Source organism: Maylandia zebra, linkage group LG4 (genome assembly GCF_041146795.1).
Source record: "Maylandia zebra isolate NMK-2024a linkage group LG4, Mzebra_GT3a, whole genome shotgun sequence".
Taxonomy (NCBI): Eukaryota; Metazoa; Chordata; class Actinopteri; order Cichliformes; family Cichlidae; genus Maylandia; species Maylandia zebra.
Genome location: NC_135170.1, coordinates 23624220 through 23696308, shown reverse-complemented (window position 1 = coordinate 23696308; position 72089 = coordinate 23624220). Strand labels below are relative to the sequence as shown.

Genomic DNA, 72089 nt, shown 5'->3' with positions numbered 1-72089 from the left:
AAGCATTTATGCCACTGATGATCTAACACACCCAATGAAAGATAGCATCAGCCACTCACTGAAATTAAGTAATTCCCATAATATCTCCTACTAATGGCCAAAAATGACTCCTATCAACTTCAATCACAGAGCTAAGCTTGGCTCTGATTATGAGCCAGATATTTCAGTGTCTTTTTGGAATAAAATGCTGTGTTGTTAAAAAAAAAAAAAAAAAAAGTAAAACTGATAGGGCTAATATGACATTAATAGCTATGGCTCACTGCAGTGCTGGGGGTTATGGTTGCATAAATGATCAGAGTTACTGTGCTCTCTGTCACTAAATGCGTATGGCCTTTTGGGTGTGTGCCTTCATCTTTCACCTCCATGAAAAATAAGGCGCCAGAGTTAAGTTTACCTCTCTTTGTCAGGCTTTGGGTTCCTGTCAAACAGACAAACCCTAATCACCTCCTCTTGGCAGTTGACCCAGTTAGGCTGGCTTTGCAACATGGAAGCCTTGGGCATATCCAGCACATCCATTATGAATTAATCCCAACTCATTACATCCCCGGGGTCATAGGATTACTTAAAAAAATCAAAGGAAACAAGGAGCAGATTATTTATGGGGAGACCAGGGAATGTGTTTGTCAGAGATGACCTCTTGCAGCTCTTGTGACGCACTCAAGAGCAAGAGTGAAGTAAGCGCTTGGCAAAATGAGCTAGTCTAGCTGGTGTGGGTACCTGAGATGAAGGTTCCTGGCTCTCTGAGTTTTAGCTGTTTGTGCTCCTTTCCATGTTTCCATACTTCCCATTTTCCATTCACACACAACGGTGTCTTGCCAGTGGGGTCACCGTTTCACACGACAGCTTCACACTGCTGTATTTTCTGTAACATGCCAATTTTGGTAGTAAAAAGAAATGATTTTAGACAAAATTGACAGGTTTGTGATGTTGCTGTAGCAACAATTAGCCATTATTTGACAGTCCTACTATCAGGCTGTCCAACTGGCTTGTGTGGCACCCTTTAGCCTTATAGCATCATAAGTAGTGTACAAAAAAAACAAAAAAAACATCCTACACTTCTGTTTGCTTTCTCAGTGCTCGATACTTACCATGAATTTGGATCCCTACAACACTAACTTACACAAGTTTCACTAGTACTTCTTGTTTGTGACTGTGCGCATGTGCGCCTGCTCACAGTTGTTATGTACAAATGCACAGGATCATATTTGCTTTATTTGCATGTGAGATTCCTCGCAAAAGCTGCAATGCAAGAAGTGATTCTGGAATTTCCGAAACAACATTTGACCTTTGATGTTTGATTAAGTCTTGTTGTACTTTACAGGAAAGCTTTTGCTGATGCCTTTCAGTTCTGTTCTTGTCAAAATCCTGACATTTTTCATGCAGACACACAAACATTAACTTTAAATTGAGGCAAGTGGAAATTTTTAACCCTTGGTGTGGTCTGGAATTCATTCAGCCACAGTGGCATGTAGGAAATGGGAACAAGGGAGTAAACATGCTGAGGCACAAACTGTGAATCCCCATTTTTAGGAGGAGCTGGGAATGTGTGAAATATGTATAACCCATGACAAAAGGGGATGCACTTCTGAAGACCACAGGGCACTCCCAACCAGCTCCAGAGAAAAGAGAAGCACAAGCCACAGAGGTTATATTAGATTACTACTTAGAAAGAAATTGTCATGCATGTTACGTCACTGTGCAGTGGAAATGAAAAATGAAAAGTGCATTTAGGCACAGTGAGAGACTCAAACTTCCCCTCTTGAGCAGGGTGAAAAATAAAAAGTGCTTGAATCATATCAGTAATTTCAGACAGGCATGAGAAAGTAAAGAGAAGTGAAAGAGCATAATGTCTGTGTTCAGCCCACAGTGATGATGTCAAAGCGTCTCATGAAGATCAAAAATCTGATCACTCTGACATTGTCTCCACCATGTGAAACATGACTTGGGGGAAAAACAACAACTTCTGAGCTTAAATATGATTCAGCCAAATTAAATTATTACCATCTGACTTTGATTTAAAAGAGACGCTATTAGTTTCAAAGAGGAAGTTAAATGATGAACATGACTTTTAAATGACAGTCTGCAGTAAAACCAAGTTCTTTAAGTGTTTTATGTGTATTTGTTAATATCTAACTCACAGAGTTATCAGGTGTTTCATTCTCTTTTTTAAATGCATATTTTGGTAACTTTAAGAAGAATATGGGTACAGCTCTGCTAATTTAATATTTATAAGATAATTCATATATAGCTTTTAGAGGAAGTGAAATATTCTTTCCTCAGCTATACTCTTGGATGCTGTTTGTTTGTCTGTTTGTCTGAGTTTGTCTTGGCTACTAAGTAAATCTTGTACATGCTGTTGTCCTTGATTTATCTTGTACGTTCAGGTACCGCTGCTCAAAACAACAAATTGCCAATGGAACAATTGAAGTAGTTGCAGCCATAATATTGTACAATGATTTTTTTGGGTCTTTTTTAGCACTTTTTCCTGAGTGCAGTGGAACTAAAGTCTCATACTGGGTATCAGTTTCCACTTTCCAGCTCCCTATAACTGAACAAATTGCTTTGAATCAGATTCACTGGCATGGTCTGTTCTTTGTTATATTGGTTCAGTGTGATTACAGGATCAAGACTAGGCTTTGCATCAAATGATGACAGACTACATGGATTCTCCTAGTAATGTGTTCTCCTGTAGCCAGCCATATGTTGCTAAATTCTTGGCTTGTTGCTTGTTGAAGAGCTCCGCTGACTTTGGATCATAAAGGAAAGATTAGAAAGCTTGTATGATTGAATAAAAAGCATAATAATCAAAAGCATTATCCCATTCAGGTACTGGCTGCACTTGAATTGAGTGCAAAATGTTTTTCATTATAAAATCATTCGGAAAGTGTTTTTCAGCCAAGTTGTTAAGTTATTAATATGCCACTTGCTGCTAGTTACTAACCAAGCCACTATAAATCCCAAAGTAGATTATTTGACAAATGCATGTTACCCTTCATCTGAACCCAGACGCACACCCTTTATAGATACCTTAAAACATATGCAAGTGGTGATACATGCAATTGCACAGAAAGACACAAATGTACAGATAACTTCACTGGATGATTACATTTTATTTATTGCAAACTTATAATTACCAACGTTGTCAGCTATGGCAAATTTGCTCTTCATGGCAGAAGAAGAAAAGGTTCAACTTCACATATGAAAGGTACTTTCAAATACTCCATTATTTTCCAAGAAGTCATCACAGCAGTAGATCTGCCCTGCAGGTTTGATTTGGCACAGATATTGCACCGGATGCTCTTCCTGATGTAACCCTCCCAATTATCCTGGCTTGGGACAGGAACCAAGAGTACACTGACTTTGACCTCCTGAGGCTGTATTTTCGTCTCCTCCGGGAATCACACTGTAAGCCAGTTTCACATGAAAGGCAAATGTGTTATTCACTAACCATGGAAAAGCCATACTTTACAATACCTTACTTTATTATTATTATTATTATATTTATATTTATATACATTAACATAATCGAAGCATAGACACAAAGAAAAAACAATAACTGGGAGGATATTGAGATGTAAGAGCTGCTGACGTCTAAATAGCAGTGCCTGAGGAAGCCGGCACCAAAAATAAAAGCAAAGTTGGGGCAATGCAGTTCTACAAATCCTGCAAATAATCTTCATCAATCCATTAAAGAAAAAGCTATGAAAAGTTTTCTTTTCCCATAAGAAAATCACTTCACACCATGTACTCCATACACAATAATACTATACAATCCTACAAGTGCCTGATGTTTCTATTTGACAGACATTCCCATGGTATCAGCTGTCCTAGGTGCTTGCCAGGATGTTGCTGTCCCACACAGCTATTTCCTCTCAGGGCCAGGTGATTGACAAAGACACAACAGACCACAGAGCCAAAACGACCCAGTGCTTTACTGCCAAGCACTCTGGGTTACAGGACTATTCCCATACTGAACAAAAGCATTGAGCAACTGAGCACAGAGAGCCATATCAATTTCAGCTTTAATGAGCACCTTCTGTAGTCAAGCCTAATAAGCAGCGTCACCAGCTATCATCTCTGTGTATACTTACAGGAACATGAAAAAACACATTTTATGATTGCGGCTGTTACTCTAAGACTAACGCACAGTCAGCCAGTGGGAGATTTATGTTGCGATAATGATAATATAGTTTATATGGAAGTGAGTAAAACATGTTTTTCAGCTATCGTACTCATCTCATCACAGCACAAAACGCGATTGTGAAGCGGCATCCGTCGGAAATGAAGGAAAAAGTGCAGATGTGACAGAACACCTATCTCTGGGTTTGGGGGCTGCCTTAAGTTGTAAACAGCTGCATGTCATCCAGCTTAGAGCAATGAGACGTGACCAAGTCTCCCTCCCTGCTGCACATCTCCCAGGACCTCTTCAAGGTGAGATACCATCAGAGTGATAACATCACATGCGGGCCCCAAACATCCCTTCGTGAACAATATCACTGATTTTCTTTTTTTTTCTTTTTTATCTCTCTCAGTTCTCCTGAGTTCCACTGAACGTACGTAAGCTTTTTTTTTTTGTCAAGCGGAGACACTGAGACAAATTTTCTGTCAAAGCTCTTTTCCTTCAGGGCCCTTTCGTGAACAGTTTGATGTCTGCATCAACTGGCTGACGATTCTCATCTGTGAGGTGCCTGTGAGTGCACAGTAAACATAAGCCCGTGCATTTCCACAGTAGTTGTTGAGCTCATCAAATTTCACAGGACAGGCTTTCTTTGACAGGTGTCCTTAATGTTTGAGTATCCGTGCGCGGGAACGCTTACGCACTCACAGTTGCCTATTATTAAAGAAAACAGTCTGCCGTCACCATAGCGATGGCAGCGCTCTGAGATGGCTGCTGGGAGCGCTGAGAGCCCCTTGTCAGAGCAGAGTTTCCACTCGGCCATTTAGGATCACACCATCTCTTCACCTCTACTCCACATTCTGTTAAACAACTGAATCTTTCTGTAAAATTACTTTTTTCTCCCTTTCCTTCCACTCATTTTCATTTTCCTCTTTCCATATAGCTTCTTATTGGCAGTAACTCTATTCGCCAACACGCTTACACTCTCTGAGACACACCTCTATTAGTTTTTAGCTTAACAGACAGACAGCACAAGAAGGAAGGACATTGGCTGTCCAAGTTTTCCCACCTTGGACAACCATAATATCCTCTTAAGGCCTCATTATCTGGCATTACTCAGGGGTTTTTTGCACCTCAAACACAGTTTTCATCCTCAGTGAACTACAAATGTGTTTTTAGATTATACAATTTATTCAGATAAAATAAAGCATGTTCCTAGCTGGCAAGTACAACCCACAATAAACACTGTCGCTCACTTTAACGTCAAGGCAAATGATTCTGTCTAAAAATACGTGAGTGTGAGTATAGCATAAAGCAACAAGTACCCGTTCATGTGTTTCACCCACCAAGCACAGTTGACTGGGCACAAGCTGTCAGCTTATGTGTTCTGCATGACTCAGATTTTCTGATTAGTGGCCTGTTTGCATAGATACTGAGCAACAAGAAACAAATGTGGCTGAAGAAAAAAGTATTCAATAAAGGAAAAGATTTGTGCAACTGAAGGTTCACTTTACCTTTGGCTTTTGACTCTTAAACTGACCTGGTTTAATTGGTTGTGTGTGAAAAATTCTGCAGATGTTCACAATCAAGCATCCATTAGCCTAAGATCTTACATATTCTACATTTTGCATCCTTGCTAAAGTGAGGTCACTTCCTGAATGTTGTGTATGCTCATCTTTGAATGCATAGCAACAAATGTGTCAGTCCTTTCCAACTCTTTCCAACAGGATGTCAGACAAAAAAGACAGTGATCTGTGTATCCGAATTCTTCACAATTACATGCTCTAATTTTCACTCTCATATGAAATGAAATATGCTGCAGAGAGCAGCAGCAGCAGCAGAGAGAGGTGGAGAATAGTAAGCTGAGGTGGACAACACACAGCAAAAAGGCTGGATTTTATATGGCTATGATAGGCTGTAACTATCAGATCATGGGTAAGTAATAAGATATTTTGTGGTATGCATGTTTAATATGTTCTTTTAATGTTTATGCATTGTTTTCTTAATAGTGCACGATATATATGCTAAACTTCACAAGAGATAAATTATTTCTCTATACCTGATTGTTCATGTCTTACAAGACATTGGATAAAGTTCATACATCAATTATGAAGCAGGTTACAACCTGGACAGAGCACCGTGTTGTTACTGACACAAAGAAACAGGCAACAACTCACATGCATATACACACCAACTTCAAGATTTAAGTTGCTGGTCCAACCTGGAGAATATTCAAGCCAATGAGGAAGAAACATCTAAACACCTTCTATCTATACAGCACTGCTGCATTAAAATTGTTTACAATTTATTAAAATGCTTTAAAAATATTTTTTCAGACATACCCCATCTCGTCCATGTAGCCTGTTTAGCTTTGCTTTGTTTCTTTTTTAATGTGTTCTGGCAATCCAGCATATTTCCAGGTCACGGTCCTGCAAGCGAGCCTCTGAGAGACTGGTCATAGTGCAGCTACATGACTTAAGAATAATTTTCCACTAATGTGTAATCATCACCAGTGTGCTTTTATGAGCCGGATAATACTGTAAAACTTTGGCACCCCTAGCCAAGTTCTTTCATCTCGTTCTCTTCACCCTTAATTTTGCTCTTAATTTTTAAGGCAGCGGGATAATAAAATAGCTAGTAAGAACTGGAATGGCTGCAATCTGATGACAGAACTTCGGAAGAAGCTTTTTATGTGATGCACAATAAAATAATCACATTTCAAAGAATGAGGGAGCGCTATAAAACCTGCTGGATCCAATCTGTTAACACAAACAGCTGTCAATATATGCTGAGTACAGAAGAGTACACATCGCGCTGTACACATACATGAGCGTTGGGAGAGCATGACGATGAAGACAATACACAAACACACTTTATTCCTGTTAATCAATTTTGCACAGTCATGCGGTTCTAAAAAATGTATGCCAATTTGTGCAAGTGTGCAAACTTATACACACCCAGCACAAAGCCACTGGATATAGAGCTACTGACACTTCCTCTGGGTTGATACTCTTGAACTACAATGACAGGCAAAACAAGTCTTAGCAGAGTATATTCATGCACTATTTAATAACCCTTGGCCTAAGGCCTTCAGCATACTAGGCAGGCAGTGAAGGGTGTGGCTAACGTACTTATTAGTCTTGGACCAGACCTGGCAAGACAACAAAATATTCACACTTCTGGTGAGCAAACAGTAGTCCTTCAATTCAACAAAACTTTCCACTGATAATAAAAGCAGTATTTTTGAGCATTTTATTTGAGGATCTCTTTTTGATTAAATGAGATAAAAGTTTGTTTTGCTTGAAATGCCTGAATGTCAAGTCTTCTTAAAACCTTTGTGAAATTCAAGACAAAATATAATTGCTTAGTTTCCTGGGAAAACTTTGTATAACTGCTGCAAACTGCTGACTATTCCCATACATGACATCCCATAATTTGAGTTCCGTCTCATTCTCTAGCGGTTGTGTATCACAGAGACAACATCAACAGTAAGCCTGTCCTCCAAGTGAACTGAGCTCTGTGCCCTGACGAAGCGAAGGGGAACAACAGCCCTTATGGCTATGGGACAGGTAAATTGCACGGGGAGACAAGGAGCTGTTTGTGTGAGACAGTAACATGACACTTTCTAATGCAGGAAGTGATTTTTTTTCTCCCACTGTAAAATAAAGAATTAGACCCTGAAAGGAGGGAGCGTTATAGAAACAATACTGGCACCTTTGTGTCTGTTAAGGTGTTAGAACAAGGTGATGTATGACTGACAAGCAATATGTTCCCAAGCCATGCGTGTCTCATCGTGTATAAAAGTTCACCGCAGTTTGAGCAGCAGTGGCGATATTACCATTCAACATGGTATGGTACAAGAAAATTGCCCTTGGAGCTTGCCCAGGCAGTAACTGAGCTGTGGAAGTGTAACAGACTTCTGTGTACAAGTCGCTGCAAAGGAGACCTGGAAGGAAATTTAAAGTTCTCCTCTTTCCTGTTTATAATTGCTTGTTGCATCGGATAACACTGTCAAACTAAAGCTACAGATCTGAATCCAGCATGCATTGTAATTTGCATTCAGGTATACAATTGTACCTGGTTGCGACTCATCAGCTTCCCTCCTTTCCTTCCCTGGAAGAAATCTCTTTTTGATCACTGAAAATAAACACCAGCACCGTCCCAATGATTAAATCTCCGTCTTAATGTCTGAGCTTTATGTCCAGTTTAGCAAGGCAGTCATGTAGAGAGATGAGGGATATGGTGCTTTCTTAGAGGTTTGGCTCGAGACTTGATAGGCCTCTGTGGCATGTAACTGTACCCAAACATAAAAAGCTCCTCTGCCTTACCATATAGCCACCTTGGCAGTGCTGGTGTTATGCTAACATATCACGTCATAGCACCATCCTGTAATGCCAAGAAGCAGACACACTAATGATTTCTGCTGTGTGAAGATGGATGTGATCTTGATGAGTAACATGACCATGATACGGATAACATATGTTCTGTTGCTTCTTCCCCAGATCAGGAGGTTGAAGGATGATGAAGTGTTAAGATGCCAGATCCCTGAAAGAAAGCCGGGTGATAGTAGAGAGAAAGAAGCGGGAGCAGAGGGAGAAGAAAAAGGAATGGGAGGTATGGGATTTAAAACAGTTCTCATGCAACATGCCAAGTATTAGGCTGGGGCACGCAGTCTATGACCTCACAGCGAGGTAGAGCCTCTCAACAGTCTCACTGCATCAGCCCCTCCGCTTTTGTGGTTTTGTTTGGGACGGATCAAGAAAGCCCAAATTGAGCACAGAACATGGAGGTGGGATGGCAGCCCGAAAATTTACTGAAGTCGGCCAAGCGCTTGTGGTCGTCTAGTCAGGTCAGCACTGGTCAAGGCAGAACATTGCCCCATCCATCCAGTAAAGCAGGCTTACCCTTGTTTTCTGGCATGACTGCGTCACAAAGAGAAGCCCCTGTTTCTGACCCAGAGCCTTTGTCTTTGAAACCTTTTTGGACAAAGCTGCCATGCTGCAGTAGTGGTGCAGACCCTGGACCTGGAACAAGAATCACAGCCAACAGCTTTTGAGGTGGAACCACTGCTCAAGCCCCGCACTAATGTGAAAAGTAAGGCTGGATGTGAGAGCAAGTAGAAGGACCATTTTGGGATTAAGGAACTGTACTCTTAGTGGATAAAGTGAGGCAACCTCACATCATGCTGAGGCAAAAATGGGAAAATGATTACAAAAAAAAAAAAAAACCGCTACGTAAGTTGAATATACAGTTTATTTTAACCTAAATCTCATTCCACTGACAGAGAGACTGGAAGGGGTTTTTCTCACAATTGCTGTCTCATTTTTTGATTCACAACTGGGAAATACATGACTGTCAGTTACTGTTTGTGTTCTCATCAAATATTGTGTATCTTCTCTTGTATTATTTGTAGGGCAGGTCCACACACAAACAATGTTCAGCGGGCCTGTGTGACGCAACTGCAAAGTGCACTCTGAACATGATGCTTGGTAAGTGAGACATTAGACTGTGCATGTGTGAATTGAGAACATTTGGTGTCAATCCTGTTATGCTTACATCAGAAATCTCCTTCTGTCTTTGTAGATTTTGCTCCTCTCCCACAGAGCTGAAATTTATCCAGCAGCAATGTCAGCTAGCCAGGATGCTAAACAGTCCCAGGTGCTGTCAGAGCTAAGCTAACACAATAGGCCCACCTAAACTGTAAGGCCTTTGGTTTTACCTCAAGCTGCAGGCACCTCTCACTTAAGCATCCAAACTATAACATGAAAGTAATGGGCTAAGTAACTGAGCTAACCTTTGTGCACTCATACCCTGTCATGCATAACATCTATATTTCAACTACTATGAATCTCAGTTACATTTCTATGTTTTATGGGCAGGGACTGTTTTGTTTCGTTAAGTCCTCTGTAAGCTTGTTCAATGGAGGTGCTCAGTGCTTGCTGCCAATCACTTGGGCAGGTTTAATATAACTAAAGGATGCCAAACCCAAAACCACTCTAGATAAATTTGTTGGCTTTTGTAAATCCTGCTCCTGTTTAACCAGTAAGGTTAAGGCATTTTGTTGAACTTCCTACATTACACACAATACTTCCTGTTTCTGTTTTAGAAATATATGTGTCTGCGTGATAAAAGAAGCAGAACAAACTTGACTTTTTGTTTGAGTTTCTGCTCTGAATTTGATACACACTTTTAATCTTCAGCAACTGAGCGCGGTGCAAAACCAGAGCTGTGCAGCTGCTACTTTGATGCTTGTAATCCTCCTGTTTGTCAGGTGTGGGTAGCATTGGAGTCAGTATGGTATCTGCACTGCTTAAATGGCTATTTGCCAGCAGTATGTGAGGGCAGTGTGATTGCAGACATAAGCAGGTGAAGGGAGGGGTGCAGTGACTACGTGCTTGCAGAGTGGTTTTACAGAGGCCAGGTTAAGGGGACAGAGGAAGAGAAAAAGCAGAGGATAGATCATGATAAACTACGCTCTGCCACCATGCTCTGACTATAGATATGTCATTCACATTATGCATAAATGCATACCAAGAATGAGGTAAACAATATAGTATAGTTCGCACCATCAGAGCCCTTCTTATATTCCGAAAGTCATAGAAACTCGCCACCTCTGCACCTACAACCTTTTAACCACTCTTATCTTTTCTTCCTTTTCCTTTTTTTCTTTTAGTTCTAGGAGACCAGCGGTTCTAGATAGCAGCCAAAATCCCTCGATGACATCATTGTTTCCACTGCTACCACATTACCCTAAAAATCTTTTCAACAGTGTTGTTATCTCCTCTGGCACCAGGCCAATCATTTGTTGATGGTGCTCTTTGTCACTCCATCCCCTAGTAGGAAACATAAGCATCCCTATACAGTGTATACACACACACACACACACACACACACACACACACACACACACACACACACAAGCATACTCGCTGCCACCTCTGCCATGGAGAATGAGCCAATGTCTGCAGTAAGCAGACTTTGTGAAAACATGTCAGCACATATCCACTTTCTCGGAGGCCATTTTAGCTCGTTTAACTTGTCTAAAACGGAACACAAACAGTGCAAAGCTGCTCTGAACCTGTCTTCCAGTGCAGCTGAAATCTTTTTCATATCGTTTTACATCAGCAGCACCACACAAAGAAATGGGCTGGGAATAGTGCACATCTCTCTGACTTAAGCTTTAACACAGAAAGCATGTCACCATGCCAAGTGGATCCCACCCCACAGCTGCAACACTGCAGCTTTTGGCCTGCATTGGAAGCATAGACACAAATCACTAATGTAAACCCTCAAAGACAGCCAAAGAAATAAACCCAAGCAACAGCAAAAAAAAAAAAAAGAAGAAGAAGAAGAAGAGAGGGAGAAAAAAACGAATCATTGCAAGAGATACAACCCTATTCCAACATAATGAGATCATTTACTTCATCCTTTCTCTTCTAAACAGAGCTCTATCACTTCCTCTTACATGTCTGATAAAACCAGTGTTTTCTTTTTCTTTTCTTTTTTTATCTCTCCAAACGTTTGTTGCAGCATTGCCGGGTCAGCCACAGGCCAACTGATGTCATCCGATTGTGAGCTCTGATTTGTTGTAGTGTCTCTATCAATAGTCATCTTTATTCAGCTACTGTTTGTTTTTCAACCCACACAGAAGCTAGACACTTGTCAGCGCTCACACATGACATAATGAGCGAGAGGTGGCTCATTAGTGTGTCAGTTACTCGGAGGATACGACCATCTCGTGTCAGACAGAGAAGCACAGAGACAGAATGAAAGAAATGGGGAGAAATGCAGAGCACACAGTAGGCAACGAGTTATGAGGAAATGAAACATAAGCTGCCTTTAAAACAGTGCCATGTGGAGAGAAGCCCTACAGAGAGTAAGGTAGAGGCCTTTAGTTCCCTCTGTCATCTCTTTCACAAAAAACGATCCTATCCTTAACCCTTAACAAACAGAAGGACCAATCTAATTGTTCAAACTGTGTTAAAAGGCTGCGGCACTATCGTTTAATGCAAAACTAACATTAAAGAAGTGTTTGTAGATGCAGGTAGATAGATTTGGAAATCATCACTGATGCACAGGGTAGGTAGGAAGGGTGATATGTTACAGATAAACCAATAAAGTGGTGCAAATAAATAAATTAGCTAATTAATTGAATGAATTAATGCTGCTGGATCGACAATTAAAACGAGACAAGAAATATAGGTGCTCAGACTTTGTCTTCACATGTCAGTCTTACATTATGTCTCTTTCCAGATGCTATCTGAGTTGATTAGTGAGTGATGAGTGAGTGAGTGTGTGGATGAGTAACTAAAATGGCATTAAGACAGAACACGAAAAACAAGTATTGTTTCCTGTCTGTCACTGGGAGCCATACATAATAAAGAACAATAAAGCTCAAGTGTTCAGCCTGCAATGACAAGACATTTGTTATGAATTCATTTGTGAATTTGTTATTAATTAATCTATTTCACAGATCATTTGTTCGGTGATTAGTTTAGTCTTTATTGTCTCCCTCAGGAGAAATATGGCTTGGACAAATGTGACTATGAGAGTGAGAGAAAGAGGAACACGGCTCTAAATTCACTGCTGCTGAAGTGTACTCAACATGTTGAGTACTGACAACGAAACTACGGTGCATGTGTGCGTGTGGGTGACCTGCCTGGAGTCAAGTTAGAAGGGCTGGAAGAAAGGAGGTGAGTTATGGGTAGTGTGGTGTTGCATTGCAAGCAGGCAGTGGGTGGTAGAGGTGGAAGTGCAGTGGAGATAATCCCCGGCTTTTGCCCTAAGTCCTGTGCATGCTGGGCAGATCAGTGGCGAGGGAGGGAGGAGTAGTGCTACCCTGTGATAGTCACCCAGCCTCAAGCCTTCCACCTGACCAGCCTGGAAGCCCTGCGTCCCGCAGGCCTGGAAATTGAGCCTTCAGCTCTAATCAGGAGCTGCTGAACAGTTCCTGCTAAGTCTAGCCGAACAGACTTTGAGCTTGTAGTTGGTGCGGCTATGTCCTAAACTGCCCCGTCCACTGATGATGCTATGATCTTTTGCTCACATGCAAGGGGACCATTTAGTCTTCAACCTATTATTCATTATATCTCACTATTTGCAAATCAGTGTGTATAAAAGCCATTGCTGCTACTGAGTGAAAATGGAGTGTACTAAGGAGCACAGAGCGGGTCAGTGGGTTAATGTGTTCAGTATGGCTATGGGTTTGACCCTGGGGAGAGATGAAGCTGATAGGTTAACCCAGGGGCCGAAAGGTCAGCTAACCCCATAGCACTCTTCGAGGCTGAGCCCCTATTCAGCTGGAAATCCTGAAGAGAGACCCCTTCAACCCACACATCACCCTGCATGCAGTTGCGAGCGCCAGCTGTTTAGAAGAGAATGGAAGGAGGGAGAAAAGAAGAGGAAGTTCAGCTGACAGGATGTGCTCCAGTCCCAAGACGCTCGATCACTCCCATCCATCCCACACTATTTGTTATCAATCATACCAAGAATTTTCTTATGTTCATTTCAAGCTATTCCCCCTCATAAAAGCTGAGTTGTAATATTTTTTTAGTATCACAGCTATAAATAATGCATTTAATTGGGATACCAGTTTCTGAAAAGGTTCTGGTGTTAAAAACAAATACATACAATGCATTCCTCCCAGTGGCAATAAACTCTGTCTCTTCCTCAGCCCATCATAACCTCTTGGTAACCTCAACACCATCACCACTGTCATTATGGCCATCACACTAATCACGCTTGGCCCCAGCTGTAAAGCCACAGTATAACTCCCATGTCCGTTGCTAAATAACTCCAACATGCCCCGGTTGTAAACACTTAAACACTTAGCACACTGCTATACTGGAGGGATTTTTCAGATTGCTAAGCTGACTTTTTTTCCCCCTACACCATAAGGTCATTGTTACTTCCCTCTGTTTACTGATTAAGTTCATCTCTTGCTTTCCCTCTTTCTGGGGAGTTCCCAGGTGCTTTAAAGGCATAGTGTGAAGTGTGAGTAGACTGTATCAAAACAGGAAAAGAAAGAGTTTGACATCACTATGGGGAATTTAATGCTGTGATTCTTATTCTATGTCAAGCAAAAGCTCAGCACCAGGATCAGACTGAATTTGCATTTGGTTTCTTGGATGTTAAAAGAAAGATCAGATGGGAGCGTAAAAAAGGTTGAATCACTGGTTAGCGTGCTTCTTTCTCACAGCAAAAAAGCAAATAATGAAAGGTGTTCAGTCAGAGTAGTACATTCTAGACGTTAGTTGCATTACATTGTATGCCATGAGAAATTGGGCCTAGTCCAAACAGGTGCCAAATAACAATAACCTGCAGAGATGACAGTGTCATTCAAGCTGCTTCTGGTGGAGATGGGACTGTTTTCTAAAAGCCATTCTCAGGAGGATTCAACATGGGTACTCCCATGAGTACAATGAAGCTTCACAAAAAGGGCTGAATCATTCAATGCCGGAAATTAGATTACAAGCACATGACAGAATCACATAAACAAATAAGCTCATGCACAAATACAACCTGTTACATTCTCTCCAACTGAGAAATAAACAAAATTAACAGTGAGTGTAGGTAGTTTTATGGCGCAAATCTTGCAACCGTCATTTTACACTGGGAGGCAAATCCACCTCCCCTACAGAAACACATTCCGAAAGAGAGGGCATACGGAGCCAATTGCTGGGAAAATTACCCAACCAACCTAAAAGCCTGCTCACTGTCAGACACTGATGTACGTTCCTGGAAACCTCAGGAAAAAAAGTGTCTCAGCATCGGAACATATCACACAAAACATCAATATTAAGAGGATCTCGCTTTTTTAGAGAAAAAAAAAGGGTTTTAGTATTTAACTTTCCCCAATCAGATTGTTTTAAGTGTTGTGTGACTACTACTCCTGCTGCATTTCACCCAGAACTAACTGACTGGAAGAGGGCCAGTGCGACGCGTTTCTCCATCCAAATAAATTTCCCTTAAATGTGTGAAATCATGCTTGATTCTGCACACAGGGGAAGTAAACTGTGGGAGTGGCTCAGCTAAGTAAACGCATTTTGTAAAGTGAATTGCTCAGTCATGGACAGACATTTTACAGATGTTTAGAAAATGTAGATTCATGATTTGATAGGTTGTGTAACTCAATGTTTTTTTAATTGGGGAGGGAGGGGGCAGGCATTATTACGCTATTATCCGTCATATTATTTAACCAGAAAAAAACATCTTGTCCAAGGTGCAGAATGAAATGCAGTGACACTGCATTAAAAGTGAAAAATAAATACAAATTTTCTATTGTTTGGAATTCAGAGTTTTCAGAGACGTGGGAAGCTTTTTGAATTTCTAATAAGAAAAGGGACGTTTTCTCTGATAAGATCACATAACATCAACTTTCTGGGCTACATTTCAAGCAGGATGAATATCAAGAGAAAGCTGCCTTTGAAATACAATCACAAGGGAAGAAAAGCCCTGAGTCTGCAGTATTTTTACATCCTCTGTTTCAAGATAAAAGCGCATCTAAGTTCGTGTCAGATTCCTATGATTTCTGCACATGCAGAGTGCATCATGGCTTTAACCTTATTTACCCACAGTTACCAGAATGTTAAGCCTTAATGGGGACATAGGAGTGTTGCAATATTTATTTTAGCATATCTCTTGCTTTTCAGCACATTGTAAGAGCAGAGGAGCCACTAAGCGTTCCACATTGAATGCAGGACAGGACTGGCACAAGTTCATGGTTTGATTTTCCCAAGCTGTGATTTTTTTTTCCTTGCAAAGTGCAAACATTGGCTATATGATGGCGACCTTGGTGTACATGCATGTGAAACGGTGTGTAGCAGCTGAATCAGAGTTGTGTGTTGGTACTGAGGGCCTCACTCATGTGTGTAGACTGTGTAAACAAGGGCCGGGTAGCTTCAGACCTGATGGCTATCAACCAGTCTAGATATAGGAGTGACAGGTCTTATCTGGCAACGCGATTGGCTGTGTACGGTACGTCTGTGTGTGTGCAACAACTCACGGTGTGTTTTAGGATTTTTCTATGCAGATCTGTCAAAGAGCAAGCTTAAGAAATAAATAAGAAAGCAAACTGCACACGCTGGCACCGCCACCATCTTTGTGCTATCATTGTGACAGATCACTACTTGAATTCTCGCTGCTCCGCGCCGCTCTGTTAGCTTTACACGTCAGGAAATGAAATTCAAGTGCTGTGTGTAAAAAGGAACTTTGGGTGTGTGTGTGTCACAGGGTCACTCTTTTTCCCTGACCAAAGAGGTCTGCTTTGGTGGGCGTGTGTGGGAGGTAGAAAACCATCATGCTGGTTTTTACAACGAAATGAGATCCCACAATATTTTTTAATTACGCAACAAAAAATGGTAAATTTACTATTTTCAGGAAGTAATTAGCTTCCTTCTTGTGTATACAGAAAATCCAGTCTTAAAGGTTGATTATAAAGACTTCAAGAACCACCTTTAATGATGAGGAACATGAACCTGTTTTTGTTTCTTGTTGAGTCAAGAAACGTCATAGAAATTTCTAACATACAAGCAAACAAACAAAAAAAGGTGTTTTACCTGGGATTCAAACGTGATGTTTCTTCCATTTAAAAAGGAAGTGATCTTTTTTTTTTCTCAAGCACTTATAAAACGTTATAAACTGTAAATAAACAACACATGGCTACATGTGCTTTTAGGGGAATTTTACTTTTACCCTAACTTACCACACACCTCTAAGGAGAAGTCTGACCACAGTGCCTTTTTTCTGAGCATTCTCACCATATTTTACGATACCTCTTTCTGACAGCTTGACATTAAGACATCATTTATCCTTGGAGCTGACAGGTTGACACCATCCTTCTAAATTCATCAGAGGCATAATGAAACATCTCTAGCTGACAATGTTTCTTTTGGTAAAGTCCAGAGTATCACCAGACTTTCTAACGAAGAAGACAAGTGCTGACCTGACCTTTGACTTGACCTTTTCTCCACAGAGAAAAGGAATGAGCAACACTGTTTGAGAGAACTGACGCCCAAAAATTTTAGTCTTTTCCTTTTAAATTTGATTCTTCCTCTTTATAAGTCGTTAAAGGTCACCCAGAGCTGATGCGGTGAATCTCCCTCTGCTGGAAAATTTTCAGATTTTCTGTGTAAAATTAGGAAAGGGAATTTTAAAAAAAAAACAATCATTTGTCATAATTTTCTTAGCTGAACAGATTCGGCTCTGCCAGCTGGCCAAAGTTCAAACGTGGTGTTCAGTGGCCTGGGAGTGACGTTCTCACCATGCGGTGACAAGCCCAGAGTGTTTGAGGTGGTCTCTCAGCCTGGATTCTGAATCCAGGAGTGAAATGGCCTGTCAGAGTGATGTATGATGTAGGAAGGGAAGAGGGTTGGCATCCTGGACTTGAGAACTTCTGCCATGCTCCTTCACTTTACACTGGCTCATATATGTCCATGCAACCTTTTTTCTTTCTAAAACATCAATTAAAAAATACTGTACATACAAAAAACTTTCAGATTGCAGATGTGCCCTTAGCAAGAAGTTGAAAGCATTTTTAAAAATTGAATAATGGTTTAATTTAAGTCTAAGTAAATTAAATAATCTCCACTGACAGTAATTAAATAAAAGCACTGACCTGGACCAAAAACAAAGTGAGAAGTGACTTAATCAGAGAAATAAAATGTCTGTTACAGATAGTCGTATAAATATATTATGGTAATCACTTTTCCAGAAAGCTAAAGGGAAATGTTGCCTTGAATCAACATGTGCTTTCTCATAACATGAAGCTCACGTCATATTTACCATAATTGAAAGTAAACCCACAATTCTTTCTAATTCTAATTTCCTCTTCTCATTTTCACTCTTGGATCTGCACCATTATTTCTATCCTTGACCGATCCTCCCCCAACCCCCTTCCTTCTCCCCAATCCCACCCCCAAAACTCTCCCACACCCCTTGCCCCCACCCCTTGCCTTGCCACTGCCTCTTTGCATTGATGCTGATAATTACCACTGAATGGATCTGCAGATTCCCATGGATGTCAGTGGAGCCTTTGGCCTGCTCTGTCACTCCCCTCCTCCTCATCCTCTGCTGCTTACCGAGTCTCTCCTTCCCCTACTCAATGAGGATTAGGAGTGAGTAAGAGAGGCAAGTGATGGAGAGGATGATAGATGGTGCTTGCCCAGACCGAAGGATGGTTTGCCATGCAACCACCTTATCTGAGTCACCCCTCCAGTCCAGTCAAGGCTGTCACAGTGAATAAGTTGTGCAGTATCTGTTACCTTAATGTCACTCTCACTTTGAAGTCGTTTTATTGATGAAGTTCTTACTTGGGAAAATACAGCCAAAATACACTCAAGGTAAATCCCATGACACGTGAAAACCTGTTGGAAATAGGTTCTCTCCATAAAAGAACAATTGTGGAAAATAAGGAGAAAGGGCAGGGTATAGCAGATTCCCACCATTTCTTTTTTGCAAGCAAAGCTGAGCGGATCGACGTCATGGACATTGGGAGCCCACGCATCCTCGGCATGCCAGAGGTAACCGATACCCAGTCGGTGTTCAACCAAGCTCAAAAACCCACTAAAGCTGCTTTCGTCCAACAAAGTCCAAAAAGGGGCCAACCCTGTGCACCACAGTTAATCACATCACACCACAGGAAAGACGAAAGGCAAAGTATGAAAACTAGAGAGAGGAGCACTTTAAAATGGGTAAGAGACTTTACATGATGGGCACGATAAAGACAAAAACCTGCATGGAAAGAAGGAAAAAAATGACCTTATATTGACTATTTAAATCAATACGTACCAGCAGAGGCACATGCGTCACACGACTCTTTAGTGCAATATGTAATGTTCAACATGAAGCATGGACTCTCTCCAAGACCAAGTGGTAATTGTGTCATTTTTTCTTGGGATACAGCACCAATTTGAGGAAATGGTTTGGAGCGTGCTGAAAGGCATCAGTGCTGCAGGAGAGTTTGGAACCAACAAGGTTTGGCTCAGAGCTGTATGTCAACCACCTTCAAATTATCCTCATTAATGACAATTCCAAGGGGAAATGGTCATTTGTATGTGTGTGATAGTCTGGTATACAGGGCCTGTAATATTTCTGGATGCATACCAGTATGAAAAGTGGCATTCATTAGTTAAGGACACAGGTTTTACAGAGCTGAGCCATAGGCAGCCAGCAGATTTTCTGGCTCTGATTCTGTGTGAGAGCCTAGGATGTATTATTTGATGTCATAGACCAGTGGAATGACAAATACCACCACTGCCCACAGTTTTAGAAAAAGTGTCATATTATGTCAAATTCGGAATACATATGCTGACATTATTATTTTTTAAAGGCAACAAGTACAAAGTACAGCTTTGAAAAATCATGTATTTTAATCATCACGTATTTTAACAGGATAAAAATCTGTAATTAATAAAAGCAAATTAGCCAATTAGCCATGCCTTGTGGGCACATACTCTCTCCTTGAACTTGAATATAAATGGAGACAGAGTAAACCTTATACCAGAACCATGTGGAGGCTTCAAGTTGTAAGAGTTCACTAGTTGACAAGAATCTTCACATCAAAGGTTTGTGACTTGACACTTCTTGTTGAAATACTTCCTGACGCTGATAGCTACATAAATACTCCATGTAGAGGAGAGGTTGAATGAAAAGGCAAACTATCATTATCCCATCCCTTCTTCCCGTCTCCCCCGTATCATTTCCCAAGACTGTTTACCACAAACACAACAGCAACGCTGCCTGAGCTTATTATGGACAGCCAAGCTGCAACACGTTGCCAAGTCCTGCCCCATGGCCTGGGCCTAGCTCTGTTGTCTTGGTAACACAGCATCCAAGAACAGAGGGGGGGTTGTGTGATAGTGCTGGAGGTGGTGGTAGAGTGTTTGAGGGGGAGGCTCGCATGATGTCATCTTGTGGCATGGAGGGGGCCAATCAAACCCTGAGAAAATTATGTCACCTTTTGTTGAGCCGGTCCATTCAAGGCTATAGAAGTGCAGTGAATTGAGAGCTGCCGAGAGGTCATTTTTTCCCCCCTGAGTTGTGTAAATGTGTATGTGTGTGAGAAAAGGGAGGAGAGAAAAAAGGGGGGAGGCAGACAAGCAGAGAAGTGCATTGTGGACATGCTAATGTTGTTGAACATAAGCAGGGCCATAAAGATGTCACAAAGCTCAACTTCCAAAACATCACCACCGGGGCCTTTATCCCGCTTGTCGGTTTTTTTTTTCAGACGGCTATGACCTCGTCCACCTCAAATTTGAGTCTTAATATGATTCCTATGATGCCCGAGACAAGTTGTCAAGCACTAGAATAAAAGCCTGAACAAACTGTAATGGAACTTGCCCAGTCAGCTTTGTTTTATCACTGAGGCAAGGACAACAATAAGTAACCCCTTGAGGAATAATTACACCCTTAGCAACTATACACTCCTTCACCTATGTGCCATTCCCTCTCCCCACATGGCCCTTAGCTCCCACCCACCCTGACGCAGACTTTATTGAATCGTAACTGAAATGACAGCGAAAGACAGCTGAATGGGAAGTCACTGCTGAAATGCTGAAGTCACTCAGACTAAATGAAAACAATGCATGCATTAGCAACGTATGTTGAATATTTTTGGGACAAGACGAGGGATCTGTGGGGATTTCTTCCACAGTATGGTTGGAAACTCCCTGCATTTTGACACACGTTGACCTATTATGTGACATTAAGCACTTCTCCATCAACATCATACGTGACACGTTTGTAGAGTGTAAACTCAGCAAAATGATGTCATCTTTTTACTGTTACTTCTACAATTTTTTGTGATTATAGTAAGTGATGCATTTACACATTACATTGTAACATCAACCAAAAATATACATTCAGTATGTTGCGATTGCCAGTAAAACTATTAAAAATCACTGTTTCAGTTTAAATGTAACATATTACATTTTTACTGTAAAGTTCACCTTTACCTTGTCTTCCTTTGAAGAAAAAAAAAAAGATAACACCCCATTTATTCCTCAAATGCTAGACTAGCACATACTGGCCTAACTAGTAAGGAAGCCAGCATGAATAACCGTAACAATGAACACCACTGAAACATCCAACCATTTATCTCATGTATCTGGAATGACAACACAAACAAACAGCAGCTTGGATACACCTTTTAATTTCTGCTAACAGGGCTTAACAAAAACAACAAAAGCTATGGAGTCATAAATCATAATGAGAATAAACTGCTTGACAGGATTATTAACTGAAATTAGCAGAAGCTGCCAATGTGTCACAATAAAATGCAGCGTAAGAAGGAGAATTCATGGTTTTACATTAATGACAATGGCTTCTTTGTCGAAGATGAAAATCACATATCCACTGATTGAGTGATTCGTCTGATTAATCTCAATCACATGTGCATTAAGTCTTTATACACAGTAGGAGACATCTTTTGTGCTCCTCCCTGGATAAACGTTCTTATGCAGTTTTAGAAGAGCCACTTTGAAAACAGTCACATTACCAAAAATGACAAAAATTACACATTAAATGCTGAAGTTACTGAATGAGCGACACTGTAAATAAAATCTGCAAAACAAGAGAAGATACATAGATGCCGGGAAATTATCATCATAAAATCAATTAGAAAAATAAAGTCAAACAACATGCTGTATCCATCAAAGTAACTATGGTAAATATATGACTCTTCTATAGAGCATTTCTCCAGATGGGGCTGACTGATCTGTTCCATGATGTCTGAGCAGCAAAACGCGATTCACCGTCCTGCTGCGTTTATGTCATAGCTTCTCCAAGCTCACGCTGCTCACTGAATCCTGGGAGCTAGATTGCCAGTGTTGGAGCTCATGTTGTCGGCAGCCTTGCCAGGAGCAAACATCAACTTCAGAGGATGCTGGTCCAACAGTCCAAACCAGGATTTAGTATGATCCTGGAAACATAATACAGAAACTAATGACTGACTGGAGCCCAAAACCACTTACTTGAATATTGAGACATTTCTCATACCCGCGCTTAAGAAAAAAAAAGATAAGTATTGGATCCTTTATAACAATGTTTTGCTTAAAATGTTGAGTCAACGTTTTTTAAAGTTACGTCAAATAATTATTAAATTAATAAAACATCAAAACTGATCAACTACTGCGCAGCTGATTACTTTAGCAGAACAGAACTGGCTCTTTTCAAAAAACTGCTGACAAAAGAAATGGGCCTGAGAAGAAGAATTATCCACAGCCTCATTATCACATTATGGTGTGTTGGCTAACTCCAGATGCCTTTGTTGGATACAGCGTACCAGGCCAGGTAATCATGCAAATGAAGCTAACTATTTTTCATAAAAGAAAAGAAAGATAAGTCCATCTTTAAGACTAAAGATAGAAATATAAGCAAATTGCTTAATAAGCAGCTGAACAGCTGAGTTATTTTCTGAATTCTCATCTAATCTGGCTTCAACATCTGCTTTTAAGATGACATAATACACAGAGGTGCTCTCCTGACAACCCAGGCTTTGCTTTACCCTCCACAAAATGACATGACGTTGTCTACCACCCACTCAACCCTGCATGTTTTATGGCAGAAAAGTGGCAGGACGGGCCTGCCCCGCTTGTTCTTTGCCCGGGGAAGGAACATGTCAGAGGATAAGCAGTCATCTATCAATGTTTCCTATCTTCTTTCTGCTTGTCTGCACCTCTGAGTTGGTTTACCTGTGAGTAGTCACGTTCCATCAGTGTACAGTATAGCCTCATTCTTGTACTCTTTCTTCATGCGCCTATTCCCGCTCTCACTTTTTGTTACCACTACACATTCTTAGCTACCCTTCTTTTTTTCATTGTGGCTTTAGTTTTGAAAATCAGGGAAAGGAGGACAGATTTCCTTTACCTGACTTTGTGCATCTCTTCTGGCCTCCATTCTGGATTTTCCCTTCCCACGTTTCTCTCACATGCCTCACCCTGGAGCACAGCCAAGCAGAGAAACATCAGCATACAGCACCAGGTTTCAACCTGCCTCTGAGTCTACGCCTGCCTGTGTATGTCTCTCTCTGCCCGAGGCTGCAACTGAGGCCTGCCCCTATCACCATCCCTCATCAGCACATCTACTGTACCTGTCTGCTGGCACCCTGCCATCCATACACAGTTCTCCATTTGGTGAGAGAACAAGATGGAAGGGAAGAAAAAAAAAAGATAAGGCAAGCCAAAAAATCTACAGAAAATGACTACTCATGTTGAGGTCAAGCAGATCTGACCTCCAATGAGAACACCCAGGAGTATCCTGAGAGGCACAAATACAGTACCACTCATTCAGTTGGCTGGGTGCACTGTGCAATCCCATCAACAGGTTTCTTTGAAAGCCACCGACTCTGTGGTGGGCCATCAAAGCATATCTTCATTCAGTTCCACTGAAAGGATCTGAGGCTCCTGAGAGAAGTTGTGTTTGAAGTGATATCTCTGTGTCCCTGCATTCTTTACTGTGCTGTCATGACTTGGGTTACACAATAAAAAAAACAGCAAGAACACGGGCATGAATCCAGTGGCACCACCCTGATCACATCTCTCATATATGTGAACTACCACTTCTTCCTCTGTTTATTTAGTCAACATACCATACTGTGGTTGTTTATAGCAACGGTCGCTGCTCCTCATAAGACGACACTGTGTGTAATCACGTACTCCTAGGCTTTAAGATCAAACAAAAGACAGAATCTTACCTGTTGAATCTCTTGAGGTCATGTTTCCATTACTCAGCCCCTTCTTGGTGATCATCTGAAAAAGATAAAGAATGGCGAAATAAAGTGATTCAGAGAGAGGTGCACATATAAGACAAAAGAAAAAAAAACTGGAGTCATATTTTATCTCGACCAACACTGCCCAAACTTGTATTAAGAAACTTTGATAACTGTAAATGAGTAATGCCAAATGTTCCCTTGATTTACAGATGCCACAAGATTAACCCGCAGTGTTGTATAATCTCTGAGTCTTGTTGGGTGTTAAAATGAAATCATTTAGTACACTTGCTTGAACTGATTTGGATTATGTTAATATTCCTATAATTAATTATATGGTTTCCCATTTTGGCCTCTAAATATTATAACAAGAAAAAACAGAGAGAAGGAAACAACAGTACAATAAGAATTACAGGTCATGTGCACTTTATCTTTTTAAAATAAATGAATAGTACATAAGACAACTTGCTTCCTCTCCAGTGTCTGTAAAAACAACAGGTCTCTCACAGACATACAGATCATAAGTGACTTGACTCATTTAGGGAAAGTCCCACTTACTCATGCAAAATTATATTTCAAATTAGAGCCAAAAAAGCTGCAGTATGTAGAAGTATTTTTTTTTTTAATGGCATGTTCAGGGTTAAGCAGCTGGCATAGGCAGCTAAAGGCAGTACCGGTTTTCTAGTCTTTACCTCTGCTAATTCACTGACTGGGAGAAATAATATCCTGCTATGAGTTTGCACAATCTGTGCACAGAGTTTTGCTCTTTGCTCCACTGCCTGTGAGTGAAACCCCAGTACACCTCTGATATCTCTGTCTGTGAAATGGACCCATACAGCTGACAGATGTAGCTTGCTATCCTAGCTTGCTAGCATTAGCTGATAACTAATAGCTCAGAATTACTCTCTGGCCTAAACATAGCAACTTTAAGCTCAAGAAATTTAACATGGTAAGCCAAAGCCTCTTTTATATGGAGTCTATGGGCACTATCGTTTGTTAGCCCTAATAACTGAAATTTGTGAGCATGTTGTACATGTAGAAGTTAACCATATGAAAAAGAACAAAAGCAGAAAATGACTCATATATGCATGACTGTATATAAAAATAAGTGAAAGCAGTACTTTCGCAGAAACTAAAAAAAGTCAAATCCGGATTAGAAACTGAGATCTACGTTTCATCTTTGCTTAGTGTAAATCTAGGGTTTCAGGGGAGCTCTGCAAAACCTGGCATCCCAGGAAAATTTAAGTAGCCAAAGTAGCTTTTCCATTGTAACATTTAAAATTTATTTGGTGTGCTGGTTTTATTTTTTGAGGTCAAGAGGTTCAGGTAGATACTGAATCAAGACTCTTGCAGGTTTCTACAGCACATGCAAACACGTTAAGAGGCTGGACCAAAGACAGCGTCGGTCACTCTTCATCCATTCCAAGACAAAGGCGCTCTCTGCTTCTGAGTTTCATTGTCCCAGAACTGTTGCCTTGGCAACAAAGGCACTGTTTCCAAGTGACACAAAGCCTAAACTAAAAAAACTCTCCTTTTCAGGTTGAAGGCTCCAAGAGTTGAGGGGAAAACAGCAATAACAGGACGGTGGGGAGAGAAACTGAATACCGGCAAATTGCTTCCCAGAGTTTCTGGAGGACATGGTAAAATGATTCTTTCTTTCCTCTGCCTTTTAAAATACCTTTCCCTGGCACTAGGCACCATAGGTAGTTGTGTGCTGGTCCCATTTCTTTTATATCCTTTCTTATATTTCTAGCTATCATACTGTGCTAAGTGAGTTATCATGTACACCAGCAGACTGGAGCTGCATGTGGCTAGGCTAAGCCTCCAGATGAGGTAATGTTTAGAGAGTTGGTGAGCCAGCAGAAGGGTTGGTCAGGTCTTGATTAGCTCAGGGGTAGGGGCTCTCTTTAATATTGGACACCCCTTTGTCTGGTCAGATTACTACCTTATGAAAAACTACTCCTGCTGACACGCCTATTGGGATCAGAGCTTCCTGCTTGCTACATCATCCTGCTTATGAGTTCTCCACACACAGGAAAACACTTTCAAGCAACAGCACTTTCACACACACTTGCAACTCTCACAAACTCTCAGAAGCACAATTACTAAGAAACTCACAAGACCTGTGCATGCATTTACACGACACTCCCAGGAGCACTCATTGATATCACCTCCTAGGGCCTCCTCTCTTCCATTTGTGTATGCCATGACCGCAGTTGACGACCTCGAGATGGAAAACAACCTGCAGTTATTAACAAGGCCAGATGACACACAAACACACGCTCATGCACGCTCACTTGTTTTTATTGTGGTCGTCTCCTCCGGCCACTCTCCAATGAAAATCACATGATGGACCTCTTCCAGCTCAAAAAAAAAACCCATCTGAGAATCTCGACCACAAAAACATCAATAAACATTTTTTTTCTATTTATGTAAAAAAAAAAAAAAAAAAACAACCCAGCAGATTCATAGGGGAAGCTTTAAGGGGATTTTAATCCTAGCAGTCTTGTAAAAAGGGCTCAGGCTACAGGATGATTTCAATTATTTGATATAATTTCTGATGGTCCATTAGTTCAAAATAAAGCTCTGATTATAAGAGATGTGTAAACAGAAAGCTGCAAACAAAACCTTCATCCGAGTCTGTAGCAGAGCTTTGCTTTTTTCCAGATGTGTAATTGACTGTTAATTAGTGGTGGCTTTATTTCTGCAAATAAACCGTGTTTAAACCGAAGAACAACGGAATAAAAGCAAAACTCTGGTGTGTTTGACCACATTGCAAACTTCAACACCTCTCTTTTTCTAGTGGAGGCAAGCCTATAGTAGCAAATGATCACATGTCTGCGTTGCACTTTGTGAAAACAAATTAATACTTGTAGGTGTATACACACAAGTATTGAAGTACATATATCCATACACACACACACACACACACACACACACACACACACAAATCAGTCAGGGACACTGGCACAACCTTGCGCCAGCGGTCCTTTAAACCAGTCATGTGAAACGACCCGTTCCTTTCTGCAAATCAGATTACATCTCCGAGCTGAGCTAAGGTCTGCAAGTCTACACACACATTCAAAGTTTGGTGGCTATACTCAGACACAAACACACAAAAACACCCACACACACACGCACTCAGTTAATCAGATTTTTCCCCACAAAACTTCCTGTCTTTGTGAATGTACAAAAAAAATTGACAGCATCGGACATTGGCCAAAATAATCATTTAAAAAAATGCAATATCCAGTTAATTTATCGCAGATTCCTTTGATTCCACATTCCATTAAAAAGAAATATATATATTTTCATAGAAGGCTGTGAGATAAGCCTTCTTTCAGCAGCCTTCGACTGCTGTTTGGCAGATCAGCTATGGAATGAACACATGCGGAAACATGTTTATAGCGTATTTGGCAGGAATGCAAATGATAGATGATTCACAAATGATTCAAATCCTATTCAAGTTACCATGCACCAGAGAATTAAGCCAGGAAAATAACAGTTTATCAAGCTTAAGTAAGTGTCAATTTGGCTTTGGTCAATGATTTTACTTTAAACAAGCCTTATTATTCTATGGAGTAATGAAGTTTGGGTTAGCACATAAATAAGCACGGTGTGGCAAAGTTATTATACACAGTGTGCATATCCTTAATGACTGCTTGGTTCTATGATACGCTGCTGAACACATCTAACATCTTTGTGCGTTTTAGCTTCAGTGGTCAGATTCGTAACTATTTGCAGTTTTTTTTTAAGTTACAGTGTTAAAGAGGATGCTTGGCTTGATGCTGGTGGACTGTTTGGCTTAATCAAATCCAGACAGTTGGAGAAGTATAAATTGTCTCTACACAATCTATGTTAAGTCTCTACTTTTTTAGTCTACTCTCCGTCTACTACCACTTACCATTTACGTCTTTAAAAATGTTTTAAGGAAATCTAAATTACTTTTGAGTCTGGAAGAAGAATCAATGCTTTTCAATTTCCATTATAAAAACAAAGAAAGTTCTTCGTGGATCTACTGCATAGCTGAATGCCTTTGCCTGTTTTGCCCTTGGTGCCACAAAGGTCAGAAGGTGGGAAGCTGTGGGTGGCAGGTTGAGACAGGGTGCCTACAATGGGGTGTCAGGACTCTGTCAGTCAGTCCAACTCAACTGGGTCATTCTCTCTTCACAGTGACATTTGAGAAAACCAGCAATGGGGACCGGCTGCACAGGGAATGGAGGAACAGAGGCACCGCACCCTGGTTTAGGTTGCACTGGATGCTCAGATAAGACAACAGGAAGGGGAAGATTTGAGCAGGGCAACATGGGGAGCAAATCATGGCTACCATTACTCAGGAAGAATTCACTCATCCCTCAGATCACTTGCCACACCTGTGGAGGCCAGTGTCTAAATCACACAGTGCCACCAGTCAGAAGTTTAGAATTGGTCACCAAAGCCTCAGATTAGAGTCAATGTAAATTGAGATAGCATAATGCCCACAAAAAGCTATTGAACTGGAAGCTCTGGTTGCGTTGCCCAAAAATTAAAATAAACGATACAAATATTTAATATATGACACAAACCTTATTAGCTTCAACAATCCAAATCATGTCAATCAAGTAATAGTAATAGTAATTTATCAAAAAAGCTGATTTATCCCTGTATCTAAGGCAAGGTAACAACACAAGAAATTATTCTCTACAACCATATGCCTTATTTTTGTTATAACAGAACAAATGAAGGTGAAGGGTATCTAGTATCTGCTATGTAAGAGGTCCAGTGTCTAAACAGCTGCAATATGGTGCAAGACATTGATCAAAACAGTCTTAGCCACTGAGTTGCCAGTTGAATTTCTCATGTCTTATGGTTTTATCTGTAATATTTAGAATAAGAAAACGAGCAGTGTTCCACATTATAACTTGTGATGATAGCTGTCATTATTTTAGATATTTAGGATATTTGATAAAGTCATAGACCAATAGATCAATAAAAAACCTGTTATGATCCTACAATTAGAATAGATTGGTGGAAATGGAGATGCTGTGTGCTGTGCAACTCAAAAGACAGTCCTACAGTTCACTTACATTACAGTATGTGCACACCCACACACATAAGCAAAATAAACCACAATGTAGTGTCTTCATCTGGAGTTTATTTCCTGCCCTCCAGCGTGACATATGGTTACTTGTTTCTGTTTTACACCTCTGAATCTTTCTGTTGAAGTTTTCTGGCAGCACATAAACCATTCATCACCAGAACTGGGACCGAACTTTGGTGACATGGGTCATGACCTTAGCTCTAGGTTAATGAAAATGTCCACATGGTGGATTAGGTTGGTGTTTGGATATAGTTTTTATCTCACCAAGTACCAAGAAAGTACAAAAATCTGTGTTATATTGGTGTTACTGACCCACATGGAAACTTAGGAGGATAATGAAGTTCAGGTGGTTCTAAAATAAGACATATTCAGTTCTAAGGGTGTGCAAAACCCCCCTTTTTGGAGGTTTGAGTGGGAACTCCCACTTGCTGTGCCATTAATTAACCATCATACACTGCACTTGAAGAATGTTAGACAAAGATCGAAATCGAGGCCTACGACTGGGAAAGTGTGAATCAAGCAAACGTGCTGCACCCCTTGCTCATTCAAATGTACCTTATGTCATTTTGTTTTCCAAACCTGGCCTTGAACTCTTCCCTTTATCCATGCATACTTGGACAAAAATGTGTGTCAAGTTTTACAAGGTGTGAAGTGAGGAAACAGTTTTATTCAGAAGCAGCAGCGGTAAAGATTCATCTAGTCTCAGATGAAAGTGTCACCTTCTACGACCCTTTTAAACCAGAAGGTGCAGTGACCAAGAATTGTCACAAGATCCATGAAATGTTAGTTTTGGAGCAAAGGTAAACAGCTTCTCCCATGGTGGGCCTGTACCCTACACAGAGTAAGCACATGTTTCCCATTGTGGTTGAAAGGAAAGGGGATTAAAGTGTAGCACAGCCGGAGCCACAGCTATACACCCCATGGTGGGATCAGAGTACTCTCAGGTCTTTGAGTATTGCTGATACAGCCAGTTAAAAGTGACTGGTGTGTAGGGAGAATGCATGGTCAGATCTAGCACTGATCCTCTAGAGTCCAACATTGGGGCCTTTTCTGGCGTCTAAGGAGGCAGACATGTTACCATGTTGACAGCATGGCCTAACTATGGCCGATGGAGTAACACACACACACAAAAAAAACAGAATAGTTCAGGGTTATGGGAAGGCGTTGAAACAGAGCGGATTTTATTTTCAGTGACCCAATGCTGCATCGATGAAAAAGAGATCACCAACTCACACTGGAAGCAGAAACAGAGGGAAAGAGGAGAAATGATGGAAAAAACTGTAAGTAGCAGATGGTTAAAGCTTGCAAATACAAGGTTCTCACCCCGAGGCCTCGAGGTCAAACAGGCCACATTTAGGTTCCACAGGGGAGAGTTAAAGCAGGAGACTGTGACTGTGCAGCCAATTAAAGGACACTTTTAAAAAAAGCAAATAGTGGTGGGCACATTAAGGAAGATATGCATAGTGAAGCATATCTGCACATACCAAAAACTGCCAATTAACTAACACCCCATGAAGCTCAGCTGTGACTGCTTCAGCTGAAGAGCTTACATGTGCAGCAAGTAAAGAGACTTTTCTGTGGTGGGTCAGAAGGGATGCTGAAGGAGGGTTGAACATTCATTTTGTCAATCACACCCAATATTAGCATCTCTATCAAAATGTCCGAGGGATTTTTAATCTTTGAGACTTTACCAAATTTCAGCGGCGGTGACTCACTATAGACTTGATGGCTCTAAAATACAACTCGCTTTAAACAAGACTTTAAACAGAAACGTCAAGAGCTCAGTAATGACAAATCACACACTAACATTTTTTTTGAGAACCTTATACATTTATATAACCTTATATAATTATCTTCTTATATTATAAGAAGAGCATTTAGCCCTGGCTATATAGAACTATCATAACATCCTTAAATGCGAGATTATTTCCTTGAAAATTACCTAAAGAGACAAAAGTAATAAAAAAAGAGACTAATAATGTACTTAGAAACTAATGAAGTCTGACATGCCTTAAACATCCAAAAAGCAGCAGTTTTAACATAAATCTAGTGACTTACTGTACTCCTCCGCCCTGTGAGATCAGATTCTCACCCAACTTGACTACTCCAAACCATCATTCTTACACTTTTGACCTCAAAATTCACACTCGTACGCATAGATACAAACTTCCTATATGTCTGCCCATCTTGCAGCAGTGGTGCATGCTTCTGTGCATGTTTGTGGGGGAATTTGAGGAGCGTGAATTATGTGCTGGGCGTTTGTGCAGATTTGCAGGACTTTCTCACCCACAAAAACACTGTTTGGGTGAAGCAGTACGGCATGTTAATGAGCATGTGCGTGGTTGTGTTTTGAAACTGGAAACAGATTTATGTAGTGTTTGGGATCAGCTCTGTAAAGGTCATACTAAACAAGCTAGCTCATTTCAGTAAACCCTATTCCCTTTCTGATCCAGGTGACTCTCGGCCAGTAGTTTCACGGCACACAGAACTGGCATAAAATCGCCATTCTGACCACTTTCTCCATCTTCATGACATCACTAATTTCCGATTCCAGTGACGCCGCACTGACATTCAGCTTCTTTGATTAATTGTTTCCTACAGGGCTCTTGCGAGTGTTTCTGTTTGAAAAAAATAAATGACAAAAAATATTTTCTGGAGCCCTATATTGCTAGATCCAAACACTCCTTCAGCTCCAAGCATTGACCACAAAGATGACCTGGCATGGGATAAAATATCAGCCACAGCAATAGTTTTCCTACAGACCCTGATTCCTCCAATAAAGAAGAAGTTAGAGGGGTATCAGTCAAACTCTTGATTACAAACATCCTTCAGCGATACATGTGCAATAGCATTTACTTAAACACACATTCGCGCATTAGTGCACAAGCCTAAAAGCATGTCTATGCATGCGCATGTTGTCAGTGCAGCCATTAGCAAAACATGCAAAATGTAAATGTCCCTAAATGCCAAAGTGGAAAAAGGTAGGATAAGAATCACCTAATCTGGCTAATCCAGCCAAAGATTAGGAGCAGGCAAATATTGCCAATAATAAACAAATGACTAACATTCTCAGTCTGTGTGGTTACAAGCCCAAGGGCTCCAGCTATAACCCAGCAGGGTCTGGATCCAATCCGTGCTGTTTATCAGTGCAAGCAGAAGTGGCCACTTGTGAAAGCTCTATGATAAACACTTGGGGGACAAACCGAGAATGGCTAACAGATCAGTATGACCAAATCACTCCTCTCAGTTTGATTTACAGATCTGACTTCAAGGACCAAAGCACGACATTCTCACCATATTATCACCACTTCATTACTCACTCTGACACTACCTTCATGATAGCCATATTCTGTGGGGATATGATTTAGCCTTGACCATCTCTAGTGACGGTCGCATATTTAGACACTTAAATGACAAGTTTGTCATAGCATTATGGCTGAATTAGTTAGCATGCAATCAGCAATGCAAAAATTCAGTAGATACACAGACAATGCGATTAAATAGACTTTTTTCCCAAGTCGTGTGTCCCAGTTAAATAGGTAACTGCGACCACATGGAGTTCAACATCACAAGCGGTGGTTCAGAAGAGCGACTGAACTAGTTTCCAAGTTCCTTAAATATGAGCATGTTTGTTTTTCTTTGTTAAAATATAACAAAAATAAATATAGTTAGAAGTAGTAGACAGCTGAGCACTGTATTTTGTTCAGGATGATTGACACAAAACCGTTCGCATGTCGAGGTGTCACCATGGAGGTTATGGCAAAATCATGTCTGATAGATACTGTGACTGACCATGAATTCCTTTAAGTAGTAACAGAGCTGAGTAAATAGTATCTGTGTGATGAAACATGACCTCAAAGGTAAAGCAGTGAAAGTACTGAATCTCACCTTCATGCAGTGTACATGTGTGTTTTTTGTGGGTGTGGTGAGAAGTAAAAGTTTCCCTTTGCTCGAAACCACCTATTTTCTTTTGGTTCAGTGTTAAGATTCAAGACGGAAAAGTGCAGAGCAGGCGGTGCTTTCATTGTCTCTTCCACAGTGCTTTACCTGCTGTGCCCAGGGACTCAACGGGCCTAAAGGACTCTGTCACTTTAACCTTGTCCCCAAGTATGTCCCTGGCCAGCACAAAAGCCATCTGGGGTGCGGCTGAAAGCTTAAGTAACAAAATAACTCTTTCAATCTGCACACTGCATGGTTCTGACTGCAGGGTGCTAAGGTTGCCAATACCAAGACACTGGACCTATTTCTCCTCCTTCTCCTCCACCCTTCTAATTCTGGCCTACATGACTAACTCCAACTGAAAGCCCCACACGCCAAAGGTGGGAGCCCAAAGCACTGTAAGATTCAAAAAAAGACCACCTGCTCATCAAACTAAATTGTACTCACTGAAAGCAAGAATAGAGAGAATGAAAAGGAGTTGAGCGAGAGGGAAACAAATGAAAGGAAAGACAAGTCACCATTCTCCCTCTGTGATCTTGGCAGACAAAAGAACAAATTGTGTTTCTGCCTCATGGCACCAAGCGTCAAAATTGATATAGGGTCCCACTCAGTGCTGTTTGTATTTGAGCATACTGATATAGGCTCCATCAGTTCCCACAAGAGAGCCAGAGAGGTGCATGGACCTACCTACCAGCCTTTCATCTAGGTTTCTTTTGTATTATGCCCACTTGTGTCTGTTGTTTGTCTTGAGTAGAATTGACTGTTATTATTCCAAACAGCATTATCTTTATTAATGCCACAGGTCTCAGGACTGTGCACTCCCTAGGAGTCGGGTCTGGACAGAGCTGCAAGCAATCTCCCTAGATAAAAGCTCAGTAGAGAGCTGTATGCAAGCCAGACAGCCGGACGGGCCTTTACCCTCCCTCCTCATTCTCTGAGAGAAGTGTAGGCCCTACAAAGACTGAGATTTGACTTTAATCTTAGCTCTTTCATAAGGCATCTCAGCTGAGGGCATGGCTCTAGAAGCCTATCAGAGTCACTTTGTGTCAGCCACGAGTCAGAACAAACAAGTGTAATGTTAGTAAAGAAAATAAAAAACTTTCTATAATAATTCACAGAAAGTAAAATATACATGATCAAAAAGTTTTGAGAACTTGAAATACTGAAATCACAATATACAGATACACAGTTTATAATGTTGGTGGCTAATATGTGCTCAGAAGTGAGGCCATTTTCCAAAGGCAGCCATGCATGATGAGTTATTTTAGAGGTGGTGTGGAGAGCTGACGTGTGGCCAGGTCAGGGCAGGGCAGGAGCTGGGGTCTCGGTTTAGTGCCTAAAGCTGCTTGCTCCAGTGAGGAACACAGCATCAGCTCCCGGCCAAACCCTGGACACTGATTTATGGGACATGCGGATTACCATCAAATCAGCCATAAGGACCACCCAGATAGTGGCACAGGACAACAGCCACACAGACTCACAAAAGGCGCACAGCTATTCGAATATACTTGCAGGCTAATAGTGACTAATATGGACATTGTTCAACAGACATCCACAAAACACCGAACCATTACTCAATGACACTTTAAATGCAAACACATATGCTGTTTAAGATGTAGTAAATATTGTAGATTAAGACTTTCTGGGACTAAATGAAAAGCTGCACATGCCATGGGTAATGGCTGGTTAACCACTCAAGTGCAGTGGGAGAAATGAGTTTGCTGAGCCTTCCTCACAACCACAAAGCGAGAGAGCCAGCTTCTCTCAGAGTTCATCTGCATCTACGGGATGTGCCTGGAGGATAATGGGTGATGTTCACACTGGCATTCATTTTCTTAACGGCGATGTGGACTCCTCTCACTCATATGCCATCGTTAATACTTTTCCACCAAGTCACACAATCCAATAACATGTCCTGAACCAAAGAGGAAAAAACACAAAAAAGGACATTTCTCACTTGAAAGGGCACAACGCAACTCAGCCATAAGGGACCAGTTTGATGAGCTAAACAATATGTGTCATGACAAATCGGACATGGTACATTCCCTAGGCAAACACTGATCTCATACGGGGAGACTGCTAGGCAAATATTCACCTGCCCTAAGCTAATAACATGTGTGGGGGCAAACACACACTTAAGCTCGTCAATACTGAGACAATGATGGGAATTAGATTGCACAATGACTAAATGAAAAAAGCATCAGAATTTTCTTTTAAAGGACCATCTCAGTGATAGTCACATGTAACATTTTTAATGACAAACTCACCGTATCATGAAAGAATGCAAGATTTGTATCAACAGAGGTAAATGGTGTTAACTTGGGCCATCACAATGCCTTTGGTAAGAGGACATGCACAGTGTACATTTTATTGTGCAAGAATCTAAAAAAAATATCTGCATGCTTTGTGTGTCAGGAAATCCTACTAAACAAATGGCACTTATTTGTCTCTAAGGCCTTTCTAACCTAGTTGAGCCAAGCTCCAGAGACAGCACCACGCTACACAGTGGGCACCCTTGACACTTCCTGACCACGTGACTCTCTCCAGCTGCCTTTTGATTGGTTTCTCTGAGACCAAGGGATTGAAGAGAAGAGGAAGCGGTAGTGGCAAAGGGTGGCGGGTAACTGCCTGGCAGCAGACACATGAGAAAAAAAAAAGAAATTCCTGCCCCATTGCCATGGAGATGAGTCAACAGCAGGTCGAGGGAGAGCAGAGAGGGCTGGGGGGCTGCAGGGCACTGGCTGACCTGCTGTAGTTAACAATTCATCCCCGTATCCGGCTCGCAAATGATTGGGCAAACATGGAGTGCCCTGGAGGCAAAAGGGCCCCAAGGGGCTGAGAGAGGAGCATTACCCTGGGGTGACACACTGACAGGCAGACAGAGGGTGGACCAGCTGAAAGAGGGAGTAAGGGATAGGGGCTACCAGTGTGGGGTGGGGGGGTGAAGAGGCCTAATTGGAAGTGGGATAGTGGCGAGGCACACCGAGTACTGGGGGCTACAGTACAGTCACAAACGGTACTGATGGTTGTGCCCTTTTAAAGTAGCGTAATTAAACGACTTGTGTTAAGATGCCATTTTGAGGATGAGAACAATCTTTTAAGGACACCACAACAAACATCACCCTGGAAATTTGGTTTCTATTCGTCATTCTAAGCTAAATGGTTAACAGCACTTGGCTACTTATACTGTTGTGCCAACAGTAAAAGCAGGAGTTACGTCAGTTTTATAAGCCTAAACCACAGTAACACCATAAGTCTTTGGCATGTATCCTCTTTGCTACAGAAGATTTTGCCACAAATGCGGCAAATAAAACACTCATGCACACTTTAAGTTCACGGAAGGTTGATTTGCAATGGTTTAGAGGAGAAGACTCTAAAACTAAAACATCCCAAGCTCATCAAAAAAGTCTGCAGTGACTTTGGAAACACAAACTCACCAGAAGATCGCTAGCATGCAATTAAAGGTCGAACTCTCATCTCGAGAATTTGGATTCCTTCACTGTAAAGACAAATCAGAAGAGGAAATATGTCAGTTCACACCTTGATAATATGCGGTACAATTACATTGCTTACACTTCGCTCTCCTTAACAGTGACAGAGTAGCTAATACTCAACAGGTTTCGAACATTACCCACTCTGCAGTGGCGCAGACTCACATCCATAATGGATCAGAGTAAAAAATAACAGATGAGCGATGGGTGGATTTCATCAATGTCACATCATACAGACAAACCACAGGACTTCAATGCTGCACCTATTTTGGGCTAGACTTTACGTAGTGTTGGGTTCTGTCTCACTCAGCAGAAGTTCTCATATGTAACTTTATGCACTGTCACAACTTGGTCTGTTCCCCAGAATGGCAAACCAAAATTCATTATCCAATTAGCTGTCTTTGACTTTGAAGGATTGAAATGCCACTATTACAACAGGCCTTTCACTGGGCAGTGGTGTTTAGAGGGTGTGTTAACAGAGCAGACCTTTTACTGGTCCTTCACTTCTACTAACGTCAGAGCACAGTGTTTTCAAAAACACAGCTGAAGCATGCCCTTCCTTTAGAATCCTCTCAGTAATAACGCAGCCAACAAATCTTATAAATGAAAAACAGAGCAACACTTACTGTGTCTGTGAGAAGGAAAAAAAAGAGAGAATAGAAGGAAAACAAGAGGAAAAAGTGTAATTATGATAAACATAGCAGATGTTAAGAGTCACTTCTCGAAAGGTGTGTCATTCAGGGAGTTTGGGACAAACTTTTGGCTGCGGCTGAGCTCTAAATTTAGCATATTTGCTAAAATAAAAAGTGAGTTCAGTCGCTGGCACTGAGAGTTTGTCCTGCCCATTCATGACCTCAGTGGTGCAGCCGGCGTCACTCGTGACGAAACACAAACCATATAAAACAACAAAAAAAGACCTCCTCAAATACTCAGTACATAAGGAAACAGGCACACTTTAGCGTTTCCTGTAAATTATCCGGTTAAATAAGGCAAGCCAAAAAACAACAAAAAAAATATAGCTTCCTGCTTTCTATATTTAGAACAAAGTAAAAGTACAAATGTGCCTTTTACATAACTTTACAGAAAAAGATATATATAAAAAAAAAGAGAATCATCTGTCTTCAGTTTCTGTGCATATTGGTTTTGTGTATCTAACGTGAATAGGAGACTGAGGATACATGAGTTTGCTGTATACATTCTGGAGATGAGCCTGTGTGTGTGTCAGAGCTGCAGAGGATGCCCTCGGGGATAAGATGAGGAGTAAATGAAGCAGAAGTCCCATCTAAGCTCAAAAGCATGTGTGTATCAAGGCTGTAACTAAAACACAAGCATAAACACAAGCAATGTTAGGGATTACACCCTGCAATACCACCGCAGGAAATCACTGACAGCACAGGTGTAACCATCATCGCGGACGCATTCTTCCCCGTCTCCGCTCTGCCAGCGGAGGCCTGATTGGCAGCTCATTCTCCACGTTCGTTGGCTGCTTGAAACCTGTGTAAACATCTTGTGGGCATTTGTGTGTGGGACATACAGGTGAGGAGAACACACACAAAGAAGGATTACCGTGGCCTAACATCGCGTCAAACATGCCTTGCAGCACAATACCACACAGTCTCTCGAAGACTTATTATTTCCCCCGAAATCCTTTCCTTCCTTTGCCTTTAGAGTCGAGTCCGATCTGAAACATACAATACGTAAAATATCCACTAAATGTGAGTTGTTGTATCTATTACGATCTTCTTTACGCTGGTCGGATAAGTTTAAGACTTCACGTTTAAAAAGCAGGAGGAACAGAATTTAGTGTGAGCTGCAGGAAAGGAAAAAAGGGAGGAAAGCACATTTCCTCAGCAAACAGCACCCTCTAGAGTGACACAATTCATTCAATCCTGCATCTCACTCCTGGTCTCTGCATGACGTGCAGAAAACGTTGCTCAAGCACAGCATTAATCAGCAACATTTGCTTTACTTAAAATGCAGATAATTCCGTTTAAAACGTCAGGCTTGCGGTTATTTTTTTGGTTTTCTTTGAGACACTAACTAAGCAGGTTGCCTTGTTCTCTGGATTATTTGTGAGCCACATTATAGAGGCAAGAGTGAACCTTTCGTTTTCCCAATGCGAGCTGATAATGAGACAGGCCATTATTAAGATGTTTGCTTTAATCGTGTGCAGGGTTATTAGGTGCAGTTTACAGTACACAAGAGAGATTAAGTTAGGCCACGCATGATGGAAAGAGCTGAGGAGCCCCACGATAAGCCAGCTACCCCACAACTGTGAAGTGGGCTGAGAAATATGAGCGCACAGCAGGACATGAAACGCAGCAAGACAAACCATTTTCCCTCCTCTCTCTCTTTCTCCCTCTCTCTCGCCTTCTTTCTATCTCATTTTCTCTCCTTTTGCCCCAAATCATGTTACACAACTGCCAAGGAATGCCTGCTATATCAAAGAGAGACTTAAAACGAGCACAAAAGAAAAGAACAGTAAAGAGTGGATCGCAGAGGCAACTATGGAAGCTGTAGGTGTTTGATTCTTTTATGTTTGTAGAAAAGAAAAACATGGCAGGGAGCTTGGCATTAGTGTAACAGTGACACACAAGTCCGGACACATACACGCCTGACTGCTTAACAAATGCTTGTATAAACTAAATCAGACTGAGACACACAGCACGGAGCACCAAGCAGGGAGCCCTACATGTTTCCTATATATTTTTTTTTCCATGCCATTAATAAAAAAACACATTGGGCTGTTTCATTACATTTTGTTGGAATAAAGGGAGTGCTTAAAAATCCATCATTTTATGAGTGCTCAAACTTTCCCACAGAATTCCCACCATTTTCCGTGCGTTTGACCCAAACGCATTAAAGTAGCACTCAATTAGGCTGGCACACGGAGCCAAACCGGGGCGTTCGTTTGCTGCTTAATCATGACACACAGCAGCCACCAACAGAGATCGCACGACCTGTTGTGCATGAATAGAAACAATTCCCTGCATGAAGACAATGGGGAATCTAAAAACAGAATAAATAATATGTTTTAATGTTTAGAGAGAATGTAAGGATTCAGCTAAAGTTAAGAATGAGTGGGACTGTCCTGAAAAATCAGGTGGGTCACACTCACATCCTTTAGCAAAAGGTAAAACGCTGTATGTGTGTGTGACTGCATGTTTGTCTGTGTGTATGTCAAGTTAGCAGAAGGTCGGAGCGGTGAAGTATTAGAGCGCTGTTTGCTCTCTTCCATTCTTCCATGTACTCTTGGGGATCAGTTTGTTTGAGAGTTTGAACAGTGACGTGTGAAACCCGTAAAAACAGGACATAGCGCCACACTATTTGCTCAAGAACACCCAGAGAATGGACTGCCATTACAAAACAAATCCCTCAGCCCGCATTCCTCCTGTCCATCAAACCCTACCTGTTGAACAACATTTGACATGGAGCGGAAAAGGTAGCTTGCAGAAGGACTTCAATTTATTAAAAGTGTTTGACACTACAGGTCACTCCTCCTCCACGTACATGTCAATGCACACATCCGCAAAGTGTAATAGGAACACAGTATCTGCTCTGGACATTATTTATAATGTTTGAAACTTGCTGTACTTCCACAAAGAGGATAAATTGAATGTCACTGAAATTTGATACGTCAGTGGCTATTTTGTAATGTTGAATTTTTATCTCTTCTGTCTGTTATCAGTGTTTTCAGCAGACGTACCCAAAGTGCTATTACTGCTATTAGTATTTTTATTATGCGATTTCAAATGGGGATGATTACTCAGCTTCATTATGCAATTTTGATTCTTAACAAAACTACAGATGACTGTGCTGAACACTGTTACTGTAACAGAGTGCATATTACTCATCTCTTCATTGGTTGCCAAACATTTTAGAGGATGTTGGAATTCTTCTGGTATCTTTATGTCACATGAAATCAGCTGATTTGTCTAAAAAGCTGTTAAATAATTTTTAGCATTTTCTTCGTTTATTTGTTTGCTTGTTTTTTTTTCTTTTTTATTGAGAAACAATGCCTAACAAATGTGTGACATGTCAAAAACTTTACATTTTTTTGGTTGATGGAATTAACCAACTGGAACAGAATAAGTGGAAAGAGGCAGAACTAGATTCCAGTCCCTTCCCCTTTCTTTCCTGCTGTCACCCTCATATTAGAGGAGCCACTGGGAGAACTGGATGTGATTTGTATGTGTGTTTTTGAAGAGGGGTGCTCATAAACAGCCATGAAAGGGGCCCCTCTATTCAGCCGGCCAGGCGAGATGCGCTTCACTGGGCCAGCCTTTTGTTTTCCCCTGGTTCACAAAACCTTAAGCATGGAAAAAAAAAGGGGGTTGATTCTCTTGATGTGTGCAGGCCCAAATGATGCCATTAGATTGGTGCCCGTTTTGGGTGAAAAAGGCTTCAGTAGCGCTTGAAGTGATTTAAAAGATGCAGGAGAGAGCGGCCCACAAATCCTGTTTGATAATAACGCTGAAGGAGAATGGGGAGGCAAAATGCCAAGCTAGTGATCATTCTATAGTATGCAAAATTGCTCTCAACCCTATGAGTGCCATGGATGTTAAAACAAAAGATGAGGAACATTCCTTTGTCACGTGATGAGGGTCAATGTGCTGTGGTGGTGTGTGGGGTCAGGAAGTTCAACAAACTTCCCACGCTGCCTTTCACCACAAGACCATGGTTAAAGCCTGTGACACTTCATTATAGGCAGGAGAATTTTGTTTCCCAAAGGGGCAGTGCCTCAGTGCCCATACAAGGATGAGCCATAAGGAAAAAGAAGAAACAAAAAGCAACAATTAAAAAACAAAAAACAACCATACTCAATTTCCTCATTCACGTGGCAGGACTAACACATCAATTACACAAAAGAACGTCTGGGAAAACATTCCCACACTGTCCATCACGTGGAGTCTAGAGAAAATATCAAGGTACTGTATTTTAGTGTCACAAGAAAAAATAACAATAATCTACTGAACATGTGTTTCTGTAATGCGACAAAGATGAAATTTTCTTGAACATCTAAAATTATTTCGGCTATTATTCCGGTTAAGTCGATGGTAAAACAGTGTCACCACAGTCCTGTCTGTCAACAGCAATCAAATAAGTATGAGAACCTGGCAGTGTCAACAACGGGGTAGTGCCAAACAAAACCACTTGTGAGTAAAAGAGCTCCTGATCAAGTCCGGTTCCACTACACTCCTCTCAGCCTCATTTCCAGTCATATTACAACTTATCCCTTTGACATCTCAGATCAGGAAGAAGCTTTTCTGGTTACTTTTTTCTTTCACAATTTATGTGCTAATTTTGGAAGTTACCTACATTACTCTCAGATGGCCTTTTTATGGTCTCTGTCTTTTTTAATATTATTATTTAAATCTACTGCCAAAATCACACTGTTGTTGCAGCATGATAATCTCTTTCATTATATTTTCTGTAGGAGAAAAACATGTATGAATTTTATTAGGGGAGACTTTTGACATGGATTAACATATTCTGAATTAAAAACTTTACTCAAATGTGCTTCAGGTTGTTGGGTTTTCCCCCACTTGGCATGATTATCAGGTGTCGGTCCTGCTGAGCAATATTACCTAGACTGAGGAATGGCCCAAATACCTCTCTTATCAGTGCACATTAGAAACACAGTTTAAAAGGTTTGAGATAAAGTTTCCGCTGTAGATAACAGTCACTTCTTGGATGTATAGACAGTGTATCCACATGAAGATACTGTTTCCTACATGATATCTATCAGCTTATTCTCAAGGTTTGTGCTTCACTGAGGAGGATACAGAAGTTCAGTCCTATCAGTTCTACCATAAGTAATTATCTTATTACCTTTAGTTTTAGGAATAGATCTGGTGGCATGGCACCACTGTGGCTGTTTCTCAAAAGCTTGAGAGCATTATGTTTCCCACACTTGTTTATTAAAATGATATGGAGATATTTTTTTCTTTCCAGGAATGCAACCACAGCTGTCAGATTAAATATCTGTAGTCCATACTGATGGGGGGAAAGCCGTGTTTACATTTATACTCTGAATTGTTCGTAAAATGAATCTAGTCTCTAGTTCATTTGAAAAAACAAAACTAAACAAGAAGTTAATTTATTTCAGAATTTTATTATCAAAGGTGAATTTGAATATATTCTATATTTCAAGTGTTTTGTGTATTATTTTTGGATGATATATAGAATATAGAAATCTGAAATTGTGCATCTCAAATTCTTAGAATATTCCATTTCAAGTTTGAGGAAATGCATCAAGAGCCACCATGCACAGATATTTTATGTTGCTGGTCTAAAGTCCTCTTTTCATATGAAATTATATTTTGCATTTTATTTGGAAATTAAGATCCTAGCTTCTGAACACAGTGTGGAAAGAAACAGATACAAAGGTCATCTGTTCGTTGCTGGTTTACCCTGTTTTTTCAAGTCCAAAATCAACGTAGATGTATGCCAGAGGATTTTAAAGCACTTCCTGCTTCCATCTGCTAGCAAGCTTTATGGAGATGCCAGTTTCCTTTAAAAGCAGCACTCTAACATCTGCCCACAGAACCAAAACTACAACCAAATGATTTGCTGACTATATTATTACTGTCTTTGGCTGACTACACAACATGCTTGACCTGAACCCCATAGAGAATGTATGTAGTATTGTCGAGAGCAAGATGAGAAACACTCAATCCAAAACTTACAGAAGCCCGCTATCAAAGCAACCTGGGTTTCAATAACATCTCAGTAGAGCCATAAGCTGACAGCCTTGATGCCACACTGCACTGATGCTGCTAAAATTTCAATCTATTAAACAGTTGTGAGAAATATTGCAGAAATTCAAATGTTGACAATTTATTTATGGCCGAAGATGTCTTGGTTTTGTGCCTGCTTGAATCACATTCATTTCAGGATTTTCTGACATATTAACATCAGCACGATGGAAAACTGGACAAATGGACATACAACCCCAAAACACAATGTCTCCAGGGTAACGGAGTCATTTTTGTTGTGTTTACTCTAAATGCAAAAATTCTCACGACACCCCTACATTTACAGTTTCTGCCCTTGATAATGCAAAACAACACAGGTTCTCATTGTCTTAATGTTTCTTTGCAAAACCAAGTAGCCAATTCCCACCTAAGCCCATGGTGTCAGTGGAAGTGTTTTCCAGGATGCTTATGGAGCCTCCTAGCAATAAGACTGAGAGAAAGTCAGAAGGAGACCCTCAGCAAACTCAGTGTTAGCTAACAATAATGCCTTAGTTCCAGATATCAGGCCATCTCACCACAGACCACATGTGGGATAGCCGGACACAGGTAATCAGGGCTGTCAGAATAGGACCAGTTCCTCTTGCAAAAACTATAAACCACCAGCTACACCCTACTAAACTATTTCTACTGTATACACAAGATAGAACATTGTAAAAAGAAAAAAAAAAGGAAAGAAAAAAAGAAAACACATTATATGATTATCATTTTAAAGTGGTGACAGCACAATTCCTATTTCCTAGAAATCTTTAAACAGGCTCACTTTGAGCCACAGTCAGTAATATAAAGCAAACATTTCCCTCTTCTCCTCTCAAGCGACACTCCTTCTACAAGTTTTGCTACAGACTCTCTGTCGAACCGGTTGGTGGTGAAATATCTGTCCATTGTGAAGCCTGTTGTCATAGATACACCCAGGTGTAGCTCGTGGGCCAAAGCTGAAGAATCAGAAAGCCAAGGCACTCGCTAATCCTGCGCCATACCACAGTGTGTCAATAATCAGGAATGCACTGCTTAAACTGAAGCATTGTTCCTCTGCCAACAAAATCACAAATATAAGCACTGATACTGCCTTTGGGCACTGCCGTCTTTGGGACGGGAGAAGAGATGGATTGAAGAGAAACAATGAGAAGTCAATGATGGCAAAAGGAAGCTTTGATATCTTTCCAGGGAGCTTAATACTGTCTACAGCATAAAACTTTCTACTGCGGTACGTGGGGGATATGTACAGTTGTGAATGACAATAGCTTCTTCATACAGTAGGACAAAGTCGGAGGGCCAGAGAAGACCAGCTGCCGTCAACAGTTGGATTACTTTGAAGTAGCTCTGTGCCGTAAGACAGCAGGAAATATCCTCTTGATGTCTTTGAACCCATTAGACTCTGATTCATAATAGAAAGTTTAATGAAAAAATAATCTCACAAGCACTTATACACATGCACCTGACAAAGGGGGTCTGATCTTGGTGGACAAAAGCCCTCTGAGACAAACCAGTGATTCCCCGGAGTTTATCTGTCAGACTATTATTTTTACGACTTTTATCTTGAGGATGGAATGTGGAAAGCTGCCATTGAGGATGACTCGAGAGGTGTCTAAAATCATTTCTCACTCGTGTCATTATCTTTACGTCTCCCACTTTCAATAAACTAAATGGTAGCTGACACATTGAAGAGTCATCTTGGCAAACACCACTAGGAACTAAACCGTCTTAAACCACAGACATGCAGACATGAGCAGTTCTGAGCCTATCCTATGTACGACAAGACAATAGCTCGCCTGTTGTCTCTGCTTATCCTCTTTCTCTTCTTCCTGTGTGTTTGCGAGCGCATATGTGTGTTTTCACATATTGCGACATCACAGAAGAAAGATGCGCAGAATGGGGCAAACGGATGCGGCCAAAGTGGTGAGACCATTGTGGAACGCCGTGGGGATGAAAAGGTCCTCCTGAGAGCTTTATTGTGTGATGGGACTTGCCGCAGCCAGTTCTGTTTCCCCAAGATGCAAGGCCTTGGTGCAAAGCCGCAACAATGAGCATCTTTGTCAAGCAGCGCTATTATCTTTATACATTACTGTAAATGACAGGAGAGTGTAGTACAGTGCATATTACATTTAATGAGCTCCAGGTATGTGTCTGTCGTTAAAAAAAAAGCTAATTTAAACATCTGCAGATCTTAGCTCAGTGTTTAAGAGGATGTACTGTGTTGATCAGAAAGCTTATACCAAAGAAAATGAGTGCATTACACAGTCCACGCAGTCTGTTCAGTTATCCGACTACCATTGTTTCTAAAAGCACCTGTGCAGAAGATGCGCAATTAAAACTCTTCATCTTGGGTGACGTAATAGATAAGTAGATATGGTGCAAACCCCACGAGCACAAAAGCTGCAATGAGCTTCTCTCTCATACTGACTATGATCCTATAAATACAAGTTTGTGTTTTTTAGACATAGTTTTGCCTTTGAATATTTGAAGACTTAATATATGGATTTATATTGGTCACTCTTCATTTTGAAACCAAATAAACAACAACAAAAACCCTATAGCTTTTACTCTTACCTGCACACACTATAGATTAGATACACGATTAAAGCACATTTGGTGCACATGAAAACTATGCAAATATTCTCAACTGAACAAAACACTACTTATATGTTTATATGCACACACTTGGCACTCTTTACTCGGTATAAACGCCTAAAAAATTAAACACAACTCAACTTGTTAAGTCAACGGGTCAAAGACAATCAGACAGGAAGCACTTGACTCTCTCAGCTAAATTACACCTCAACCTGAACTTGACCTCTCAGTCACCTGATTTAAGCACCTGCATATCAGACAGAGCTGCTTGGTTGAGGATTATCTGACCCCAAACTGAAGAACTTGGCCCTCCTCACTTGGCAAGTGCTTACTCGTCCTGATGTCATGCATCTAATTGCTTGCACTGCGTGGGATATGAAGTCTGATATAAGGTACATTGTTGTGTGCACAGGCTTGTGTGTGTGTGTATGAGTTTGTCATCAAGCTAACACTTGCCTGCAGCAAGATACACATATACACTCATGTCTTCACCTGCCACAACCTATCATTACCACTGTCACGTAGCCACCTCCGCAGAAGGCCTCACAAGTCCTAACAACCACCGGCGCACACACCTGGAGGGCCAAACACTTAGTTCCCAGCCCTTTCCTTCATAAAAACAGCCTTTTAACGCACACATACATAAACAGACATACACACACACACCTATTCATATCCTGCAGCCTCAGCTTCTGCCCTGCACCTCCCATTTGCTGTAAAATCTGTCTCACTTTTCTATCTCCCAAACCGCAAATGTTTTAGTACTATTTAATTTATTTCCTTCGTTATCATTTCCCCACAAGGTGAGTGAACCAGCACACAACCTGCAGAGCCCAGTTGGCAGCCACATCCAGGCTGCTCCTGTGACTAGACAAACAACAGACCACAGTATGTACTCTAAAGCAAACAGTTTGGAGAAATGGAATCAGATAAGTTGAACAGTTCAACTCAATGGAAGAAATGAACTCTCTCATACAGTTTCAATAGCAAATTATGAATCCTTAAACCTGATATTTTAAATGCGATGCCTTCCTCGTGTAGATTTCCTCATCCATGATGGCCATTGTTATTTGAGAGTGTACACAGGTGAAAGAACATATAAACCCACTAAGTAAACGTGGATAACAATACACACAGTACACACGGCTCAGCTCACCTGGTGCACATATACCACCTTAAAAAAAAAGAAAAGAAAAAAAAGCAAATATCTGAAGATCACAGCCTGCTGTTTAATGGGTTCTCTCTGCAAACACATCATCTAATCAGGGTTAATCAGAGGATCAATCAAAGAAGGCTGCTGGGATGCGCTACCCCAACAAACTCTTTCAAAGGACACGGATCGCTGTAATGTTTGCCCCCCTTTATCTTCTGTCACGTTAACAGAGTTGTGTTAGGCCCTCGCTTGTTCTGCACTATGTCCTAGTCAGAGATGGCTTAGTGTGTAGCAACCTGTTCTGATAGGTATGTCAAAGCTGAAACTCACAAGCTTTACAGGCAAACTGTGCAGAAGGAAAATCAAGAAAAACAGCATGTCACACCTTACCAGTTTCTAATCCCAGAAACCAAAAGCAAATTATCTCAAGTGCCAATGTTCTTAAGACTGACAAAACTTTCTGTAGGAAATTGTAGCATACTGTTTAGCCATATATTACAGATATTGGAGGTTTGTATAAAGTACAAATTGGCTAAAAGTAGAAATTTGCTGCTGCACATTGAAGGTTAAAGAGTCGTGTGCTTTCTTTTACCTGTCTTAAAGGACAACCAATTTTGCACCTCTTTGCAGACAGAAGCAATGGTCTTCAGCAAGGTTAGGCTTTCTTCTCTCTGCCTTCATTATATCTTGGCATGAGCATGCTGCTTATGCACATGTATATAGAACACTGTGTGTTATAAATGATCTCCTAGAATACACAGCAAATGGATCTGGGTAACATCAGTCGCAAATTTTGGCCCTTAGAGCTTCAATAAACGTTCTCTGCTTCATTAACATGCAACAATATACAGGTCCACTGTCCACACTCACTAACACTTACACAACCAATCCACGGCATGCTAAACTTAATGTTAGTCAGAGCATAACTGCACAAATATGTATGTGTGTGCATGTTTCTTTGTAACAGGCGTGAAAACACGGCAAAGCATGACGTGGCAAGGTGGTTTTGTTGCTCACAAATCAATAACGCTCCACTTTTTTGAATGTCTTTATAGCTTTTGGGCAGACATCTGTAAATATACTCCACTTCTCCAAAGGTAGAGGCAGAGGAGGTGAGTGCTGTGAGAAATATGCAGAGCTGTCTCCATTTAGAGGACGGAGAAAAGATCCAGCCTCAGGATACGAGTATGTGTCTGTATATATGTGTATGTGTGAGTGTGTGTGTGTAAATGCAGAGGGCTCAGGCATGATCAAACAAAGCACACCCAGGTACAGTATGCCATCTGCACTTCCCCCATCCCCCCCCAAAAAAGTACTCTCCTCCACCCTCTGCATCTCCAAGTGGAGTCTTTGCACTACATGGCGTATCAGAATGAAAGAGGCCTTGTCTAAGAGGCTAATCCTTGGGCGATTAGTCAACGCGTCTCGATTAAAAGCTAGCAGAGCTGCCACACCACACCCCCATCCTTCAACCCCCCTCAATGGAAATGGCAGTCCACAGGTGTCCCTACAATGCCTGTCTCATTAGGAAAAAATGAGAGATGGGAGGTTGGTCAGAGCTGACTTTCACATGAGACAGAGGAGTGGAACGCGGCAGGGGCAAGGCCCGAACAATCTCTCATAGACCAGGAGTAGCAGGAATGCCAGCGCAGCAACTCTGCAAGAATATGATTTTTTTTAATGCAACAACAATAACAACAAAAAAGATTTTGTTTCCATTAATTTTGCTTTGCACACGGAGTCAGTTGCATGCATTGATTAAATCTGCCTTTTTTTTCTTTCCTAAAGATGCAAGAGCAACAGAAGTCAGTGAGAGAGAGAGAGAAAGTGAGGCAAACAATGAAGGAGTGCACACTGTGCAGTATATTTTTGACAGATTATCCCCTCATCAGCCAATGTTTTCAGTAAACAGTCGTTTGAATTGGAAGGATTGAGAGAAAAGACGGGTGTTTCGAGTAATCAGCCCCATACACCCTCACTTTCCATCAACATAAACACCTCACTTCAGGAGTATTCCCATGCCCGAGCATGTCGCCATGACTAAAATATTGTGATTGATGACAATGTACACAATTTGAATGCTTAGAAAAAAGCTTCAATGAAGACACAGTCCACAGCAAAAATACAGTATGTTTGTGCTGAATTACATGACTGAATCCAAGACCTTTATACTGAGCTTGAAAGTGGGATTTTTATATTGTGTTCTTCAGCGTGTAAAGGCATACAGTAGGTGCTTATTAGATGAGAGGTGTGTCAGAAGTTGCTACGTGCATCCTGAAAATCTCTCCATTTTACAACTGACATTTTTTTCCACCTGTCAAATACAAGCCAACAAAATGATCAATTTATGTGATTACAAATAAATTGTACGTAATTATCAGGGCTTCACTTCCTCCATTGTCATTGTGAGTCTGAGCCATTTTTCTTAATCTGCTCCTAGTTAACCCGTGGCAGCAGGAAATGACCTTTGGGCCGGGTGACAGACTACTGTACTTCCCCAATCACATCCATCGTGTGCCTAACCTTGAATGAAAGCTGAAAAGGGGAGGGGTTTTTCTTTGGAGTCTGGACACAGGGAGGAATCACTTACCACTTTCCCCAAGAGACCCCAGTGGAGCTAAACAGAGACGGGATTCAAATAACAATAGTGGAAGGGGGAGGGGCTGAATGCTTCCTGAGATCACATGTTGTTAGAAAGACCACATCACTTGCCAGCCGGGCAGCCAGGCTGGCTGTATGCGGAGGTCCACGGGGTGAGAACACACATGGTTTCAGTTTGGTCTGGTGTAGTACCGGGAGGAAAGAAGGGGCCTGGTAGCAGGAACCCTCCAATTCTCACTTCCTGCTTCTGCTGGAAAGATGATCTGCGCGCCTGCCATCACCATCAACACAGAGCACAGTGTTCACGCAGCAGCCGAGGGGATGGCATGTTCATGCGCAGGGCAACCCATCACACCAAATCAGGCTGTCAGCACCCTGAAATCTGGGCTGGTGTATTTCCCCTAACGAGATGGCGGAACAGAGCAAAGACAATCCCATTCAATCATGCCGCCAAGTCTCCTGTGACACACAGGAGCCTGTTAGCTGTGTCATTTATACAGGAAGTAGCTTTCAAACAAATTAAAATGCATCAAGTTAAACAGAGTAGCCGCGATATATACTGTATATACATATACTTTTTTTGGTTGGCTTTTTTTTTTTATTAGTATTATTATTTTCTGAACTACATGTGACACGTAGAAATTACCGTGAGTGTGACAAAAGGGCTATATACTGACAAAATGGAGAGAAGGCATAATGATAGGCTTGTGCAACCGTGTCAACTAACTTTACTACCTGAAAGCCAGATCAGTGTCACTCAAACAGCTTCTGAATGAAAGAACTCCAGGTGACCTCTCGGTCCCTCCTCGGCAGCGGAAGATGACTAACCTCCGCAAATCACGGGTTGCATTTGAGTAAAATAAACACAGAGCACTAATAAAAACCACTGGAGCGAGGAGTTTGTATGTATGCAGCATTGACCCAAATCTGAAGTAAAGATTTTAAAAATCAGAAAAAAAAACAGCTGCAGTGAACCGCTGCACATTTTGCAGAAATAAACAGCTTTTGGGTACTGACGATGTATGATGTGTGTGGTAATGTGTGTGCTTTCATGTGTGCTGCTAAAGCCTTAGCAGCATTGTTTATACTCTGCTGTGTCTGGGTCAGCAGGGTCCTTGACTGAATTCTTGCCTCAGCATGCAGACAGTTTTAATAGTGTTGTTGCAGGAGGAGGAATGATTACATTATAAAAAAATATGCCACACCATATGTCCTTGTAAGAGCCCAAACCACACACAATAAAATCCAGCAGGCCTTCTAACGTGGCTTCTGCACTTCACAAGCTGACACAGCCTCGCTTTGGGCATTTCACCAGAAGTTTTTTTTTTTTTTAAAGAAAAAAAGAAGTTATCAAAAGGGAAAATTTGTGCTTAAAAAGTGTTAATTCTCTCTATTTGTGATTTCAGAATCTCCCAACCTAAGAACTACATACCAAAACTTGTACCGCTCTTGACATGTTGCCAGATACTGCAGTGGGCTTGTGTAGTGTGTAGGCTTGATGGTAGTAGTCAACTGTGTGAGGTGGTGCGAGAAATGGCGTAGAAGAACAAATGCAAATCTTTGGCCAGATGCTAAGTCCAACTTCACACACACGTACATAAAAATGGCACAACCAACTCAGACATTTTTATTCAAAGTTGCCTCTTCTGACTGGAAGCCAGCTTATTACTTCGATCAGAACCTCATTCTCTACGTTCCTCATCTCTGGTTCACTCTCTCTGTGCTCTGTGCTCTCCTTGTGTCTCACAACAAGACAGAGCATGCTCACTGTAAACCTCTCGGGGGGGTGAAAGGGATTGGGAGATTAAATTTATTTTGAATTCCTTTTCCTTAATGTGCCAATTACCCCCACCCTTCCCTCTCCTTCACCTCTTCTCTCCACCCCAAGCAGCACAGCACAGAGTCTGTGCTAAAAGCACATCTCGTTTATGTTTTGTACACAGAAAACATTTCTTTCACCCCCAGCTGCATCTCAAACTTCACAGCTGTAATGGGATGCTATTCGCTGAAAAAAAGAGGGCGCATTAGATATGTTTGCACGGCTAAAAAGTGTGGGATAAGTGTGGGATAATAAGAAAAAAGGTTTGCTAGTTGTCAGTTTAGAACACGAGTAACTCTAAAAAAATGTTTTAGAGTTTTTTAATTACAGGTATATCTCATTCTTAAGGTTAGCAGTTGTAGCTTAAAGTTTATGGGAACTCACGGCTTCTACTAATCAAACCAGTCTTGTGCAATATGTTTTCCTGAATTAGACAAAAGTAGATGGCCCTGAGCTCTAAAACCGTATTAAACCATAATATTCTACAGCGTCATAATCCCGGTCATTTATGTCTAATCTTAGTAAGCAGATCAGAAACCATGCGTGTACATGTGCTTTTGCTTTGAAAGACATTGCCGGGCAATTTTTCTATTTTTTTTTTCTGCATCAAAGGTCAGGAATGCTAAGGTCAATGTAATGCTACAGTTATAAAAGTGCCTGATAATGACGTCTGAAATTCCCGATCTAACCCACTTGTGTAACAAAACGAGCTTAGGATGTGAGATTTCTCGACTCCGTTTTTGTTCCACTATTCAGAAGTTTGTTTCTTAGCTCTCAGAGGCAACAAAGACTATGCTTTAGTAAATGAACCCTGGCAAAAAGCTCAATTTCCCTCTTTTCTTTGGTTGGAGGACCAGTCACAACCCTTCTTTTCACTACATTTTCACACATTCCATGCATCCAAAATGGTCTTGTTTTCTATCAACTAAGTCCCTTAATTGACCGTTCTATCCAAGGAGGGATTAGCTGATAAGAGGGGGTAAAGAAGAGAGTGAAAGCAAAACAAAAAGAGGAAGTAGACGGACAGTTGGGGGTGGCAACACACCAAAGGATTACCCCTGTCATCTGTGCTCTGATAAAAATACATCTTTAGATGTGTGAAGAGACTTTGTTAGGCATCCAAGAAAAACCTGCGCTATCAGGCACTTTGGGGGCACCTTCTCTCCAGGAAAGAACAGAGGAAGGCCCCTGCAGTGAGGATTCAGTATTTCCTCCACCAGCAGCTACAGTTAAGACACTCCGAGGACCCAAAGGTCTTTCCAAAAGCCTGTCTCCGATGTTCTCCCACAATGCTTGGCCCCACTTTCTGTTTCTTTATGTCATTTTACACAGCTGCAGGGCCCATTCTTGCACTAAACATTTTGCCGTCACATTATGCTGTAATGTTTTAATCTGTTCTTTCCATTGTTTGCCGAGGTGCCAGCGTGGTTCATGATCTTCAGCACAAACAAGGAAAGTAGAGTTGTAAAAGGTGGTTTCGTGCTGTTGTGAGATCTCCAAACTCTTTAGAGCAAATCTGTAGAATGACTAAGTACAACAGGGACTGATATAGTACATAACCTGTGAGCACACACACACACAAAGTAGCCAAGTGCCACCCACACTGCTGACGTAGGTGGAGTCCGAGCATCAAGCCAAAACAGGCTTTTATAATTGTGCTAGATTTATAGGTGTGGCGCCTTGTGTTCTATATTTAATTACAGATTTTACAATGAGAGCATGTTAAGTGAAATCTAATACAAGAACATCAGAACTATTGCCTTGGCCTAGATGTAGCAGTTTATGCAGCCCTACCTTGTAATTTCACCATATAAGGTTTCTGCATAAAATGCTAATGTATGCTTCATCATTAAGGGTAATGTGAGTAACAAAAAGTTAGAAAAGTGTGTGTGTCCATCTCTGCCTCTCCTATGCTTTTCATCTACATCTATACGCTCTCTTTTTTGTCATTTTATGCACATTCCTTTGATCTTGTATTTGAAAAAAAAAACGAAGCTGTTAAGCGGCATGCCTTCTCGGATTATTTAATTAGGTTAAAACAAGTAGAAATAGCCTGTGCTGACTCCAGGGAAATTCCACCTGGGGGATGACAAGGGCTGTAAGAGTAGTGGGAGGGGTCGGGTGAGGGCGATTTGGGGAGGGGGGTGAAAGTCAAGCCCCATCTCTTTTTGACAGATTGGTACAGACACGGGAAACTTTACACGCTGTTTATTTGAGCACACTTTCTGTATGCACATATCATATTAAAAACCACAAATGTCAGGAGAAGAGTCAGAAGAACACGCCTTTCCTCCCCTTAACATTACCCGAGCTGCTCCGGCTGATTTATGCAGCACAAAGGTCACGGCGAAGAGAAAAAAAATACACACTTTCATGTGTCAGTCACCAAGTCCCCCTCTCTCTCTCTACTTCCACTAATGATTGGCAGTGACACATTCAAACTGTTGTGTACACAAATACACATGAGCACATGGGCATAGGCACACATATACGCACACTTTTCTAGAGCATCTGTCGGTTAGTGCAAGAAACTTCAGTGTGACACCTGGCGATCAGCAAACAATTCTAAAGCAATCAAGCATGAAAAGCTGAAACCAGCTAAAGGTAAAAGGTGTTGAGTGTTTTCAAGCGCTGTAAACCAAAAAATAAATAAAGCTGTTGAAACAAATTATCAGAATATTACAAAGAAGACAAATGCCGTATGCTACTTTTGAACAAACTGAAAGTAGCACTATTAAACATCATAATACATCAAACTGTGCTTCAGCTAAGCTCTGAAGAACAGGCTCCATGTCCCCCAACATTTGCAAAGCAGATGTCTTGATTAGTGCATACCAAGAAAATCTGTCATTCCCTCCAACAAGACAAGGACCATAAAAAGTTAATAAAACTACAAAATGTTCTGCATTAAACAGTTCTGCTTTTTAACAGAGAAGAAAAAAAAGCAATTTTACACGCAGATACCTGAAAACACAGGACACCATAGTGCATGCATTAAAAACACTGGGATTCTTTCCAAGATGATTAGTGAAGAAAAGTGAAGCCCACCCATGTTTACTCAAACAAAAACCCTGGCTATCCAATCACATTTTGTGGATCAGGCTATTTAAGAGAGTACCTGTAAAGACCAGAGGCAAAGGCTCGGGCACATGTTTTACTGCTCTGTTTGAATAATCAGGTACAAGTAAAACAAACAGCTACAGAAGGGATGTTTAGCAAGTCGCTCAGGATCCAACTCAGGGCAATAAGTGTTCATTAGTTTTAATAGCCTGGCTCCCGGAGCAAATGAAATGAAGACCAGGAGACCACATCCAGCTAATGTAAATAAACCAAATAAACCAAAAAAAACTCATCAACTGTCTGTTGTGAGAGAAATTTGAAAAAAATATTTAAAAATCATCCTGACTTTTCTAAGAAGTTTGCATAAGAGTAGAGGAGGAATGGGAGGAAATAGCCTATTTCTGAAATTAAAACTGTGTCCTCATATAATTGATGAAAAAGTATTTAACAGATGAGTTAATTCACTGTAGGATGATGATCGTAAAATACTAAAAGTGGGAGGGAGTACTCGAGGAAAACTTTAAAGTTACATCTCAAAAGCCCAACTATGTCTTTAGCCTGTGTTAGTCTGTTATGCTGGCGGCACATCTTGATTCCACCTGAGCTCAGAGAAAGGTGGTGATACACTCCCAGTGGTCCAGATGGTCCCCCCCAACACTGGCCCGAACATAAACATGGCTTGGGTCTGGTTGAGGAGAGGGAGACCCCGTTTATTTATGGACATGTCTGGGTCTGGGACACAAATATAGAAAGATAGATCGACGAGATGAGGGACAAAGGAAAAGAGCAGGGAGGCGGTGTGCTCAGACTTGTGGACGTCTTCCAGTATGGTCAGATGGTGTGATATGGCCCACCTACACAGGAGCTGAATATTCATGTGTCTATGTGCAAGTGTTTACAAGGTTAAAAGTGCATATTCCCATATGCCGCTTCTCTTATCTACAGATTCAGTCCAATGTACAAACTATAAAGCAAAATATCTTTTTAACCCGAGGAGCTAATTACACCCTCCGTGACGTCAAATGTGCCGCAAACAAGCACATGTAGCCAGCGGTATTGGCTGTCGGGCGGCAAAAGTAGAGCGAGGGTGTGAGGCCGGGGAATTCAAAGAATTTTCCTGTGTGCTTACCGGCACAAACCAAGCCCACTGTACATCTATGAAAGTATGGCTGAGTAAGGCCCTTTTCATCTTTGCAGCGCTCTCCTTAAATAAATCGGTTCAATCTCGATTTTTACAATAGGGTTTTACAGCTTAATAACCTGGCTACAGAAAGCCAGACATCGTAAGGTGTTTTATGGCTCTTGTAGTTCCTTTATGACCCAGCCAAATGTCATTGCTTCACTGTACACCAAAAGGGGCAGATACTTCTCTAGAAAACAAGACAGTTATGATGTTTTGGAACTTTGTTTAGGCTAAGGAAGTGTTGATGAGGAGAGGATTGGTCCTCCCACACAGAAAGGTACCATTTGCTCTCACAGACTTCTACTTGAGTTCCACTAGAACACAGTGCTGCACAAAGAAATCTATTTCATGCATTTTTGGTGCTGTTTTGTCACACACACACGACCTATCTATGCTTAAAACCAACTTGCATAATCGCACTGGACCTACCCTTATGGAAGACATTTTGAGATCGCGTAATCATGATGCTGCTACAAAGCAAGATGACGTACATTGATGCTACAACAGCAGCTGATTTTCGTTGCTATAAGTCATTAAAATCACTATTCGTCCATCGATCTTCTGTCTCCGTGTGAGGGTTCTTCGCTTGTCTCGCTTCGGCATCGTTACAACATCGCACGGGGCAATAAAACTAAGGATAGGTGATTAGCACTGTGGCCTGACACAGCATGCACTCACTGAAATATAAACATTACACAATCACACCAAACATATGAGCAGCTTCAGCTAATTAAGACCACGCTGCTTTTTAATGCCTGTTTATATCTGACTCCTAAATGAATGCTACCCCTGGAGCTCCCTCCAAAACAGGTCAGCCAAAGAGAAGAGGACAGGGGAGGAACGGAGGCAGGTTGGAAATTACAGGCAAACCAATCTGACCTGCGGTGCCCGAAACGAAAAGCTTTACTAAAAGAAATGAAATAAATGCAATGAAAATGAAAAAAGTCCTAGCATGAATCTTGATTATTTTCATAAATCTCTCGGAAATCTGATGATTAAAGAAGTTTACACAAAAGCATTTGAAGTAAGCAACCATTTTCAACTTAAAAATGACCAAATGTGCTGGACATATCTGAATTTCTTTGATCATAAAGATTTAGGAAATGTGAGCTTTAATACTTCTCAATCAGTACCATGTGGAGCTTTATTGGTGTACTGCTGCCATTCTTATTGCCTTGGCAGGCATGAAGGACACAGAAACCCAGGAGACAGGGGGACTGACCATCGCTCTCTAACATCATTAAAAGCGATAAGCTGGCAACTGGCAGAAGCCAAGCTTGCCATTTGTAGCCGCTAGGTCCCTGGCCACCTTACTCAAACTTTCCAAAATGTTTTCACAATCTAAACTCTGCCTCTCCTCCCCGGTTGTACACGACTCAGCCCTCAAGAGCTCAGTGAAGTTGATCTTTTGCATGGCGCCAGAGTTCTGGGAGAGGGCCAGCCTCACCTGAATGACCTCTGCCTTGTCTTCAAAGCCATTAAGATTGTCTGCTGTGACCACGATCAATACTTCCACAGACCTCCCCTTGCTTTACGAGACAAAGAAAGCACGCTATCTACATACAATAGAGCACAGCATTGTCACATTTGTAATTATATTGGAAGGCGTATTACCTGTTTTTATATGCACACATTGTGGTGCACGGGGGTTGGATTTCAAGTTGCAGCTTGTTGAGACTTGGGGATTTACTGAGAAGGTGGGAAGGCATGTGAATGTGTGTGTGACAGGGAGAGCGAGCGAGAGAGAGAGACAGATGTCTGGAAGAAGCTAGGCTGGCAGAGTTTACAGTGAAGGAGGACTGGCTTTGTAAGCAAATGAAGGAACACACACAAACGTGTGTTAACCTCACACCAACTTTTCTCCTTACACCACACTGAATGCCAAGCTCACAACAGACATGCACCAGTGCTAACCTGGTGTCTGCATGCAGGGGCTGGTGTCTTTGTGTGCATGTACATGTCTGCCTCTAGTTCACCTATGCTACCTGTTGGGCACTAGACTCTCGCTCTGTTAATAGTGTTACGTGCTTTTACAGAAGCCATTAAGAGCATTAGCAGATGGGCAAGATGTAGTACTTTACTGTGGTAGGATTTCCCCTGGTTTTAAACTGAGGTATTGCCAGTGTTATACCAGGGAGGGCTTGTGTGGAGGTGACCTGCTGGAAAGTTTAACAAATAAAAAAAGAAGCTATGTGCACCAAAAAAGGCCAGTCAAGGAGCTGCTGCTCTTAACACCCCTTTTAAAATCAACTGTAAGGAGCCACGGCACAGAGCAATAATAAATAGCTACAGAGAAATGTAATTCTTTACTGCCCAGCTGCAAAATGTGGTTAATGCAAAAGCCAACCTTCTGAGGTTTGAAATCTAAAAAATGCAGCTAATGAACAAATGTTTTCCTAAAGTCTTGGCCTCTTACAAAGTAGAGAAAGATGGTGAACTCCGGCATCAATGATTAACTTGAACAGTAGACTGGGGTTTACCTGAGCCATTGACTAGACAGGCACATAAAAATACACTACAGACTTCCTCCTTCATATCGCTACCAAAGCTCCACCCTAACTTGCTCATTCGGCAGCTCTGCCATGCCTCAACAAACTGTCTGCAGTAAACAGCTTGGGGAAAAACACAGATCTTTACCGTAAAGGCAAGTGAGCTCCTAAGATTCCTGCCTGACAGTTTCGAACACGCCGGGTCAGGTTCTGAGCTCTGCTAGCCTGCAGTAGCTGTTATCAAAAGCTGCTGAAGGATTTCAGTGATCGATTATTATGAAGAGATGAGTAATTCTGGAGAGCTTAGAAGAGATGGAAAGATAAGCAGCTGAAAGCAGTGTTGCAATCATTTGCTTATGTTGTATACAGCAACTGTCTGAGAATGAATGAGTTTTAATTCAGGTGCGATTGTCAGCGAGCTTTCCACAAAGACCTGAAAATAAAATATGGGCAGTACAAGTTTGCACTTTCACTGAGAATAAACAGAAAGTATATGGAAAATGCAACAAGAACAGATATGAATGGTCAACAGCTTTGATAAGCCCGCAGGTTGGAAATGTATTTAGGCTTTGGTGAGAAAGAAATGAGGCGATAAGAAGGACCTACAGTACATGAAATATGACTAAAGTTAAGAAGGCTTTGCATATCTCAGTGTGTGTGTTCAACTTTTTTTTTAAAGTGTCAAAGGTCCAAGTTCCATGACTGACATACTCAAAAAGAGAAATCTGATAGGCCGTAGATTATGGATGACTTGATATAGTGCATTTGTGCATGACCTGCAGCTTTGCATTTAAAATGCACACACTTTACATATACACAAATGCATGCAACAGTAAATGTCTAATTGCACATGTGCACATACTGCATTGAGAATGAATGCACAGACTGTTTGAGAGACATTCTGAGACACGTCAAAGACACTACAGGGCCAAAAGGTCACATAAAAATCCTCCTGTGATTAAAACCTGTTCCCATGACACTCTTTTCCATCTCTAATCTCAAACTTTTTCAGGTTTATCTAACCTGAAAAACTGCATAGTTTCAAACCTGTTTTGTTTAAAGCAAATTGGTCAACGTATAACAATGTGATGTACACAATAAGAGGACATGGAAAACTTCACCTTTACAAATATGCAAAAGCTGCAAGATGTGTAGACCAAAGTATGACTTTGGCCTACACACAATTTGCGCAGACACATGCATATGGGACACCCGTGGGAATGAAAACTCTACTTGCATTGTACTAATGACTGTGCTGTCACTTTGTCATAAGTTGCCCCACCTGTTACTGAAGTAGACCAGTTTTATCTCCGCTTCATTCATTCTCTGTTCGTTAATGTCTGAAGTTTATAGCAGAGCTGAAGTACATGAATGAATTGATTGCTCAGTAGTTGTTAAATCTAAAGGACAGAGTGGGCGTTGAAGGCTGTTTTTGTTTTTTTCAGCACTTTATCAAATTATCAGGTATTTAAAACTTTGTTGAAATCGTTCAGATTATCTTGATAGCAGTAATCAAAAATGCTGCATATTTGAGTTTCCTGTAATTTGACAGCAACTTGCAGGGCTGGAAAAGGGTCATGGGAGACAGATGTACAAAGTGAACTTTATTGAACTTCACTCTGATTTTATCGGTGTCGGTACACACAGAGGCACACGGCCACTTTGATCTTCAAAGGGAGATGAGCTAGAATGAGGGGCAATAAGAAGATAATAACGCCAATCTATATCCATTACTCCATAGATCACAGGTTCACTGCAACATGCAAAGTAGCTTTCCTAGCTTTTATTTTCCAGACAGAGAGCCACATTTCATGTTACCACATTGCCACCTAGTGGTCGCATGTACCCGGACCAGCAATGGAAACCTACTGCAAATCTAGCCATGCATTCAGTTTCTTAACAGCAAACCTAAACCTTCTCCATCTTAGGTTAGGTCAGCTGGATGCAGACTCGAGCCCATCTAAGATGTCACAGAGCAAGCTGCAGGTTACACCCTGGAAAAGTTTTCAGTCAATCCCAGGGATAAAGCAGAGACATGACCACCATAAACTCTTCCATCTATATATAAAGCCAATGTAAAATCACCAGCAAGTCACTGGACTGTGTGAGGAAACCAGAGCACCAAGAGAAAGCCATACAGCCACAGGGAGAACACGTAAACCCACAATGAAAGGCCCAGCCAACCAGGAGATTCAAGACCAGAAGCTTCCAGCACTGCATTCTACAAATACTGCAACAAATTGAAAAGTGAAGGATGTGAATGAATGCTATTCAAAGCATTTGTAAGTATAAAAGTATAAAAATATTAAAAACACTTTTAGTGATAAAAAAAAGTCAACCTCTAACAGTAGAGGACATATTGTACTAATGACTGTGCTGTAGTAGAGGAAAGAAAGCTCTGCTGTGATTTACAGTTAAACCGAGGGCAGAAGAGTCAGCGAGGTGTAATAACTGTATATGAAACATGCTTATCTACTGTGACAGGTGACATATGTAATCTAATTACACTTAATAATACAATAAAACACAAATAGAAAGTGGGGCCTTGAGAAACCCCACAGAAAAGATCCAATTGTGACCTCTAGTGGTGAAGTCAAGGAAGTGTGTGGGGGACGTCACAAGGCACAGAAAAACAAGAGAGCAAGCGAATGTGTCCCCAAAATGATATTTTTTAATTTTCTTTTAACTATTTTATTATGTTTTATCATTTTTTTAGACTCTATTTACATTTTATTTAGCTTGTGACATAAAATTAAATTTGCAATGCTTAACAAATTTAAGTTTGTCTCATTTGCTTAATAAAAACAATAAAACTTTTAGTTTCAAACAAGATTTTAACAGATTTCCTTTTTTTTATGACAGACTGTCATATAAATTTGTTAAGCACTGTAAATTAGAAGATCAGATTTCAAAGATGGATTTTTACACTACTACGACAGATGAACATTAGATAGATTCAGTGTAGTCAGTGTACATTACAATGGGAGACCAAGGTAACAGTATGAAAAGTAGAACATGTTATAGATGAACGCACAATCTGTAAATGCCCCCTTTTTTCAGTGCAGCCTGCACATTTAAATATATATGTGGTGGTGGGTGATTAATCACACGCTGTACAAACAGCACAAAGTGCCCGAGGGGGCACCCAAATCATAAGGCCCACAAAGCATGAGTAATACCTGGACCCCAGTGTCATATCTGATGGCAGCAGCTCAACATGTACTCCCCTACTACTCTGGAACCCTCAGCACACAGCGTGATCAAAGAGGGTAGAAGAGTAGGAGGATATCATCAAAGACTCTCAAGTTGTTAGCCACTAGAAAATATTTATTAAGTTTAATTTCTAAGTGTTGTTTGTTAGCATGCTAACTCATAGTAAGCCAAAGTTGTCTGAACAAAAAAGGGTGATCTCTCCAGCTGTAGTTTGGAGAGCCAGAATTACTGGAAGTTTTAATCAGTTAAGGTGACAATGCCATTGTTGAGATTTTCATAACTCCTGAAAGTCATTAAAAAAAAAAAATCACAGACGTGTGAAATGTTTTGAATGCCTTAAAAAAACATTTAACTAGTAATTATGATGATTTTGTCATTGATTTTTAATCTCTCTTTGATTTCAAACCCCGATTTTCTCTCTTCAAAATAAATGAAGATATTGTGATCATAATTCGCTGGATAAAAGGCACTAAGAAAACCACCACAAAGCTTAAAAAAAAAACCCTAATGAAAACTAATTTCCCGAGGGATAAACCTTCTTCTTCCACAGGGATGCAGACAGATCTGCATGTTCGTTGTGTCATAGATTTTTCACTGGATGCCATCCCTGATGCAACCCTTCCACTTCTGCTGGCTGCCGGAGGTAGGAGTAAAGTTCCAAATTAGCGCCACACATTTTAAGTGGCCACAGAAAGAAATGCAGGCCAGAAAACCAGGATTATGTTGTTGCACACATTAACCACAAGAGTGCAGCAGAATGTAAGGCATGCATCAAGATAATCCGAAAGCTTGACTACAGATGGCACTACAGCACAGCAATTCTCTCAGTGTTATTTTACACAACTACTAACATCACACCTATGAAGCCCAGATTTCATTTTAAGCCAATGTAAGATAACAAAATAAATCAGTCCCCTGGGAAACATGAATGGCTCTGCTTATTTGACTGAAGCCTTCTGATGACAGCCCAAGTAGAGGACAGCTTGCAGTCAATTTAACTACTTTGGTGCTGTAAGTCTGTGACTCTGTTCAGTGACACTGGCAAGCAAATTCTTCCCTGTCTGTCAGGGCTCAAAGTAATAGTTTGACAGCACAACACACTGGCCTGCTCAGCATCTGCCCCCCTACTTATCAGGCCTAAAATTTGAATTCAGCAATGAGCCTCTATGCGTCAAGAAAACCAAAGGTATCAAACAATCAACCTTAATCAAGCATTTTATGTGGAGACGACTGCGAGTTGACGACATTCAATCTCTTTTAAAGGAACTAAAAGCTTTCACAATTGCACGGATCTCCAACACGAGCACATGACTTAACACACACATAAACAGCGGTCTGAGGAGCCTGGTGTTCTGCTGTGTCCCAGGGAGGTCACACAGGAAATTTCACGCTCCTCTTCACACTGAAAATGTCTCCTTTATCCTCCCGACTGGAGACAAAAGAAAAGAAAAGAGGAATGAAAGACCGAACTGGAAAAGAAAGGAAACCCACTCTGTCTTACTTATGTAGGTGTGACTCGCTGAAACACAGCCATGGCAACCCACACCCAGCAAAGTAAAGGAGGAACGTGGTCACAGGTTCAGTGGAATGTGACATTTATGAGAGCAAAACACAAAGGGAGGAATTTTCCTTCCAAAACAGGAGCAAGAAAACTGAAGGAGAAATGTCAGGAATTTAAAGTATTTCTAACTCTCGATCAGATTTTTTTTCCATACAAGGACGGTTAAGAATGCACCTGAAAGTTCACTCCAAGTCTGTTTTAAAAGAAATGCATTTTAAACTAGTGTCATCATTGTTACACTGCAAACTATCAGAGCGGGCTGTTTGTATTTGAGTTTTACTATTAAAGTAAGAGTCTTTATTTAGCATCGTTCCTCTTTGGGACAAGTTTGAGGTACGTAGAGCATCCTGTGAGAATGGAGAGCTGTCTGCCCGTGCTGACAGAGGTGCCCCTGTAATGTGGCCTGCTGAGCATTTTCACTGTTTGCTCTCTGGTCTTAACATTTGGGCTGACACTCTATCTTCTATACTCCTGCAGAGGTCAGTGTGGTTTTTCTTATGCACAAAAGGTAAAAAGCCCACGGGGTAGTAGGATCACAATTACAGTTCCAGGAAACATACCGTTTTTTATCACATAACAGCAAGTGACAGGCTATATGACAGCTATGTAACTTCAAAAGGTGTAAACACAAAGTGCACTGGGAATTTTTAACCAAAGAAGTCAGGTTTCGTGTCATACCTCCCAGGCATCGCTCCAGAAAACCCCTCCACCCAGGTTTGCTACTTCCTCTAAAACAACCTTCTTCATTCTCACCTAAGCACAGGCTGGATGCCTCTCTCAGCCTCACACTTCCTGGTAACTCCCACACCAGGATAACACCACCCTGAGGCAAATATACACACACGAGCCACCTTCTAAGTTGTGGTTTCCCTTTAGGAAATCAGCAATCTGCTGCCATTACCCACCAGCATTTACACCTCCTCTCTGCACCCTTTAATTTTTCTTTGCCCCAATGTTTAAAACAAACAACTTCTCTCCCTTATGAGAGATCATTACAGGAAGAAAGCACCACACAGACTGTTAAAAGACGCCAAAAACAGCTAATAAATCTAAGGCGGTGATCTGGTGTCAGAGCATCAGGGTGTTATCAGTGTTATTAACAAAAGCTATGTACACATTCTGATGTGACTGCTCTTGAAGGACGTTTCGTGATTTCTAAACTTCAGAATATTCTGCGAATTTGAAACTGTGAGCAAGACGAGAGGACCGTTCAGAAAAACATGACATGATGTTGGACCGTTTAGCTGCTATGTCAGTTCAATTTGCGCTCTCTTCCTACCTTCCTACCACAAAATTTTAAACACGAGACAGCACATATGGAGACACAATTGCCAAAAGCCCTGAGAAGAAAAACACTTTATAAAGCGCTCCAGCTTTTCAAAAGCTCTCTCCTTCTCCCTTTCACACACACACACACACACACACACACACACACACACACACACACACACACACACACACACACACACACACACACATAAACACATAGACACAAACACATACACCTCGAAACAAAGGTGCCATTTTACTCAGGAAGGGTCAGCAGTTCTCTCCATCAGACAGGGGCTTGTTCTTGGTCAGAGGCTGCTGCCCAATCTCAGGCCACCCTCCCCTGGCTCCACTGCCCCCCCCCCCCCTCCGGCCCCCACCACCCCGGAGACAAGCTCCCCATTGTTCCCGCACTACTAATAAATGACAGTTCTCCTGTTCAGACAAACTTTAGGGCCCATTCAAACACACACACACACACACACACACAAAAGTTTAAATGGTGCTCTACATAAAAAGATACCAGGAGCATTTTCTTTTAAGACTGGTATTTCTCGAGCTCATTAAGTGTTTATCTGACACTAATGATGTAAGGATGTCTTCCTGCGTCTTAAGCTTTGAACCTGAGGACAGGATGAGATAATCCTGAGGGCCGTTTGTGTAATAATGAATAACAACTGTTCCTATTGCCTTCCATTTCTCTTCGGTGGTCAAAAGCAGTCATGACATTGAGTCATAGTTCACCAGGAGGTCATGCTGCTCAGTGCGTGTTGTCACCCTGTGAGCTCAATCGGGGGCCAGGGAGCTGAGGTAGGCCTTGAGTTTAGACATGATAAATCACCACTCAGCTTAAGCTCATAAACACACCATTAACACGCTCGACCACATGAACTCTATCCGTTTACCTTAACCGCATGGTGCTCGGGACTATCTGCCTGTGATAGCACTCTTAGGGGTCTGATGCACATGGCTGTCACAGCTACATGAGGATCTGTGAGGAGCATGGGGAGCTACATGAGATCCTTTCCCATCACTAGTAATTAGATATGTAATGTGCTTCAGACCGCAGTGTAGAAACAGTGCACGCGCTCCCTGATTTGCTTAGGTGACATTTATATTCAGGGAGTGTAAACTGGTGTTAATCGTCTAATAAACATCAGCTGCATCTTACTAAATAGAAACAACTAGATTAGCGTATTATATTCCCGACAACACAAATCAACTTGAAGCTGAAACTCAATTGCCAGTGATGACAAGGTCCTCCTGAAACGTTGATTGGAGTAAATACAGGGTTGTTAAGTCTTGCCCCGGTGTGTGTATATGGTTCTTTGCTGTGGTTCACCACAAACATATCATATGACAGCACAGAAAACTGAGAGAAAGCAAATTCCTGCTATTTTTAGCTATGACAAACATAAACAAAAGAATCAGAAAAAGAAATACACTTGCTGAAGCGTCATGGCTGCTTTGATGTCTATCCGATCACTCGTGGGCTTCCATTTAAGCATCTTTATTTTTTGATGGGCTTAAACAGGAAAAGGGGTGATGCTGGCCATGCGCAGGACAGATGCTGGACAACCGGGGTCAGATATTGCTCCCGCTTTGCCGTTTAAATAACAAAAGGAGGCGGAGGAAGAAGAGGCAGAAGTTGTGAGAAGAGGAGTAAGGGGGAAAAAAGCCCCAGTGTTTAGTCAAGGCCTGCTCACTGACACAAAGTCTGTCTTTGTCTGCCTCCCAGGGTGCCAGATAAAGGAATTCTTGTGTGTCGGGGGCTCTGACCGAGTTTATTTGACACTTCAGCTCCTTTTGTGAAGCAAGTGTCCCACCGTCAATGCTGGCCATGAGAGTCACTTGGCATTAGACAGAGGGTCGCTCTTCAGTGGAGAAAGGGGGTCTTGTTTGGAGAAGATTTTTAATAGAGGTGGTGTGTGTGTGTGTGTGTGTGTGTGTGTGTGTGTGTGTGTGTGTGTGTGTGTGTGTGTGTGTGTGTGTGTGTGGACAGAGGGGTGCTCAGTCGGTGCTCTAAGCTGTATACGGACATATAGTGGAGCTTCAGCAAATGAAGGAAGACACACACACACACACACACACACACACACACACACAGCACCCATTATGAATGCAATGCCGTTAAGTCACACAAGGCTTGTAAAAGATGGACATGCTAACTTGCAAAGCAGGTTATCTCACGCTATTTTGAGCATGTTTATCAGTTGGGTGATCACATGGACCTGTAGGTTCAACATAATCCAATTACATTCCATATATATATATATATATATATATATATATATATATATATATATATATATATATACATACATATAGATAGATAGATAGATAGATAGATAGATAGATAGATAGATAGATAGATAGATAGATAGATATGATTGACAGGTGTTCCACTACCACTGAGGTCAACGTTATAGTGCTCAAAGCACTTTCCTCTCACCTTGAATGGAGTTACTGTATGAGCGGTGGGAGGGCCTGCTCCTTTTTATGAATACTGTATCCACACTGTGGATTTATTTCAGCTGCACCTGGTCTTTAACAACTTATAACAGGTCATTGCTCTCTAGGCTGTGAACACCCGGCAGTGCAGGTGCATAGCCAATGGCTGTGCTCAACACATGCATGTGAAATATTAAATTGAGCCATTTCCCCTCTTCTTTAACATTTACAGATGCATATGTAGTGATGTTAGAGAATAATAAAGAAGAGTTCTCACCTACTGAACAGGTGAACTTAATGAGAGTTTGGCGAGGCTTCCATTGTCAAAATACGCAGCTCCCAACTGACAATGAGCAGAAACACACCTTCTGTGTTTGTATGTATAAGTATGTTCCTAATGAGTCCACTTCCAAAAGAATTTCAGTATAAATTATAATTTGGTAGAGAAGATATGGGCACCCATGTGGGTGTGTTGAGAAGATAAGAACAGAACCTTTGGCCAAAGCAGACAGTGCTGAATGCATTGTCACGTCGCGAATGTATAACATAAATACAAACCTCCATAGGTCAAGCATACTTTGGGGTTTTTATATTGACGTTGTCCACATACCTGCGGAATCAGGAGATGCGCACATATTATCCAAATCACTGGACATCCACTGGAGCACAGCTTCCAAAACATAATCCAAGATATCCAACTGTGCAAAAAAAAAAAAAAGAAATCCACCAAATACAGATTTCATTTCCGAAATCAGCATATAACATTAACCATCTATGAAAATGTCAGCACTTGACCACGCGTGTATCCCAAATATCCCAAGAGACTTGTCCAGCAGCTGAATCTGTGGCAGGAGTAGAAACTCATCCCAGACTGAAGTCAGCATTTCCTTATAACACGCGAAAAGATCCATAGCTGGAGTTTTCAATCCATCAGCTGCTATCATCGTGATCACGTTTAAACAAAAACACAAAACAATAATAACTTCTCCACGTTTGTCAATGTCGCGATTAATCCCGTTAATGCGTCCAAAGAGCCCCAGCATTAAACGATTTACGCCCAGGCAAATCCAGCAAAGCAATCAGAACGATTATTTTCGAAGATGCTGATTCCTCCTTAGGGTCCAGCGCAATGATGGTATCTGCGGCAGCTGCAGCCAGAGTCTCTGCTGACACGACGCGCTCTCGTCAAGAGCCGCAGCTTCACTGAGCCATAGTTTGTGCGGAGCGCCTCAGCACATGCTGCTTTCACCAAACGTAGATGCGCAATGCATGACGGTAAGTGGAGTTAACTGGAATAGGAAAACAGCAGCAGGTTTAAACCTTAAAAGCAGTTTTTAAAGACAAAAAAAAGAAAGAAAGAAAACACGGAACGCAATGAAATGATTTCACAGGTTAACCTTAAAATAATGAAAGCAAAGTAAAGGTGAAATAACTTTTAAACTTTTAAAAGTTTTAAAATAACTTTTAAAACAGTTACAGGCATTAGAAATTAGATCATATTATCATTATTATTATTAGCAGTAGTAGTATTAGTATTATTATTCTATAAATATCAGTAAAGCTGTCATGGATATCAGCTGTTACAATCTCTGTTGCAATCGTTCATCACCTGTTAGTTTCATTCCAGGTTGCGTGTGAGCAGTGTGTGTGAGTAATAATGATCATCTGTAGCTGTGCAGAGATACAGAGATGTCGGTGCCTTGAATCACCTTCCCATGAATGAATCTCTTGTCTTTCTTACCTCACTTTCATGTCCTAACCACCTCCAGGCTTGCTTGTATTGCCGGGATCACGCTCTCAAACTTCAAAACAAGGCCTGGATTCACGGGAATGGAGCACAGATCAAAATCAGAACAGAGCCCACTTAGTTATAATAAGCTGAAGCTAAGTAAAGCTGGACATTTCTTCTCTGTTCTACTGTGGACTGTGGAGTCAAAGCTTGCATGCATGTTTGCTGTTATTTGTGATTTTGTTGTGTTTTTTACTTCATCATATTTAAGAAGTACTCGGATGAAGTGTTTATGACTAAAACACAGCAGAGAGGATATAAGTGACAACAAAGCTGGGATTAAGGGAGTAAAGCTGATAAACTCTGACCTAAACCAAAGGGGAAAAACCATGAATAAATAAAAAAGTATATTCACGTAGAAGTTATATCAGTCTTTATTATACTTTCGTTCCTCATACATTACTCCTATTCACACAGGGCCTGGCACGGTTCCATTCCACTTTTTACTTTGTTCTTTTGGCTGCGATCCAGTCCAGTCCAGGAGTACCTGAATTGCACGCGATTCTGTCAATTGCAGGTACTTGATGGCTTTCTTGTGTGCAGGGGTTGAAAAGTTGCTGGAGGTTTGCGCACACAGCATTGCGTGACTAGCGCTGGGGACGAAAACACAAAGACATTGTTTTCAGTGATCAAACCCCCTTTATAGTAACTCAACAGCATTCCTGTCTCACATTCCTAAGCCACCGCTGCAGTGTGAAGGGGTTTTTTTTTCTTTCCTTTAAAAAAAAGGAAGAAAGGAAAAAAGAAAGAAAAGGAGGGTTGCACTTTTTTAATCTGGTTCACTGTGTCGACCTCGCTTCTTCCACAATTTTTCTCGTAGCTCATTAATCATTAATCAAGACTGAATTAAAGTATTAGTTGAGGCAATTATCTGCCATGGGGTAATTAAGAGGTGTTTATCCCTTATCCAAAACAATGTGATGAATGTAAACACAGTGTGCCAGCTTTCATGTTAAGCCAGCAGCCAGCTGAACAGCAGTATTAAATCAAATGAAAATGCATTGCTTCTCAGTGTATCCCCTTAAAGCATGCGCGGGTGGGATTTCCAGGTTGTTTGTGCAACAGTCTGCAAATGTGTTTATGCTCACTTGTGTGCATCCTCCTACACCGTGTCTCCACTCACGCCAGCATGCGTCTGTAGGTATGTGCTAATGTGCACACAAATGTTTTCCACATTGGTGTGACAAGGATAATCATATCCAGGGAGCACAAACCCATGCTGAATGCTTCTCACACAGATGGGAGGAAAAAGGAGGAATGCATTAAAAAAAAAATCCAGAGGAAACGAGACTGAGTGTACACCCACAGACAGTCGTGCAAGTGTAAAACTTATGATATGTGGAAATCTACTGGCAAAGGAGCCAAGCGAGGCCGCCATCACCTGGAGTGGGTGAAACAAATCTAATATTTACTGAAAGCGATGACCCTCATGACCTTCTGCTTTCAACGTAGAAAACATAGAGACGAGGACAATTGAGTCAGTCATATCTCCAGTGTGTGCTCTGAGAGTGATTAAGACTAGAGCACATTCATTACTGGCCCAGCTCAGACAGAGAGGGGCTTCAGAGCAGAGCCCTTGTGTTGGACTGTTTGGATGTCCTATCCCCTTGTATCTCTTTGACTACTTCCAACACAAGGCTCTATTCAACCAGACTGGGAACAAATGTTTCCTTATGTGACCCTGAGTACCTAAGCTTCAGCAGGATATAGAGAAGAGCCTATGAGACTGAAAGAGAGACATTACTGAAGGCCATACCTCTGCTCTTATAGAGGGATATAAGCTGGATCACAGGTGGGGACAGGGGGAAGGATGGTAATGACCTTACAGAAATAACAGGGTGGATGGCACAATGACACATATTTCCCAATAACTATATGCTGTTTCTCTGGTAACCACAAAATTGCTAGTCTGCTTAGGTTTCCGTTCTTTATTTTCTCACTTTCCCACTTCTCATGAGTGTTATTACTTCTACATCCGCCTGGGAATTAATTGGGTAAACATCAGCCAGGAAACATGAGGTTAGATTCCATGTTGGCAGCTCATGTAATTTCACATACAGCCAACATGCAGATTTCCGTCTGTTTTTTTTTTTTTGGCACGCCTGTGGGAATGGGCAAAGTGTAGCAAAACAGAGGTCAAGGCAAGGTTTCTCACTGAAGTGGGTGAAAATTTCTCATGTGAAACTAAAAATGGCTTTCACCAGTTTTACATAATGAGACACAATGTGGCATGTACCTCTTTTCTATAGAATCACCCAGGATAAAGAGCTAATCCTCTTGTGCTATGAGACTGATAGAGCTGGATTCCTTCCAGCACCTTAGGGAGTCAGATCTATGGAAGAGAGAGCCTTTCAAAGAAAACCATGTAATCAATGGCACAATCCCCCTCAAACCCCCTCATTTGATTGATGCTAACCGTAAAGATTTTAGTAAATCAGTTCGCTCAAGCCTTTCCCATCTCATCTTGCATTAAGATGTCAAACTGTAACTGGAGTTCCAGTGTTTACCCAACCAAGTTTTCTCACTTGAGGAGAAATTAAATGAACTTTTGGCCTGGACTAGGCTTACAGAACCACTGACATGTAGCCTATATGACTCATTCAGTCTTTCACTGGACACAGGCGGAATTTATTCGGAGAAACACACCCTTGCTGGCGTGTAGCATAGTTTGACCATTGCAGGTGTCTTGGTTTATTGGGTTTCTATGTCAAAGAGCAAATCTTAGTCTATAAAAACCTACATTTATAGCTCTAATTATGAACACACTAAGCACCAAGGAGCATGCAGCTGCATACCTGTGCATGCATTTCAAGGAGCATGAGTTCTGGCTTGGTGACTCTACAAAGAGCCCTCATGAAGTTTAAAATTTTAAACAGGAAAAAATGAAGGTGAGGCTAAAATTGTTCAAATAGGGGAAATACTATGAGTAAGTTTACACCTCTAGTTGGAGAATAAGCATATGAAGCCTTTTTTAAAATTTTTCCTCTGGATGCTTTTCTAAATGTCTGTGTGTGTGGGGAGGGGTCAGGGGGTAGATTTTGGTGCAAGCAGTGTGTAGGCAGCTGGGAGTGTGGCAGGGCTATGCGTGACTAGGAGAAATACACCTGTCTCTGTGCTCAGGTATGGAGGGGGAGTCGGCAAGCAGGGGCCTGCCAGGTGAACAATGCTCCCTATTGTACCTTGCGCTCTGACTGCTGATACTCGCAGGAGAGGAAGCCCTGATCCCAGTGTGTGCGTAGCTCGCTTGCCCGTCTCTCCCTCCCTGCTCACACAATCACACGAGATACACAGCCAAATTATTTACAGTACACATATTGCGCTGACCGCAGGCGCCCTGAGCTAAATCCCAACAACTCTGCCTTTTACACGCAAGTTGCCAATCAGAGCAGTGACTGACAGATTTTTTTATAAGATAAGATAAGATAACCTTTATTAGTCCCACACGTGGGAAATTTGTTTTGTCACAGCAGGAAGTGGACAGTGCAAAAGTTATGAGGCAAAAATTAGAATACGATAAGAATAAATACAGTACACAACTGTACAGAATAGAATAAAATAAAATACTATATACAGTAGAATAAAATAAAATAAATATACAATAAGATAAAAATAGAATACAAATACAAATACTATATACAACTGAGTAAAAATACAACGATGACAGAAAGGATTATTGCACTTAGTATTATTGCATATGTATGGATGTGTGTGCTTGATCAGTTAAAGTCTTTATTATGGAGTCTGACAGCAGTGGGGAGGAAAGACCTGCGAAATCTCTCCGTCCCACACCGTGGGTGCCGCAGTCTCCCACTGAAGGAGCTGCTCAGTGCTGTCACAGTCTGC

The 72089-nt window shown here is 41.3% G+C and overlaps 1 long non-coding RNA gene across 2 annotated transcripts; it reads right to left on the bottom strand.

The window, feature by feature from the left end:
* Positions 1–21250: 21250 nt before the first annotated feature.
* On the bottom strand, positions 21251–68215 carry LOC101485925 (uncharacterized). 2 transcript variants are annotated; one of them, XR_013098370.1, is made up of 6 exons: positions 68199–68215; positions 67068–67746; positions 36279–36340; positions 23808–23862; positions 22982–23052; positions 21251–22034 (listed from the first exon to the last, which is right to left on the bottom strand). It is a non-coding gene; the product is annotated as an uncharacterized LOC101485925 (long non-coding RNA). The 2 variants fall into 2 exon arrangements; XR_191396.3 differs by having other exon boundaries at positions 68067–68206.
* Between the last annotated feature and the right edge of the window lie 3874 nt (positions 68216–72089).